Source organism: Bidens hawaiensis, unplaced genomic scaffold, assembly GCF_021521415.1.
Source record: "Bidens hawaiensis isolate Kalapana, Puna unplaced genomic scaffold, B.hawaiensis_p1.1 tig00002306_1, whole genome shotgun sequence".
NCBI classification, from domain to species: Eukaryota; Viridiplantae; Streptophyta; class Magnoliopsida; order Asterales; family Asteraceae; genus Bidens; species Bidens hawaiensis.
This window is the reverse complement of record NW_027491123.1, coordinates 3,327,509-3,394,359: the sequence shown is the minus strand read 5'-3', so window position 1 is coordinate 3,394,359 and position 66,851 is coordinate 3,327,509. Positions and strand designations below refer to the sequence as shown.

Genomic DNA, 66,851 nt, shown 5'->3' with positions numbered 1-66,851 from the left:
TCTTTTATTGATAAAAAGAATGAATAACATTAAAACCTCAAATTTATTTTGGGACAGGGAGGCACGTGCTTTCCCAGGTAAATGAACGGTCCTAGGAAGCTGGTGGACCATGGGAGTACTACGTTTTGGACTCGATCGTTTGACGCACGAATTTATTTTGGCTTGCGGGTTATATACGCACCAGGTATGTTATTCAAATATCAGGAGAGTATGGGCTATATGTGTCGTATGTGTATAAAGTTATGTTATTTTTTCTGTTAGCGAGTGCCAGATCTTGTTCCCTTGTACTGTATAACCCTCATATGAGCCGTGTAGGCTGTATGACTCGTATAGACTTTTTTTTAATTACTTTAAAATTACAAAATACTAAAAATAACAGTCGAGTTGGTTATAAAATAGAAACACATAATTTAAAGGTAAATATTTTGCTCCATACCTAATTAAACAACCTAAAAACAACATGAGTGTTTCAGGGTAACGACTTTTTAGATGTCATACTATCCGTTTTGATAGACACCATATGGGTTATCTAAGCTTTTGAAATATAGCTGTTACAAAAATAATTTCATTTGTTGATGTAGATGTTTTGACTTGTGTTAACTCAGCTTTTGAAATATAGTCGTTTTAAAATTACTGTCGTTCAAAGCCTTATAGGTACATGAAAAAAATTATAAATTTCTTGTCAAAGTGCGGCTGGCATACTGTCTATATGAGTCGTATAGCCCCTATATGACTCGTACAAGTCAGATGTGGTAAGTGAGCTATACGAGCCAAGAAACCTATACGGGCTCGTATGGACTAAAAAAAGTTGTTATCATTTCCCCTCCATACAATGTCAATAAATGTGGGCTATATGACTCGTACAGCCTCGATACAAGCCGTATAGAGTTGTTCATACACCAAAGAGGTGGTGCTTGTATATAACATCCCTTTATTTTTGCTCGTGTAGATTGAAATCGAATCACATTACAGTTTATGCATCTTGAATCTGGAATTTTTTTTTTCCGTCTATGATTTCAGTTTTATGATACCCAAATTTGAATCTTCTTCTAGCACCCTTATAATACTTTTTTCCCAGTTAATGGAATAATCTATGTAATTCGGGTAAAATTATTTTATATTACATGAAGTATGTAGTTAATGTTTTATTTGATTCATTATCATCATCATCATCATATCCCACCAATAGCAAAGCTATAGTAGGGTCTGAGAAGGGTAAGATGTAGACAGTCTTACCTCTACCCCGTAGGAATAAAGAGACTGCTTCCAGTGAAACCCCGGGCTCGATAGTAGTTTTGCATCAAGCCTTGGACATAAGGCACATAACACTCAACCATCAGGACACCGACCGATTGGTGCATGTATCTTTGTCTTTCGGCTATCAACACCACCACATGATGCCTGATTAACCTTCCGCCACTTTTAACGTTATTTTCACAAGATTAGTAAAATAACGTCAAAATTAGTGCAGTTTCACTTTAGCACACCCGAGGGTTCACACATATAAACATTATATGTATGCACCGCAAGCAGCGCGGGCATTGGAGAAGCTTTATTGCCCCCCCCCCCCCCCCCCCGATTTTTTCGCGTAGTAGTGAAATTTGCCTGTTTTCGTCCGAAATTTTTTATGCGTAGTGTGGCGTTTTCGGCCGAAAATTTGAGTCCCCCCCCCATCGTTTATGAATTTTTGTATACATTTTGAGTCCCCCTCCCGTGTCTTAGTCCAAGCTTCCCCATTGAGCGCGGGCACATTTGATTTATTAAGATATGTGTGTAATAAAGTACTGCTTGATTCCTTTGCAAATCACCATGGAATGGAACTCAAGTTCTCTATTTGAGGTTGATGTCAATTATATTAATACAAAAAGTTTCTTTAACTTGGTTTTAATTGGGCATTGATGCATGAATCAATTATATTTGAGCAAATATTCATAGTTCAGATCATCTTATTAAGAATGTAAACCAAATTAATTATACGCCAGAGTTATATGGTTGTCTACAAATAAAGAGAAACTTATTTGTGGTTGTCACATCTCTATAGATCTGAAATCATTTTGATGTTACCACATAAGGATACGACACCTAAAATATAACAACTTTTAAATTTTCTTTTGTCATATTCTTTGTCGTTTTTAAGTTTTACCCGATACATTCTAATGGTATTTTATGGCTCCAAATAAACAAAAATATAGGCAAGTTTGGATACAAATAAAAAGTTAAAATCACCAACACACAAAGCATGTGCAACTTTATTTATCATAAGGCTGAGGGGTGTGGGGGGCGCGAGAGGGGGCGTGAGTGGGGGCGCCATCCAATAATATTGTGACGTGTGGCAGAGAGAGAAACTTGATAAGATGGGTATTGGTAGTGGTGATAGCGCCCCGGGGCATGGTGTGGAGGGGCGCGAGAGGGGGCGCGAGCGGTTTATTTTTTTATTTTTTTATAAATGTATTAAAAAACGTATTATTAAAAAAACAAGTAATTATTTAAACAAACACACATTAATTAAAAAAACACATTAATATATAAAAAAAAAATTAATGGTTTGGTTTCACGCATTGAGTTTCAATAATAAGTTTACAGTCCGGTCCGGTTTTATATGGCCTATTTTTGATATAAACCATAAACCGAACTGTTTTCTATGGTTTGAACATTCATAAACCAGCTAATCAAAAGTGGCGATTGGTTTAAACGTTTTCAAGATTTCAAACGAACTTTGAACATCAATAATTGTTACATGATAACCAGGATTTTAATAATAATATTTTCAAAGCAGCCTCCGAACCTAACCTTTTATATCTTAATAATAATCTGGTGGTGGGGTTTGTTTCTTCACCGGAATCATCTCTCCCTTAACTGCCATGGCGACCAATAATTCAGGTTTTCTTTTCTCTCTTTACCAAGTTGTTTATTAATCCATCAGAAAGTTGGTTAGGGTTTTAATCCTTTCGAAAGTTGTTTATTAATCCATCAGAAATTTTTTTATTCATTATTAAAGCCTCCAACGGCTCTTTCCCATTTCCCACAGTCCATTCACGCGCGCGAGCCTCCTGGCGCCTGCCTCGTTTTCCGCTCTCGCGCCCCTCTCGCGCCCCTCTCGCGCCCCGGTGGTGTGGCTCTCGCGCCCCCGGGGCGCGAGCGAACGTCCTCTCGCGCCCTGACTAGCGCTCCGCACCCCTCAGCCTAAGGAGTGGAAGGGGGAGTAAAGTAACATCATGTGATCATAATAAAAAATTAATATTAAAATATGAATATTAAGCTATGTCTCCATTTATTCACGGTTGTAGTTCAATGTATGGTAACCATGGGAATCAAAGAAGGGTTACTAGGGTTCATTGACTTTCAGTCAGAGCCATGAGAATTTGTTAAATCTAACTAATATATTAAACCAAAACAATTTTGTTCACATGCCCTTTCTTTAGGTTGTTCACATAGGCTTTCATGTCATCAACTTTTCATAAATCTAATTTTCACATATTCACAATAAAATTTTAATCAATAATATTGACTTTTATATTTTTGTAACTTATTAATGTAATTATGATATTAATTATTCTAATTATTGTTAGAATTAAAAAACTTATTAAATTTACTAGGTTTAAATTGTTCATCGTTTCTTTTTTAAAAGGCACATGCTTCGTTCAAAAATCATAGCGCTCCCCATCGTTTGTAACCGGATTCTTCGCCTCATCTATGACCGGTTCTTCATGATTTGTCGATTTCATAATCTAAACAACATCAAATATGCTCATCGTTGGCAATTATCAGGTATGATTTATATTTAGTGTTAAATCAATTTTTGTGAAGAACATCAAATTGATTCACTGTTATTGGATTTAGGGTTTAACTGCATGATTTTTTATACTAACGGCTAATAGATTTGATATTTAATCTATTCCTATTAATAGATTTATGTTTTAATCTATTTAGGGTTTAAAGGTATGATTTTTTTAAATTATCGGTTAATCGATATGATGTTTAATATGTTTGTTACTTAAAATTATGTTTATATATTGTGATTTTTTGTTCCTAATACACCTTTTTCCAAGTTTCACTAATATTAATTTATTTTTATGACCTATCAATTTAAAATTTGAAAATCTTATTATATATGGATATGAACCTAACTGTTATAATAATTAAAATATTAGTTTACTATATTTAACATATTCCTTTATTTGGTATAATATTAGTCAAACAATAATAATTGATTTAACGAGCATTTATCAATCAATACACACAAAAAAAATAAATCATAATTCATTTTAAAATTTTTAAACTTTCAATTTATAATAGCTGACTTTATTTAAATATGTTAAGTTTAAAAGTTAAACACCTAATCAATTAACTTTATAAATTTAGTAAAACAAATGTTTATATCTTATAAATTGTTTAAATGTTCTTTTAAAACTCTTAAATTTTTTAAATAAATGCCTGTTTTATAGGTTTGACTAACTCATTAAGTTTTAAACGGTCTCACCATAAAATAAATATTTCTCAAAATAGAATGAAAACTTTCAATACTATTCATTCAAAATTATTTGGAAACTATTAAAATCAAAATCTTTTGAAACAACTTATATATACAATCTAATTAACAAAATATTTAATTTGTAACTAATTCAAATACGGGTTTCATTATTATTAATTTTGCAGTAATTTAGGATATAAATTGAGGTATTGATTGAATTTGTAACTAATTTGAGGTGTTGTATTCATAGGTTTTAGTATTTTACTGGTTCCAAATTGCTTTGGATAACATAAACACCATCAAGGTATGCTTTCTTCAATTATTTTTATGTAAAGTTTTTCTTTTTATTAATTAATTTCCTTATCACTAATTATTTATTTATTTTCTAATGTATCTGTGTTGAAATTTACGCAATGTTTATTTTTGTTATATTTCAGTTATTGTGTATGAAGCATGACATTTTGGATGTTAATTTAATTAGACGGTTAACTTTCAATTAATATGTGATTTTTGTTCTCATATTATAAGTTATAAAGATATTTTAACTTTTTATTTATCTCTGTTAGTATTTGTATGGTTTTGTATTTGAATTAAGTAACAATTTAATATCTTATAATTTATCTAAAGGTATCTTTTTTTATATAAATATGACATTTGCATTTTACTAAATTTATAATATCACATATATATTACGTTTTAAATATGTTCTCCCCGTGTGTAAAACAGGCACTATCCTAGTTTTTATATATATATGAATGAGATTTTTTTAATACAAAAAGTCAAAAACGTACTTTGGACAAAATTAGGCATATTTAGGGGCCACGTGTTCCAAAAAGAAGTAACTCCAAACACGTGACACATGACTAATGTGATAAGATAAATATAATAATTAATTAATATTTGTTCAATTTACCATTTCAATCCTGGACGTAATGTTTTAAGATCGGACAATCGAACAAAGAATCGCATCTAACGTTGTCTCGTTCTTAAGCTGCTTTCATTTACGTCAGCAGATTACGACGTTGGTCCCTTGAACCAGCAAACCAGATGGACCAAGTTTTCAATTTTTCTTTTTAATTGATTTTCTTCTAAATCTCTCTCCATATATTTGGTTAGGGTTAGGGGATGTTTGGTAGCCTCTTAATGATTCTATCAAGATGTCACCTCTAAATTAAATCGGTCACTAGTAGAGTGTGTGTTGGGTTACACATTTTAATGATTCATAGCGCTTTTAAATTGTTAATTTCAGAAACATACTGAATAATCCACCATATAAAGTTTCAAAGTATTTGTTTGAATAGTGGACCAGTAAGAGGGCCAATTAAATAATTTCTTAAGCAAGCATGGCTCAAAAGCTTCCTATTTTTAACGTCGTACAAAAACCACTTGACCAACAAATTGTTCAGAGTGGTCCTTTTAACAATTTGAACATATGGGTGACAAGCAAACCCAAATACAAAGGGCAAATCTCAAACCCAAAACATTTATGATAGATAATCAGATAGAATCGTATATAAAACTAGTTTTCAAATTTTTTACAAGTACGGAGATTGGGATAAATATGATATTAGATAATACCGGTTTAATTAACTGAAACATGTATACATGTTTACTTGAACCACATCCATAAACAAACGTTTTTCTTTACTTACACACATTAATTTTCTTGGTAATAGAATAATGTACTAGATATTCCTTAGATAATAAAATAATAGAATAAGACAATAGCTAAAACAACAAAAACTGCATTTTAAATTTTCGAACGGGTACATCCATGACCATGAGTATACATGAGGACACGGGTTTACAATCGGATATGAGACTGTGGCTACCAGTACCGGGCTCATTTAAACCTTCTCATCAACTTTGAACTAGTTCTGGCCAAACATGGTAGCATTTCCAAGGATTAAACACAAAAAATGTGTTAAAAGAATCTTGTTCTGCATTAAAGTAAGAACAGAGTCCCTTACCTACAACATTTCAATATCAATTATTACTACCGCATTCATCACACCATTGAATTCTGACCCCTCAGTCTACAGTTATCATACTTTGTTAAATAAAGAAAAGGCCAAAAAATCCTTCTTTTTTACTTGGTCTTATGAACATAAGTTCATAGTACTCATTAATGCTTTAAAGAACTCATTCTGGCCTCACAGCTTGTAATTTACCATCTCTTTGGAAAGGATACAACTGGTAAGTCACATGGGGCCAACCATCAATAATCAATGGTGAATTGCTGAATTACGCTTTTTATGCCAACTTTTATTTTTACAATTTACACTACTTTTTAAATCAAAATGGCCAGAGATCACCCCAAAGCGATTTTCGGGCTTGATGATGTAGTGTCGGGTTTTTGCTTTTTGTAACAATCACCCTCTCGAACCGGCCTTCGGTTCCTTCATAATTAAGGGCCCGACAAACGTCCATTTCAACTCGTTTACCCCCTCTTCATTGGAGAGAATATTATTCTTCCCCATCCAGTTCCTACATCCGCAGGGACGGTCTCTTCGGGTGTTTCGTCCTCTACATCGCTTTCTGATGTGGCGTATGGTTCATTGATATCGGACTCATACTTGACCAACATTTTATCATCAATACTAGCCTCGGGCTCTGAATCAATTTGGTCATCTGTCACACAAAAACGGACCTTAAAGGTTAAAAGTATACAATTATTTGATATCATTTGTCTAACATGTATAATAGTTGAGTTATTGTCGTCCAATACCACCTAAAGGTTACTTTAGTGGGGTTGAGTTATAATCGACAAATTTTGGTTTGGGTCAAATCAAAATGGAAGCTCGTGGAAAACTTTTTTACTGTATCTTTCAATGTGTTAATTGTTAAGTGTCGGCTATAACCCGAACACATTTTAACCACAAACACTAATTTAGCCAACAACTGAAATTACTGATTGGTTAAATGAAACCGCACTAGAGATTAGTGCGCTGGGAGGTTTAGATGGGATGGAATTAGGATATTCAACTCTATATCAAATAATTATAAAAACTTAAAATCATGTTGTTTATGCCCCCACACCCCAGTCCCCCACACATAATGGCTCACCTTTTTTTATTGTCTTTAGTATGATGATAATAAAAAAAGAAAGCGAAGTACTCACCACGTTCACTCTCATAATCCTCATCATGTACACTCTCATATTCCTCGCCATAGCCAGTCTCATAATCCTCAGGGGTCCTCTTAGCCTTTTGCTCTTTAAGTGTATCAAATTTCATACCATCAAGAGGCCACGTTGCACTGTAGGATAAACCAATTATACACAAAAAATAAATAAATAAATAAATAAATAAAAATAGGTTAGTGGCATTGACATAAAGTTGTCGAGATATGTTATATTGTGGCCCTCCCTCAAGTGAAAAAAGTTTTCTGGTACAACATGCATGTGAGGTTACATGTTCTGTTGCATAAAAAAGCACAACATGTACCAATTTATGGACCGGTATATTAACATTTTGATTGTGTAATGAATATTACAAGCCTACCAGTATAGAATGCCTCTAAGTTAACTAGTTAAGTCTACAGGATACTTGTTTACCATGTCACATCATAAAACCATGTATCTGATAAAAAATGCAATTTCCAATACATGGGTCTGTGATTAAAATATATGTGGCATTCATGACTAATTCTTTGAAGATTTGGTTGATTTGAGCGAAAATAAATTTATAATTGTGCATGGGTTCATTTTGGTCGCCTCAAATCAGTCAACGGGTCATTTTGGATCTACTTAAATTAGTCAACGGGTAACTATCATAATAACTTAAAAGAGTCCAAATGGGTTAGCAGTTAGCACCACCCATGACAAGTGTTTTGTCTCCACCACCTGCTTGTTGTCGGCACACCATCACTGTCGCCACCGACGACGCCTCCACCACTGCTGCTTCCTCCGCCTCTACTGCCGCCACTAGCCACCGTAAGAAAACATAGCGGGTGAACCTATTTTTGTACTTTATAAAACGACTCATTTCTAACCTGACTTAATTTTGACCAAAACACATTTTGACCGAACCCAAATTGATGCTTTCTTAAAACGGCCTGTTTAATCCGAACTCATTTTATTCATAACTCATATTGACCCAAACCTGTTCTGACCCTTGAGCTGAACCCGCCCGACCAGCACAGTTTGCTGGTCCTAATTTTAAATAACTATGATAATATGATTTGAAAAGTTCACACATTTAGAATCTTTAATAAAAGTTAAGAAATATAGCTAGTTCTTGCCTGGGTCGAGGACCTCGTCTGAATACAAATAACAAAATTTCTCATCTTCAAAACCGCGTAGTGGTATACCATTGGATTGCTAGAAAAGAAAGCATGTAACCATAATAAATAGTAGTTGTTTACTTCTATATAAAAGAACACATGATTGAGATGAAACCTTGTATGCAAGCTGTGTTGTAGTCCTTTGCAACCGCTGAACGAAATGGCAGTATTTACCACTATTGTCCAATGGGCAGACTCCATCGTGAGGACACTGAAACAACAAATAATAGCATAATAAAACAAAGCCCAGCCACATTATAAACTGAAAATCACAAAATGAATAATGTTGGCTTCTAACTCACCGGTGCTACTATATGTGCACCACATTTTTGTGTCATCAAATCCTTAGAGCCTTCGTTAGACGCCTTTTCTAATTTCCGGCTTTTCTGTAACGTTAAAAACAAATTAATGATGTGTGTGCAGAATACTTGTTAGATTAAGTAAACTCACTTACTCTTTTCTCCATCCATAATATGTGAGACCGTACTTGAGATATGATATCTGATCCATGTGGCGTTCCGGGTTCCAACAAAACCTGTTGTACGCCAAAAGTAATCGCATAAAGACCAAACTGAAATTGTATTGATTATCATGAGGGTAAAACTTACCAAAACATCTCCTGTAAGTTCCCACAGCTGACGGACAATGGTAATTCTATCCTTGAATGATGGTATTTCACCAAGTACATACGACTACAAGATAGGCAACAAAGAAAAATATTACAAAAGCTGGGAATCAACTTAACTAGAGAATCACGTTGATCATATGCGTATAATAACAAAGTTTTAAGCATGGTGAACTAAAATATGCTTACAGCAATGACAAGGTCGTGCTTTCTATTATTTTTATCACAGGTCTTGTTTAAATCTTGACTTAATGCCTGAATGCTACCATAGCTCTGTATGTGTGGCAAATTCTTCAAATCTGAACCACATAAAATATGAAAACTGTTGCTTCCTTGGTTTTGATTTATGCGTGTATGCTATGAATCAAAATCCATACCTTTTATAAGGCTTTGACCTGCTCGTTGCATGGACTGAGATGGCTAGACTAAATTAACAGTTTCAAGAGAATTTGACCACACTTCACGCAAAGCCCTGAACAATGTCATTGTGCAAACAACCAAATTACATTAATGCCTTCTGTTTCAATATGATCATATGCCAAATGTTATTCTAAAAGACAGGAAATTTTCACCAGAAACCAGAACCGGTACCGGCCCCAAAATCCAACACCTTGGTTGGTGAAAACTCAGGTAGCCTTCTTTTGACCTACAATAGATTTCAACATAAATGATATTAAATTATTAATCATAACATATGCATACTATATGAAGATGAAAATACCTCACTGAGGACTCTATGGCAAGCTGAGAAAACTGCAGGCATTCGAGAAGCAACATAAGCGACTGTTTGGTCATCTCTGTATTTAAAACCAATGTCACCGTAACTACTCTTGATTTTCCATCTTTTAGAGCACCCAACATATTTGAGAGGATCTTCAATTAGCTCTCGTGCAGTAGATGCAGTTAACTGCAAATTAACATCTTTAATAGAACTGAAAGTTTCAGATAACCTCGCCACTTTCCTCTTCATGTGATGTTCTTCTTGCTCTGCAATTCCCAATAAAAAACAAGATCTTGTTATCTCTTACTATCAAACGTTCTTGCACAGGGACGGAGCTACGTTCATGATACCGGGTTCAGGCGAACCCATTGTTTTTATCTTTTTATATGAAATATTTCATCTCGAAAGGATCGAACCCATATATTTTTAAAGATTAACAATGTTGAGGAGAATAAATTCGAAAGTCTCTGCTCGCGTAGTGGCTAAGACTAAAGGGTGTAGATGCCATTTTGCTTCTCCTTTTATTGTGCCACGTCAGCGCCATATCAAACTTCACTCTATCCCACTATTTTCCACAATACCATGGAAATGGTTACCATTTCACCACTTCCCTCTCTTTTTAAATAAAATAATAATATTAATATAAATAAAGTTAATTTAATATACCTGAAATAAAAATGTTAAATTTCGTGTACAAACGTAAAATTAAAAGAAAAATAATTTTCGAGTGCCCATAGTTGTCGGGCAGTAAAAAATGTAAATATTTGCTAAGCATGTGGTTCAAGCACGTGTCAAAGTCATTTACCAGACAAAAAAAATGTTTTTTTTTTCAAAAATACATGGATGTTCATAAGAAAAATTATACAAGCCTATGTATTTAGTTTTCTTTTTTTCAGAAAATTAACAAAAACAAGTTATTAACTAAATACTATTTAACCTACTTAAATAAATATGAAAAGTTTTTTTTTTAGATTATAATTAAAATATAAAATTAACACACATTATGTTAAAAAAAAGGTCCACGTTCTTCTCCTCCACGACTCCACCCCCATCGGCCATCTGCAACTTCCCATATTCTTCTCAACACCATCCTCAATTTGCATCATCTTCAATATCTGGATTCAAAAATTCAACACCCCCATTTAAAAGAGGGGAAGATGTTGAATTTGGGCGGCACTCTCATTGGGAAATTTCCACACCAATTTTACCGATTTAAAAAGTTGGGCAGCACCAACAACACTGGGGCGATGTTTGCCGCTGGCACCGCCCGCCACCTCAGCAATTCAGCAACAAAACGGTAGCCACACCTAGTTATTTGTTAAAGTACAGCCAGGTCCCGTGTTCGAAACATCTCCTGTGCATTTTATTTTTGTTTTCCCCCTTTTAGCAAACTCAACATGCCTTACAAACCCACACATCCTAATCATATCACACAAACTCCCTGCCTCTCACCTCTCTAGCAGCACTTCTTCATCACATAATGTGCTTCTATAATCTTCTTTCACCAATTCACCCTATGTTTTTATTACATTATTTTGAAATTCAATATACAGTGATGCAACTTGCTAGACATGACAACTCATGGAGCCTGCGCTTTAATAGATTATTATGCATATTGCAGCTAAAAATAGAAGTCAACTCTGGCCTTATCCCAAAACTTAACAGGTTGCATGCATCCCTACAAGCAAATGTGATGAAGCATTTACTTGTATCCTTTAACTTCATAGTCATAGTCAGTTTTCTTAAGCACTAGACAAACTCTCTCTCTCTCTCTAAATATATGGCTAATTTGCAAAATTGTGATTTCTGCCTTTCTTAGCAATCTGCCAAATTGGGATTCCTAGTTAGTTCTTAAGTACTCTGTTAGATGTCTGACGTCTTTGTAAATTGCTTAAGTGACTACGCATATAAACATGATTTAAATTATTTTCCTGTTGAACTTGTCTTCATTATTCTAAGCTCATGGTTCTGTTACATGATATTACGATTGAATTGTTGGTTCTATCATCTATGCATGTGATCATTGTTTCGTTACTATAAATCTCTTAAGTTAATAAGCATATAGACCGAGAAATTGTGAGTTTTTTTTCTGGTGACCCGACCTGATTAAAAAAAAAAACATCATAAAATGATAAAACGGAAACAATTCTTTTAAAATGGTTACATAAACACTCGAATTTTAACACTGTTATAATAACCATCCGACTTTCAAAAACCTTTATATGACCATTGAACTTAATGAGTTAACGGGTTAAATTAGACTAGTTATTGTTTTGTAATTTTGACTCAGGCCCACTTTATATCCATGTTTCCATAAACCCTTTGTGTGTGCCCCTGGGCTCTCAGGCAAGGCCTGCAAAAAACGCCTAGCTGCCATCCACGCGATTAGGCAACCTTCTGCCAAATCAGCACATTTCTAAAAATTGCGGGAAAAGTGGTCTGAAACATGAAAAAATGGCCTGGAATCTGTCTAAAAACCCAATAAAGGTATGCTTATGCTAATGCTTTATATAAGACGGCAAAGACTTGCTTTAGCAGTGTAGGTAAAGGTGAAGAAATGATTTAATTTTTAATAATATACAAAGAGAGAAGGTTTAAACCACAGTATAATATAATGGTACATTTTCTAGTATCAATATGAGCATTATTAATATTATAACAACAATTGCAAGTGCAACATCAAATAATTATAATTAAAATCAAGGCATGTTCGACCAATAGGAAACCCTAACATGTTCAATTAGCCGTAGAATAAAGAAGAGATGATAGAAATAACCTCGAATATACTTTTTAATGGCTCGCCGGAGACGGAGTGGGACCACATAGCAACCTTGGGATTGCTTGCTTGCTGCTTTCAGCGTTTCCGCCGTGAATCTCTGTACCGTTTCGGTTATGGCGGTTGCCATTTTCAGAAAATAGGGTTTATGCCCTGTGCATAACTACATACAGATAACTGTGTATATATATTTCTTGTATATAATAATAATCATAATCATAATAATAATAAAAGTTTTAACACAGGTGGCTGGGTGGCTGGGCAGTGCCAGATACAGTGGGTACCTGCAAAATGAAGTCTTTTGGGCCAAGTATACCCCAAAGCCCAAACGGGAAAAGGCCCAAGTTTTAAGTCCTTAAAAACCAGTACGTGCTAGCTGGTTGAACCGGTTATAAACCGGATTTTGGTAAGGCAGCTGGTATTAGACAAGGTATGAGTCGTATGACCGATTAGTTCAGATAGAGGTGTACAAAACCGGTTTTAAACGCCAACCAAACCGGTTAATAAGCCGAAGTAGGTTGGTCAACGGTTGGTCAAAACCGGTTTGACTCAAACCGGTTCGGTTTATAAAACCGTTGACCAAACTGGTTCGACTTATACACCGGTTTAGAAACAAGATAGGCCAGCCTGGTCATGTCGGTTCGGTCCGGTTTATAAACCGGTTTTAACCAGTTTTCCTCAAACCGGTTTGGTAGATCTTAAGGGGAACCGAACCTGAAACTGGCGGTTTTGGTCGGTTTTGAAACCGGTTTGGATGAAACCGGTTTTAAAGCCAAACCGGTTTGGTTCAGTTTGCCTAAAACCGATCCTTAACCGGTTTTTTTACACCTCTAAGTTCATATTAATTTACATGCCCAAATTTTCAAAACACCATATAAATTTTAGGGCCAGGGCCCAATTTCTTAGCTTTACTATAATGGCTCTTGGGCCAGCTCTGATTAAAAGTTAAAACCATTTCATCATTAAGATTTAAGATGTATAAAAAAATCAGTAATTGCTATAATTCACTAGCTGAATGCTATTATTATTATTATTATTATTATTATTATTATTATTATTATTATTATTATTATTATATAAAAGAACAAGAATTAAATGGTTGTTTTAGGTTAAGCTTGCTTTAATGTTGATGGATTAATAGTTGGGTTATAAAGAAGTTAAGTTTTAAAAATATTCTAAAGTAAATCATTAACGCGTTAACCATCTTGAATCTGGTTAATCAAAATTTGGAATATCATCGAAACAGAATCTCTTGATTTTTCTAAAACCATGATTGATCTTGAACAGACTGAAACAAGGACTAATACCCATACCCCTAGGAGTAAAGGGCAATCAAAATTTAGTTACAACTTTAAAATGTATCTACTTCATATAATAACATCCCAAAACCATACCAAGCAAACTCAAAACAATCTATATATAATCTTCTTCTTCTCTACAGATCATCATGATCATCATGGTCATCTTCCGGTGCCCTGCCCGACCTCTGATAAACCGCGGTCATGATCGGGTTACAAACCGCCTCCACTTCTTTCAGCTTCTCATCATACTCCTCTTTCTCAGCTGACTGATTATCATCAAGCCATTCAAGCGCCTCCTTTGTCGCGGTTTCAATTATCTCCTTTTCATCTGACTCGAGCTTATCGGCTAACTTATCTTTATCATTAACTTGGTTTCTCATGTTGTAGACATGTTTCAAGCGTGTTACGCGCGTCAATCTTTTCTTTCACCTTTTTGTCCTCCACTGCGAACTCTTCACCTGCCCGAATCATACGCTCAATGTCTTCTTGGCTCAACCGACCCTTCTCGTTGGTGATGGTAATCTTTTCGGATTTGCCAGCCACCTTGTCCTCTGCCTTGACGTTTAAGATACCGTTGGCGTCTACTTCGAATGTGACTTCTATTTGTGGGGTTCCCCTGGATTAACAAATTTAAGTTGTAGCCTATGAGAGCATAAATGCGATCAAGATAAGGTTAATGAAGAAACGTGGATCGACTCACTGGTAGACGATCAACCTTCCTCGGGTATGAGTATGCTATTTCACCGATGGTTCTCTGGAGTATGAATTCTTCCACCTACAAAACGAGCAACACCGTGAACTTACCCCTCAGAAAGGGACAGAGGGGTCCTCTTTGGGGTAACCCTCCGGTGTGAGAATAAGAGATTGTAGGAGAAGATAATAATCTGAGAGTGAGTAAGGAATTGGAATGTATTTTCTTGCTTACCTCCCCTTGTGGAGGTGGTGTGGTATTTATAGTGTTAGGGTTTCCAATGATTGGGCTCAGATCCCATTAGGGCCTTTTTGGCCTCCTCCTATTGCTTTGCGCCACGTGTCCTTAGGACACCTGGTGCTTTTTCATTGATTATTCTCTGACCCAGGCATTTCACCTGACCCATGTGCAATCACGTGGTAGCACATGGGTTTTGCTGAGTTGTCCACCTTTCATTGGCAGCTGTCAACATCAGAGTATTCTTATTCCTTAAAGGATACCTTCTGGAAGGTTGTCTGACGAGCACAATCAAGGTTGTCCTTATCCTGATTTGGATAAGGACGAGGTTGATTATGTGCATGTGTGATATGCGCCTATCCTGAGGATGCGCGAGGTCTTCTCTTTATTCTCACGCGCAGATGTTTCATGCGCAGATGTGATATGCGCAAGCATATGTAATATGCGCCACACGCAGATGCGCCACGCGCAGATGTGATATGCGTGAGCATATATGATGCGTGAGCATGTGATATGCGCCACGCGCAGATGCGCCACGCGCAGATGTGATATGCGTGAGCATATATGGTGCGTGAGCATGTGATACGCGTGAGCATATGTGATGCGTGAGCATATGTGGTATGCGTGAGCATATGTGATGCGTGAGCATATGTGATATGCGTGAGCATATGTGATATGCGCCATGCGCATAGGTTTTGGCTTTGTGCCTTCATGATATCTTGATTTCAAGCCTCTTGTCTATATCTTGTGGGTTGACCCGCCCCGCTCGATGTTAAGGCGGGTACATACCTCTTCAAGCCTCCCCAGTCTAATGTGTGTCTTGTCTCGCGCGAGCGAGGTAAGATAGATATTAGACTTAATAGTTTTCTCTTTTAATAGGGTTTGTCTTTTCTTTTTTTATTTCTCATCGTTGCGCGAAATTCTATCCTTTTGGTTGAAATGAATCGTCCATGTACGTGGTTGGTTGGTGCTGACATGCGTCAGAGATGGAGACATGTGTCAGACTTTTCGTGTGCTCGAGGTGCTACAGTTGCCTTTTCTGTCCCCTCACACAGTGTCAGGAACACGTGTCGCGCTCGTGTTGGCCTGCACCTGCGAGTGGGGGCGCGTGAACTCTGATCAGTACCTGTTTCGTTCCCTTTTATGTCCCCTCACACAGTGTCAGGAACACGTGTCGTACTCGCGTTGGCCTGCACCTGCGAGTGGGGGCTCGTGAACTCTGATCAGTACCTGTTTCTCTCTCTCCTGGGCCTATAAAAGCAAGCCTTTTGAGTTGTTATTCTTCATCTTCATTGTTATTTCAGAGCTTTTTCTTTCCTTCCATTTTTATTCCGATTAAGAGCCTGTCTTTTGCTTCCAGATTTCCGTTCTTGAAGTAACCTCTGTTTGATTCACAGTTGTATGTCTGATAACCCAGACACCACAATCTCCCCCAGCAAACGCCGTGTAAAATCATTAGTCATGTCCACTATGAAGAAGACCGGCAAGGGAAAACGGGTTGCCGAGGCCTCGTCAGAGGAGGTGGGGAAGGGCAAGATAGTGAAGAGGTGGGATGAGATTCCCTGCAAATTGAGACAGTCTGATTTCGACAGTCTCATCGCCTCTCAGGGTTTTCTCCCTGAGTACGGCTGTCTGCTCCCGGCGGCCGGGCAAACGGCGGCAGATCCGCCCACCGGCTATATCTCCTTATACTGCCATTTTTTCACTCACTGCAACCTTCGTCTCCCGATGACAAGGTTTATGGGTGCGCTGCTTCAATTTCATGGGATTCACATATCCCAAGTCCATCCTTTTGGACTTGTGCGCATGACTCATTTTGAGTTCATGTGCAAAGCTCAGCGCGAGGAGCCCACCCCTCGGCGCTTTCAATATTTTTATAAGCCAAAAATCCAAGATTCTTGGTTCTCGTTCATTCCTCGCAGTCAGAAGGTCAAGTGCTGCACTGTTTCCTTCAAAAGCCTTCATGACTGGTCTGAGAAATTTTTTTATATTAAGGCTGGTGTGGTTCCCATCCGCATGACCATGCGCGCGATCACTTCTGCGCCCGCGGATGAGAATGTTCTTAAAAACCCAACTGGCGCATGGGTTAATAAGTTGACTGCTGAACCATCCCCCGCCAAGAATATTTGCGAGGAGGCGCTGGTGGGGGTTGGTATGAGCAGGAGGTGGACCGACAGCGCGACTGAGCCTGTTATCCAAGTTGATGGCTTATGTGAGTTATTAGCTCATTGCATTATTTCTGCGCGAATATAATTCGTTTTGCTGATATCATTTGTCTTGTTTTATGCAGTAAGCAAGGAGTACGTCCACGCCGCCTATGATGAGCATATGGAGGGTGGCTCTGTCGCGCTGGGCGCTGGGGAAGTTGGTTTCCCCGATCGCTTCGATGATATGTTCATCCCTGTTGATTTGGGATTTTGCTTTGACAGCGATGCGCCTGGTAGGCCTTTGTACTTATGCTTATGCCTTTAGAATACCAAATTTGGTTAACATTTCTGTTGCACGTATTGTAGATGCGCTCGAGAACTATGAGCTGGAGCTCGCGGAAGAAGAGGTGGAGGAGGAAGCTGAGGTGCCACAACTCAAGCGTAAAGCTAAAGGGAAAACTGGCGCAGGGGCCAGTAAAAACAGAAGAAAAATGATGCCCCTGTTGCTCAGGATCCTCCTACTCAAGCGAAGGGACTTGAGAAAACCAAGGGGTTTACCTCCAAGTTTTCCATGTCTTCTTTGCCTCAAGGTGTGGGCAGTCCTCCTGTCCACACGAGGTATGGTGCCGCCACCTCCTCTCTTCGCGCGGCGGAAAAGGGAAGCGGCGCTGCGCCTGCTGTTTCCTCTTCTCCAACAGGTATACTTTGTTTATACTTTATGGTTTTATGAGCGTGATTCCGATAGAGTTATTAATGAATCTTTGCTCACTCAAATGTTTGTAGAGCCGGCGACCATGGTGGATCAACCTCAGGCGCAACAAGGTACCGAGGCTGCGCCGAAGGTTGCTTTGAAGTCCCCTGTTTTACCCTCGAAAAGGGGGAAAATGGACTTCATGGCGATGTTTAACTCGCGAACGGCGGTGCGCCAAGGTATATATTGCGCTTTTATTTTCTGACTTTTTTCTTTTAGATCAAGTCATGAATCATTTCTCTTTGTTGGTTTTTTCATAGGAATTATAGCTGGCACACAAGCTGCTGGCGGCACTGCTGGCGCCGGCGCCCGCGCCGTTGGTTCTGCTCCTGCTCCTGCAAGCACTGAATCTCCCCTTATTGGGATTACTAAGGAGCAGGAGACTGTTTTACGCGCTGATCTAGCGGCGTCGAGACCTCCCTCACCTCCTCCTGCGCGCAGCCCTCCTCGCGGGACTGGTTTTGTTTTTTCCAAGTCGCAGGAGAAAAGACCTGTTACAGAGGATGATGAGGAGGTCAATTTTGAAGACTCTGATGGTGGCCGCGCAAGCCCTGTAGCGCCACGAGATTTCGTGGCGCGGCCTTCTCGTGGGGCTGGCGCTGACTTTTCTGCTTGCTCTCCGCAGGTATAAGTTCGTTTTGCTCCGCTGCGTGGACTTCCATATTAGTGTTTAGATGACTAGAACGTTGCTTTGTGTTTGCAGGAAGCCGATCACATATACCGCCCGAGATGGAATATTACTGAGGATAGCTCATTTCAGTCCATGGGTGTGTGTGAAGACTTCTGGGCTCACTCTGTGCCTCCAGCTGAAAGGAGGTTTCAGGAGGACCGCGCTCGCGTGGACTTGCTCAATGACCATCTTTTTGCTGGGTCTGCGTTCTTTGCTGCCTCCCAAGAGCTTCGCTATGATTATGTAAAGGTGCGTGATGCTCTTGCGGAGGCCAAGCAAGAGGCTAAGGTATCTGCTTGGAATCTTTCTGACGCTCGAGAGAGAGCTGAGAAACTCCAAGCAGAACTCAGCAAGAACCGAGCAAGTGCCAACGCTGCCTTCGTAAAGCGCGGGCATGAGCTGCAGGCTGCGCGGGAGAAGCTGCAGGCAGCAGAGGCGGATGCGGCCAAGTACGCGCGGCGAGTGCGCGATTTGGAGCTAGATGCAGAGGCGCATGATCAAACTCTTGTGCAGGCTATCACTGACAAATCTTTATTAGAGAGTGAGGTTGCGCGCCTGAAGAAAGAGCTTGAGGCCGCGCGGGCAGAGAAGGATGAAGCCCTGGCGACGGCAGCGTCTGGCCAAGAAGAGCTCGATGCTGCGCGAGCGGAAAGGAATGAGGCCTTGGCGGCAGCAGCGTCCGACAGAGAAGAGCTAAAACAGACCAAGGAAACTGTTGAGTTGTTAAACTCTCAGATTCCTGCTCTTGAGACGTCTGTTTCTTCCCTCGCGCAGGATCGCCAATGGCTAGTCTCACAGGGTATGACTCGTTGCGCTTATGCGATGAAATACTCAGACGAGTTTCAGACCCTTGTGATGGATTGCAACGCTGCCTCGCGCTTGGTGGGTCGAGCTGAAGGGTTTAAGGATGGCTGTGAATATAGCATGCTGAAGAAGAACCCATCCGACTACCCTTATTAGCTCGACGTTGTCTGCGCTGACATGGCCGAGGTGGGGGAGAAGTATTTGAATACTCCCATTCCCATCCTTGAGCAGGTATTTTAACCTTAATGAGTTTACCTTGACTTATTTTCCTAGTCTTTTTGTACTCATACTTTTCCTTATGATTTGCAGATAGCCTCGCTTGCTGACCAGCCCGATCTCGGCGCTCTAAAGAAATTACTTGACGAGTGTGAAGGGGCTGGTGGCGGCGATGATGGCGCGGGCAATGCTGCCTCTGCTAGCGGCTCTGGCGTGGCCAAAGGACCCGCTCCTGACACTATTGTGATAGAAGACGACTCCATTCAAGACGAACAGCTTGACTATGGCAAGTTTGGAGATGACGAGGAGCGGGCTGCGCCAGATGCTGAGGGAGGTAATGATGAGGGCGATGAAGAGGCTGACGTTGATATAGAGACTTGAGAAGCCCTTCATGTTTTTTTTTTATTTGTAGTTTGTATCTCATCATTTTGTAAATTTGTAAATTTCTATGTTTTGGAATGAAATTTTGTTTTTCCCTTATTCGCATCTTGCGCATTCCCCATTCATCTCTTTATATTGCATGTTTGCTTGTTGAATATAAGATATGCTTGCACGTTGAAATTTAAACAAGGTTGTAAGGAAATTATTTTACTTAATCCTTGTCATATTTTAAGTGATTTTGCAATATCCTGACTATGCTGACACGTGCCTTGGCGTTTCATTATTCCTCTTTTGCGCGACGTTATCGCGCATTTATTATAGGGAATTATGAGTTTTTTTAGCCTTTACGTGTCAGTATGTGTTACTCTGATATCCATTACAATTCCATGCGCGATCTCGACCTGAGACCTTAACAACTATGTTTTGGCATGTGCTTTGCCTTAGTTGTGCTTAGGTATTTTTATGGTCTAGCTGCGCAGCATGTAGGATGGATGTTGTGAGTGATTTGAGCTAAGGCTCGTATTATTGGGCTAAGGCCCTGAGCTAAGGCTCATATTATTGGGCTAAGGCCCTAACGTTTTAGAGTTAAAACTCGTTAACGCGTTTGAGCTTGAAGCTCGCGCATGTATGTTTTACTTCGTTTTATTTTTAGTTTTGATGTCAATACAATGTTGTCATATTGCTCAAAATTAATAAAGGGAAGTGTGAAACATGTATGCAAAAGGTAATAGAACACACATTAAGAGAAAATAGCGCTTATCATTATTCATAATGGCTTAAAAAGCCTTGATTACAAACTTGACAATTTTTACATGAAACATTTTCTAAGCTGTGCTGCGTTCCATGCGCGCGGGATCTTCTTTCCATTCAAATCTTTTAAAGTGTATGCGCCTTTTCCCAATTCTTCCGAGACTTGATAAGGTCCCTCCCAGTTGGGGGACATTTTTCCCGGAGGTATTGCGCGGCTAGCTTCATTGTTCCGAAGGACAAAATCGTTCTTCTTGAAGTGGCATTCTTTCACGCGTTGATTGTAATATTTTCTAGTTTTTTCTTGTATTTGGCTTCACTGATGATAGCCGCCTCTCTGCGCCCTTCAAGTAAGTTGAGATCCAACCTCCTTTCGCGCTCGTTATCAATCTTACTCATCATGAGCACTCTATGGGATGGGCATCCAATTTCTGCTGGAATCATAGCCTCCGTTCCATAGGTTAGGCTGAACGGGGATTCGCCATTGCTGGTTTTGCTTAATGTCCTGTGCGCCCACAGGACATTAGGTAGCTCCTCGACCCATGAATGGGATTCTCCCTCCAACCTTTTCTTCAGCCCATTCAGCAAGCTTTGGTTCGCGCGCTCCACTTGGCCATTCCCCTGAGGGTGGTATACTGAAGTGAAGATTTGGTTGATGCGCAATTCCTTGAGCCAACTGGATATCTTCCTGTCGGTGAATTGTTTGCCATTGTCGCTCACAATTTCCATGGGCAGGCCAAAACGGCATATGATGTGGCTCCAAATAAATTGCTTCATCGCCTCGGCTGTGATTTTTGCTAGTGGCTTGGCTTCAACCCATTTTGTGAAATAGTCTACTGCCACTACCAAAAATTTTACTCGCCCTTGCGCTTGCGGTAGGGGACCCACAATATCGATTGCCCATTTGTGGAAAGGCCATGCGGAGGTCACCGGAATCAAGTTGTTCTTTGGCCGCATGGTGTTTGGCGCATAGCTCTGACACGCTTTGCATTTTTGGATCTCTTTTAACGCGTCCAAGTACATGCCTGGACAATAGTAACCTGCGCTCATTGCCTTGGCAACAACCATGCGCGGGCCAGCATGTATTCCACAGATTCCTTCGTGTATCTCTCTGATCACATAGCTTGCTTCCTCAGCATCTAGACATTTCATGAGCGGTCCAAGATAAGAGCGTCGATATAACGTACCATCAAGCAGTTCGTAGTTCTGCGACTTGTGTCTTATCTTCCTCGCCTGTGCGCGATCGTCCGGTATCTTTCCCTCCTTCAAGAATTCCATTAATGGAGTTATCCATGATGAAGGTGTTGTATGAATTACAAGGACAGACTTCGCTCCCACCGACGGGTTGCTCATTACTTCCACCCTGACATCTTTGCCAAAGTGATCGAAGCTGGTTGATGCCATCTTACTCAGCGCGTCGGCAGACTTGTTTTCACTGCGCGGAATATGTATGATTCTGAAGAAGTCAAATTGCTCGATGAGTTTTCTCGCCTGCTCTAGATACAGAGGCATGGTGTTCTCCTTGGCATCATAAAGGCCATTGACCTGTGCTGCTACCAAGTATGAATCAACATGAGCCTCTAGCTTTTTAACTCCGAACTTGTGCGCGATGCGCAGACCAGCCAGCAGGGCTTCATACTCAGCTTCATTGTTGGTGCTCTTGAAATCCAACCTGATTGCGTAAGTATATTCATGACTTTCTGGATCCACCAGCTTGAGGCCTGCGCCGGACCCTTCATTGTTTGAAGCTCCATCAGTGAATAATCTCTAAACATTTTTTTCATTATTGGCTTGCGGAGGGTCAACCTCGCGCTGAGCCTCTTCAATTTTTCCTTCAGGGATTTCTGCGATGAAATCAGCTAAGACTTGTCCCTTTATTGCTGGACGGGGCTTATAGGCGATCGTGTGCTCTCCTAATTCCAGCGCCCATTTTGTCAGCCTTCCTGAGAGCGCGGGACGCCGCAAGACTTGCTGGATGTTGTAACCAGTCAGGACTTCAGTAGGATGACCATTGAAATATCTATGAAGCTTGCGCGACGCGTGTGTTAGTGACAAAACTAACTTTTCCATGATGGAGTAGCGCGTCTCAGGATCTGTCAGCACCCGACTCACATAATAGATTGGTGTTTGGATTCCCTTGCGATCCACCAACAACACTGCGCCGATGGCGCGCTCTCCTGCTGACAGGTACAATGTTAGAGTTTCGCCAGGAAGTGGAGCTGTGAGCGCAGGCAGATTTATCAGACATTCTTTTATCTCACTGAAAGCTTGCTCGGCCTCAGGCGTCCACTTGAATTGGCTTTTCTTTAGGCAATTTCTCAATGTGTTAACAAATGGGGTAGATTTGCTTGCATGGTTCGCTAGGAACCTGTTAATTGATACCAATCTACCATTCAACTTTTGAACTTCCTTCATGGTGGATGGTGAGGGCATGTCAAGGATAGCCTCCACCTTCTCTGGGTTCACCTTGAAACCATCCTTGGTGACCATTACACCTAGAAATTTCCCTTCTTCTACGCCGAATGTGCATTTGCTCGGGTTGAGCTTCATGTTTACTTCCTTTAGGCGCCAAAGGATTTCTTCGATGTCTTTGAGCATTTGTTTTTCCTCCCTGCTTTTAATCACCAAATCATCCACGTAGACTTCTAGGTTTCTTCCAATTTGCTCGTTGAAAACCGCATCCATGAGTCTTTGGTAGGTGGCTCCTGCATTCTTCAAACCAAAGGGCATTTTTGTGTAACAAAAAACACCCTTGTCAGTTCTGAAGGCAGTCTTGTCCTTGTCTTGTGGTGCCATTTGAATTTGGTGATAGCTCTTGTAGGCGTTCAGGAAACATTAGAGCTTAAATGGCGCCACAGAGTCCACTTTCGCGTCAATGTTTGGGAGGGGGTAACAATCTTTTGGACATGCTTTGTTGAGGTCCTTGAAATCAATGCACATCCTCCATGACCCGTTGCTCTTCTTTACCATCACAGGATTGGCTACCCATGTTTGGTATCGTATTGGGCGGATGATATTTGCGCGCAGTAGATCTTCTACTTGCTCATTCATGGCCTTTGCCTTCTCATCCCCCATGACTCTCTTCTTTTGAGCAATTGGCTCTACAGACTTGAAGGTGTTGAGAGAATGTTGCGCCAGGTCTCGCGGAACCCCAGTCATATCAGAATGTTGCCACGCGAAGACCGACATATACGTTGTGAGCAATCTTTTCATTCTCAACCTTGTGTCGTCTGATATCGTAGCTCCAATTGTGATTGTTTGCTCTTGGAATTTTGGGTTGAGAATCCATTCCTCTAGCGCGTTGTTTCCCATTGGAAGTTTCATTCTCCCTTCCCTCGGTATACTTGTCACTGCGCACAAATGATCTCGGTATACAAATGTTACACCTGTTGGTGTTGGGAACCCCAGCGCGCCGTGCGCTGGTGACGGTATGGCGTTGAATTGAGCAATCGTTCCTCTACCCAAGATCATATTGTGGCATGAAGTGGTGGGCAAGACCAAGAAGTTGACAATTTCGGCTCGCTTGTGTTTCTCATCCCCCATAGTTAGTTCAAATTGTATCTGACCTAGGGGGTGAATGATTTCATTTGAAACACCCGAGATTGGTGCATTCACAATTTCGAGCCTTGCTTGGTCTGCTGGATCCAACTTCCTGAAACATTGCTCATACATGATGTCTGATTCACTGCCAGTGTCCACCAGGACTTTTGACACTTCATAATGAGCGATGTGTGTAGTGATGACTAGAGGACTGCTGATAGACGGGCCTCCCCTGATTCTTGGGAAGATTACTTGTTGCTCGCGCCAATCTCCTTGGACTTGCGCGCTTCTCTTTCTCGATCTTTGCCCTTGCCTTCCTCCCTCGGCTACACAGATTCTTTTGAACTTTTTGCTGGCTGAGGCTCCATCTGGTTGTTCATTCTCTGGTCTTGGGTTTTTCACCAGGTGAGCCAACTTGCCTGATTTCACATCTCTTTCAATCGCATCCTTCAAATGGTGGCATGCATCGGTGTTGTGCCCTGTGGACTTGTGAAACTCACAATACTTGCCACTGTTTGATGGTCCCTTGTGGAGTAATGGCTTGGGGCTTTTAAACTGGACATTCTCTGTGCTTAACACTTGTGAAGGCGTTTTAGTGAGGGGAGTCCATACTCTTGGTAGAGGTCTGTTAGGCTCTCTGCCGCCTTCCCTCTTGTCACTTTCTCCGCGATTACGAATGTCTTTTTGGGGCTGGGGTGAGCTTGGTTGCGCCTGCTTTTCTGCGGGAGAAAAACTGGTTTGTTGCAACCTGGACCATACGAAGTTCTGTTTGCCCCTCCTTTCATTGTTGCGCGGTGCTTCTATTTGATGCCCTCTATCTCTTGCTCTATCTTGGGCAATTTGTTTTTCATTTCGCGCGAAGACTCGCGATGCTTCCATTAGCTTGGCCCAAGTGGTTGGCATGCCATCTCTGCTCACGAGAGCTCTGCGAAGTTGATCACTGCGCGCACCTTGTATAAAGGCCACGCGCAAGAGTTGTTCAGTGATACCTCCAATTGCAAGAGATTCCTGATTGAAACGGGTTATGTAGTCTTCAATGGTTTCATCATTCCTGCGCACGCAGTGCATGATGTCATCGGGGTCGCGCGTGTGTCTGCGCTGCTGTACGAAGTGAGCCTGGAACTTCTCTAATAGCTCTTCGAACCCATCGATTTGTCCAGTCGGCAAGCTTTCGAACCAGACATGCGTTGCGCCCGTGAGGCAGCGAGCAAACATGTGACACCATGTTGGCATCGTCCAGCTTTCTAGGTTTCCAGTGTTGTAAAAACCTTGTAGTAAATCGTCTGGATCAGTTGTGCCGTCGTACTTGCCCAAACCACTTGGCATCTTGGTTTTGTGCTGAATGGGAGCCTTCGCGATGCGCTCAGTGAATTTTGAATGCTTCACCAAGATGGCTGGCCTGTATGGTGTGGTTACGTCTACTTGCCCTCTCGCTGGTGGGTTGTACGGTGTGTACAGATCCATATCGGCTTTGGCTCCAGGCGCTATGTTCATGTGCGCGCGGAGCTGTGAGCCGCCTGCATGAGTATCTCGCGTCTTCCTCATGCTGTGCACTTCTTCATCACTAAAATCAGCGTGTTCAGTGTGAACAGAGTGACCATCTTCCGGCGCGCGCGCCCTTTTTGTTGTTCCTTGAATGGTTTGCTTATCAAACGCGAGCCTTTGTGTTAAGTCGGCTAACTTTTTGTGTTTGACCAGCTCATTGTATTTGTCCATTAAACGTCGTTGTTCGTTTATGAGCCATTCTTTAGGGTCATTGGTTTCAACTTCTGGACCCATTGGTCCTTTTTGTTTCGCGCCAGTCAGATTTTGGAACGTTAGATCGTCTGGAGGAGTTTCAGTCTGGCTATGAGGAGTTGTGATGAAGGGATGGTTACTGGTGGTGCGCGCAGAATCACGCGGCACCCTCAGAAACTGCTGTCCCTCATTAACATCCTCAAGCTCAATATCCTCCAGAACTTGATCGCTGTTTCGAACACCAGAAACCATGGTGAAGTTTTTCAGAGAGAACTGATGAGATGGTGATTTTGTTGCCGTTGTAACAGGTGATGGCGCCAATGAAGAAACGTGGATCGACTCACTGGTAGACGATCAACCTTCCTCGGGTATGGGTATGCTATTTCACCGATGGTTCTCCGGAGTATGAATTCTTCCACCTACAAAACGAGCAACACCGTGAACTTACCCCTCAGAAAGGGACAGAGGGGTCCTCTTTGGGGTAACCCTCCGGTGTGAGAATAAGAGATTGTAGGAGAAGATAATAATCTGAGAGTGAGTAAGGAATTGGAATGTATTTTCTTGCTTACCTCCCCTTGTGGAGGTGGTGTGGTATTTATAGTGTTAGGGTTTCCAATGATTGGGCTCAGATCCCATTAGGGCCTTTTTGGCCTCCTCCTATTGCTTTGCGCCACGTGTCCTTAGGACACCTGGTGCTTTTTTATTGATTATTCTCTGACCCAGGCATTTCACCTGACCCATGTGCAATCACGTGGTAGCACATGGGTTTTGCTGAGTTGTCCACCTTTCATTGGCAGCTGTCAACATCAGAGTATTCTTATTCCTTAAAGGATACCTTCTGGAAGGTTGTCTGACGAGCACAATCAAGGTTGTCCTTATCCTGATTTGGATAAGGACGAGGTTGATTATGTGCATGTGTGATATGCGCCTATCCTGAGGATGCGCGAGGTCTTCTCTTTATTCTCACGCGCAGATGTTTCATGCGCAGATGTGATATGCGCAAGCATATGTAATATGCGCCACGCGCAGATGCGCCACGCGCAGATGTGATATGCGTGAGCATATATGATGCGTGAGCATGTGATATGCGCCACGCGCAGATGCGCCACGCGCAGATGTGATATGCGTGAGCATATATGGTTTGTGAGCATATGATACGCGTGAGCATATGTGATGCGTGAGCATATGTGGTATGCGTGAGCATATGTGATGCGTGAGCATATGTGATATGCGCCATGCGCATAGGTTTTGGTTTTGTGCCTTCATGATATCTTGATTTCAAGCCTCTTGTCTATATCTTGTGGGTTGACTCGCCCCGCTCAATGTTAAGGCGGGTACATACCTCTTTAGTTAACATGAAAGATGATTAACAAACCTTGGTGCTGGAGGGATTCCAGAGAGATCAAATGTTCCAAGAAGCCTGCAGTCCTTTGTCAGACTTCTTTCACCTTCATACACCTGTTACAAAAAGTTTTAAAAAAATAAATAACTTCATTGAATAAATCTAGTTAATCATATTTTAGATATATAAAAAAAGTACCTTGATGGAGACCACAGTCTGTTGATCCTTGTAAGTTGTAAATATTTGCGATTTTTTGGACGGGATGACGGTGTTTCTTGGGATCAATTTGGTCATTACCCCTCCAACGGTTTCAATGCCGAGTGTAAGCGGAGCCACATCCAAAAGAATGACATCTATAACACATTATAAGTAGCATTAGCATTGCTATCAGCATATTAATCTTGCATGCATCAAACCAACCATAAAACAAATTAACAAAAATTAATTACCTTTAATATCATCACTACCCTCTTTACTCAAAATGGCTCCTTGAACAGCAGCACCAAAAGCCACTGCCTCATCAGGGTTCACGCCCTTGTTTGGTTCTTTACCATCAAAGTAATCTCTAATAAGTTGTTGAACCTTTGGAATCCTCGTACTCCCGCCAACAAGAACGATCTCATCGATGTCACGTTTCTCCAAACCCGCATCCGCCATCGCTTTCTTCACGGGCCCCATTGTCTTTCTAAACAAGTCGTTGTTCAGCTCCTCGAACCTGGCTCTGGTCAACGGCTCGGAGAAGTCAACACCGTCGAAAAGTGACTCGATCTCCACACGGACCTGGTACTGGCTGCTCAACACTCACTTGGCGCGCTCAGTTTCTCGTCTTAGCTTTCCAAGAGCTTTGTTGTCCTTGCTAATATCTTTCCCATGCTTCTTCTTAATCAGTTTGATGAAGTATTCCATGATTCTTTGGTCAAAATCCTCACCTGAAAATTAGTCAACTCATGATGTAAGAAACTAATTAATCATAGAAAGTTGTAACCATAATCCTTAATTAATTACTTACCTCCAAGATGGGTGTCGCCATGTGTGGCATGAACCTCAAAACCACCATCATCAAGTGTCAAGATGCTGACATCAAATGTTCCACCACCAAGGTCAAATACAAGAATGTTCTTCTCAACACCTTCCTTATTCAGACCGTATGCGATAGCCGCAGCCGTGGGTTCGTTAATGACTCTCACAAAATTCAAACCAGCAATCAAACCGGCATCCTTGGTAGCCTGCCTTTGGGCATCATTGAAGTATGCTGCAAATAGAATCAAAAACGAAACCATTAATAAACATTAAGTGTTCATTAATTAATAATACAAAAATTTAGTAATATGCTTACCAGGAACAGTGACAACAGCATCCTTAATCTTCTTTCCAAGGAATGCTTCAGCCGTCTCCTTCATTTTAGTAAGAATCATGGCGCTAATCTCTTCGAGACTGAAAACCTTGGTCTCCCCATCCTTAACTTTAACTTGAACATAAGGCTTCCCATCTTTAGTCACAATATCATACGGAACCAGCTTCATGTCTCTTTGAACTTCTTTATCTTCAAACCTATCAAACAAACATATCAATATCAATATCATTATCCATACACAACAATATTATAAGTTCATACTTTCTCCCAATAATTCTCTTAACATCAAAGATGGTCCTCTCGGCATTCACAGCCGCCTGATTCTTGGCCGCCTCACCGATCAACCTCTCCGAGTCTGTGAAAGCCACCCATGATGGAGTGATACGGTTTCCTTGATCGTTTGCTATGATTTCCACGTGTCCGTTTTTATAAACCCCAACACACGAATACGTTGTCCCCAGATCAATCCCGATAACAGTTCCTAGCTTGCTATTCTCTTCTTTCGCAACCGATATTGCAAATACGCAACCTGTCATCAAGAAAACAATAAATGAAACAAAACTACTAGAACGTACAAGCAGTTCACATATGAAAAGAAACCAAATTCAACTATGAAATCAATAAGTGAAAAAGTTACAAAATAAGATGATTGCTAGCAGAATGCCGGAGCGAGCCATAATTAATAAATCCGGTGGTTTAATTATCTGGGTGATTAAGGGGTTTGGAGTTTGAATTTGGATTAGTGCATGAAAAGATACGAGGTGTCAGTTAATGTGTTTATATACACGCGAGTTCGATTTGTTCAGTAATGTCATTGATGATGACGTGGACCAACGAAACATTAGGTATGAGTTGTGTGGGGGATAGGGAAGGATGTCGTGTTTCGTCCTACGTGGCACTAAGTCAATGGCTTACTTTCGTCATGTGATGTAAATGTGGGTTAATTGGTTGAATCCCCCTGGAGTTTTGGGTATTGTAATTTAAACGCTGGAATTATATTGTTTTATGTTTTATGAATCCTAAAGTTTATGAAGCATCCAAATTGGTAAAAGAAATAAAGGTTATATGCTTGGAAATAAAAACTTTCGAATGGCATGTATCTATATCTATAAAAGGAGAACATGATAATGATAGTGAAGAAACGTGGATCTACTCACTGGTAGCAGATCTACTTTCCTCGGGTGTTATTATACTATTTCACCGATGGTTCGTCTGGATCAATGTTCTTCCACCTACAAAACGAACAACGCCGTTACTTACCCCTCAGAAAGGGACAGAGGGGTCCTCTTTGGGGTAACCCTCCGGCGTGAGAATAAGTATGTGTAGGAGAAGATAATAATGTGTGAGTCAAGGAATTGGGAGAGTATTGCTTAATAGCTGAATACTGTATGTTACTCTGTCTCTGTGATTGTCTCTCTGTGTATCAGAAAGTAACTGACCAGGGCTGCCTGTCAGTGAATGTAATTGAATATGCTTCAATGTGGAAAATGAATGTCTGTAACTGTGTACGTTATGATGTATTTATAGTGCTAGGGTTTCCACTGATTGAGCTGAGACCAAATTAGGGTTTTGTTGGCCTCCTCCAATCGATTTGCGCCACGTGTCCCTGGAGACACGTGGTGCTTTTTCATTGGTTATGATCACGTGGTAACCCATGAGTCATGCTGAGCTGTCCACCTTTCATTTAGCAGCTGTCAACATCAGCATATCCTTATTCCTTAAAAAGATGCCTTCTGGAAGGTTGACACGTGCACAATCAAGGTTGCCCTAATCCTGATTTGGATAAGGACGAGGTTGACTATGTGCATGTGTGATATGCGCCCATCCTGAGGATGCGCGAGGTCTTCTCTTTATTCTCACGCGCAGATGTGATACGCACAAGCATGTAATACGCGTCACGCGCGGATGCCCCACATGCAGCTGCGCCATGCGCAACTGCGCATTGGGTGGGCATGTATGATGCGCGAGCATGTGATATGCGCCGCGCGCGGGTGCGCCACGCATGATGCGATATGCATAAGCATATATGATGCGTGAGCATGTGATACGCGCGAGCATATGTGATGCATGAGCATATGTGATGCTTGAGCATATGTGATATGTGCTGTGCTCATAAGTTTTGGCTTTTGCCTTGACAATTATCTTTGATCTCTAATGTCTTGTATATATCTTGTGGGTTGACCCGCCCTGCTCGATGTTGAGGCGGGTACATACCTCTTCAAGCCCCCCCAGTCTAATGTGTGTCTTATCTCGCGCTAGCGCGGTAAGATAGATATTAGACTTACTGCTTTGTCTTTTAACGGGGTTTTGTCGTTTTCTTGATTGTTTCCATTAGTTGCGCGAAGTTCTATCCATTTGGTTGAAAACGGATCGTCCATGTACGTGACGGTTGCTGACGTGGGTCAGTGATGGAGACGTGTCAGACATTTCGTGTGCTCGAGGTGCTACAGTTGCCTTTCGTGTCCCCTCACAGGCTGTCAGGGACACGTGTCGCGCTCGTGTTGGCCAAGACCTGTGAGTGGGGGCGCGTGAACTCTGGCACCCGCCGTATTTTTCTTTTCGTGTCCCCTCACACAGTTGTCAGGGACACGTGTCGCGCTCGCGTTGGCTTATACCTGCGAGTGGGGGCGCGTGAAGTCCGTTCAGCACCCAAATTTCTCTCTCCTCGGCCTATAAAAGCCAGCCCTTGGAGTTCTTTATCCTTCATCTTCTTGTTTTTTCTTCCAAGTTTTTCTTTGTTTGTCTTCTGAAATATCTGCTCTTCAGAAGTTCCCGTTGTTAGATTTGTCAGTTGTATGTCTGATAGCTCGGACTCGTCGAACCTGTCGATAACCTCAATCGTCTCCCGTAAACGCCGTGTTAAATCCGTAGTGATGTCGACGTTGAAGAAGAAAGGGAAGGGGAAGAAGGTTGCTGAGGGCTCATCGGAGGAGGTAAGGAGGACCAAGGTGGTGAGGAGGTGGAATGAAATCCCCTGCAAATTGAGGCAGGCTGATCTTGACAGCCTTATCGCCTCTCAGGGCTTTCCCACCCTGTTTGGCTGCATGTTGCCTGAGGCCGGGCAATCGGCGGCGGACCCGCCTGCCGGTTATATATCCTTATATAACCATTTTTTCACCCACTGCAACCTTCGTCTCCCGATTATAAGGTTTGTGGGTGCACTGCTGCAGTTCTATGGGATTCATATATCCCAAGTCCATCCTTTTGGACTCGTGCGCATGACTCACTTTGAGTTCATGTGCAAATCCCAGCGCGAGGAGCCTACTCCTCGGCGCTTTCAGTATTTTTATAAAGCCAAGATCCAAGACAATTGGTTCTCCTTTATTCCTCGCAGTCAGAAGGTGAAGTGCTCCACTGTTTCATTCAAGAGCCTTCATGACTGGTCTGAGAGGTTCTTCTACATTAAGGCCGGTGTAATCCCCATCCGCATGACGATGCGCGCAACCGATTCTGCGCCCGCGGATGCGGATGTTATTAAGAAACCAACCGGCGCCTGGGTTAAGAAACTGACCGATGAACCATCCCCCGCGAAGAAAATTTGCGAAGAGGCGCTGGTGGGGGTCGGCATGAGTAAGCTATGGGCCGACCGCGCGCTTGAGCCCGTTATCCAAGTCGACGGGTTGTGTAAGTTTATTTCATTGCTTTATTTCTTTTTCTGCGCGAACATAATTATTTTGCTGATATTACTTGACTTGTTTTTGCACAGTCACCAAGGATTATATCCACGCCGCTTATGATGATCAAGTGGAGGGTGGCTCCGTCGCGCTTGGCGTTGGGGAGGTTGGTTTCCCAGATCGCTTCGATGACATGTTCATCCCAGTGGATCTGGAATTTGACTTTGATGGCGACGCGCCTGGTAAGCCTTCGCACTTATGCTTATTCCTTTAGAATACCAAATTTTGCTAACACTTGTATTGCATGTATTGCAGATGCGCTCGAAAACTACGAGCTGGAGCTCGCGGAAGAGGAGGAGGAGGAGGAAGAGGAGGCGCCCCTACTAAAACGCAAAGCTAAGGGGAAATCTGGCGCAGGGGGCAGTAAGAGACAGAAGAAAGATGACATCCCTGTCGCTCATCCCCATGCTCAAACGAAGGGACCTAAGGAAACCCAGGTGTTTACCACCAAGGTTTCTTTAGCTTCCCTGCCTGTGAAAGTGGGCAGACCTCCTGTCCACTTGAGGTATGGTGGCGTCACCTCCTCCGTTCGCGCGGCTGAAGAGAGAAGCAGTGGCGCACATGCGACAGGTATACTTTGCTTATCTTCATCTGATTGAATTATTATTAAACATTTGCTCCTTTGAATGTTTGCAGGACCGGCGAAGGTCGCAGATCAGCCGCAGGCGCCAGAAGGTGCTGAGGCTGCGGCGGGGGCTGCTTCGAAGTCCCCTGTTCTACCCTCTGAAAAGGGTAGAATGAATTTTATGGCGATGTTCGATGCGCGAACAGAATTGCGCCAAGGTATGTTTTGCACATTTGTCTTCTGTATTTTTTCTTTTGGATCCAGTCATAAACCAATTTTCCTTGTTGATTTGTTCATAGGAGTTGTAGCTGGCGTACAAGTTGCTGGCGACGCTCCTGGCGCCGTTGCCAGCGCCGCTGGTTCTGGTCCTGCTCCTGCTAGTGCTGAGTCTCCCCTTATTGGGATTACAAAGGAGCAGGAAACCGTATTGCGCGCCGAACTGGCGACGTCGAGACCTCCCTCTCCTCCTCCTACACGCAGCCCCGTCCGCGAGGCTGGTTTGGGGCCCTCCAGGTCGCAGGAGAAGAGGCCGATTGAAGAAGATGAGGAGGATGAGGGAGCTGAAGCTGAAGACTCCTTCGGAGTCCGTGCCAGCCCTGCGATGCCACAAGTCTTCGCAGCGCATACTTCTGGTGGGGCTGGCGCTGACTTTTCTGCTTCATCCCCGCAGGTATGTTTTAATTTGTCGCTGCTTGTTCCTCCATATAAGTATGTTTTATGACTTAGAACATTTCTTGTGTTTTGCAGGAAGGTGACCACGTTTACCGCCCGAGATGGAATATTAATGAAGACAGTTCCTTCCAATCCATGGGCGTATGCGAGGACTTCTGGGCTCATGCCGTGCCTCCTACTGAAAGGAGGTATCAGGAGGGGCGCACCCGCGCTGATTTGCTCAACGATCACATTTTCGCTGGGTCGGCTTTCTTTGCTGCCTCCCAAGAGCTTCATCGTGATTATATTAAAGTTCGCGATGCTCTTGTGGCAGCCCAGCAAGAGGCTAAGGTGGCTGCCTGGAACCTTTCTGATGCTCGCGCACGAGCTGAGAAACTCCAGGCGGAGCTCAGCGAAAACCGAGCAAGTTCCAACACCGCCTTTATTAAGCGCGGGCATGAGCTCCAAGCTGCGCGGGAGAAGCAGCAGGCGGCGGAGGCTGAAGTTGCCAAGTACGCGCGGAGAGTGCGTGTCTTGGAACAACAGGCTGAGGCGCGTGACCAAGCTATCGTCCAGAGTATCACTGAGAAATCATCACTGGAGAGCGAGGTTGCGCGCCTGAAGAAGTATTTGGCTGCCGCGCAGGCCGATAGAGATGAGGCCCTGGCGACGGCAGCGTCTAGCCGGGAAGCACTTGATGCTGCGCAGGCGGAGAAAGAAGAAATTTTGGCGGCAGCAGCGTCTGATAGAGAGGAGCTTAAAAAGACCAAGGAAACTGTGGAGTTATTAAACTCCCAGGTTCCTGCCCTCGAGACGTCTGTTGCTGGCCTCGCGCAGGATCGACAATGGCTAGTGTCACAGGGCATGACTCGCTGCGCTTTGGCGATGAAATATTCTGGCGAGTTTCAGGCCCTTGTGATGGACTGCAATGCTGCCGCGCGCTTGGTGGGCCGAGCTGAAGGGTTTACGGATGGGTACGAATATGGTATGTTGAAGAAGAACCCATCCGAGTACCCTTACAAGAGCGACGCGGCCTGCGCGGACATGGCCGCGGTAGGGGAGAAGTATATGAGCACTCCCATCCCCATCCTTGTGCAGGTACGTTGACCTTAACGAGTTTTTCTTGATTAATTTTCTAAGTGTTTTGTACTCAATACTTTTCTATTGATTTGCAGATTGCTGCGCTTGCTGACCAGCCCGACCTTGGCGCGCTAAAGAAGTTGCTCGATGAATGCGAGGGGGCTGGTGGCGATGATGTTGGCGCGGGGAATGTTGCCCCTGCCAGCGGCTCTGGCGCGGCGATAGAATCTGCTCCTGACACCGTCGTGATAGAAGACTCCAATGAGGAGGAAGAACTTGACTATGGTCAGTTGGGAGATGAAGAGGAGCAGGCTGCGCCAGATGTCGAGGGCGATGATGAGGATGATGAAGAGGCTAGTGTCGACGTGGAGACTTGAGAAGCCCTTCATGTTTTTATTTTTATTTGTAATTTGTAACTCATCATACTTGTAAATTTCAACGCTATGGAATGAAATTTGTTTTCCCTTTTTCCCATCTTGCGCATTTCCATTCATCTCTTCCTGCTTGGTTGTATAGATATAAGATATGCTTGCACGTTGAAATAAGAACAAGGCTGTAAGGAAATTATTCACTTAACCATAGTCTTATTTTGTAAGTGGTTTCGCAGTATCTTGTTTATGCTGAGACGCGCGATGACTTTTCATTATTCCTTTTTTGCGCCTTGTTGTCGCGCGTTTTTTATATGGAATTATGAGTTTTAGCCATTACATGTCAGCATGTGTTACTCAGATATCCACTATTATTCCGTGCGCGACCTTGACCTAAGACCTCAACAACTATGATTTGGCATGTATTCTGCCTTAGTTGTGTTTAGGGATTTTTATGATCAGGTTGCGCGGGATGTAAGATGGATGTTAGTGTGTTTTGAGCTAAGGCTCTTTGTTTTGGGCTAAGGCCCTGACGTTTTTAGAGTTAAGACTCGTTAACGTGTTTGAGCTAAGGCTCGCGCATGTATGTCTTACTTCGTTTTATTTTTGTTTGAAGTCAATATAGTGTTGTCATATTGCTCCAAATTAATAAAGGAAGTGTGAAACATGTATGCAAAGGTAACAGAACAAATATTGAAAGATAGCGCGAATCATCATTCATGATGGCTTAAAAGCCTTGATTACATATTTGAATTTTTACATGAAGCATTTTCTAAGCTGTGCCGCATTCCATGCGCGCGGTATCTTTTTTCCATTCAAATGTTTTAAAGCATACGCGCCTTTCCCCAATTCTTCTGAGATTTGATAAGGTCCCTCCCAATTGGGAGACATTTTTCCTGGGGGTATAGCGCGGCTAGCTTCATTGTTTCGAAGGACAAAATCATTTTTCTTGAAGTGGCATTCTTTAACGCGCTGATTATAATATTTTTCCAGCTTTTTCTTGTATTTGGCTTCATTGATGATAGCCGCTTCTCTGCGTCCTTCAAGCAAGTTGAGGTCCAATCTTCTTTCGCGCTCGTTATCAGTCTTGCTGATCATGAGTACCCTATGTGATGGGCATCCAATTTCTGCTGGGATCATAGCCTCTGTCCCATAGGTTAGGCTGAACGGGGATTCGCCATTGCTAGTTTTGCTTAATGTCCTGTGCGCCCACAGGACATTAGGTAACTCTTCGACCCAAGAATGGGATTCTCCCTCTAACCTTTTCTTCAGCCCATTTAACAAACTTTGATTTGCGCGTTCCACTTGTCCATTCCCCTGAGGGTGATAAACTGAAGTGAAAATTTGGTTAATGCGCAATTCTTTGAGCCAGCTGGAAATCTTCTTGTCAGTGAATTGCTTGCCATTATCGCTAACAATTTCCATGGGCAAGCCAAAACGGCATATGATGTGGCTCCAGATAAACTGCTTCATTGCTTCGGCCGTTATCTTTGCTAGTGGCTTGGCTTCAACCCATTTTGTAAAATAGTCTACTGCCACAACCAAAAATTTTACTCGCCCAGGCGCCTGCGGTAGGGGACCTACAATGTCGATTGCCCATTTGTGGAAAGGCCATGCTGAGGTTACCGGAATCAAGTTGTTCTTTGGCCGCATGGTGTTTGGCGCATAGCTTTGACATGCTTTGCACTTTTGGATCTCTTTTAAAGCGTCCAAGTACATGCCTGGCCAATAGTAGCCTGCGCTCATTGCCTTGGCAACCACCATGCGCGGGCCAGCATGAATCCCACAGATTCCCTCGTGTATCTCTCTGATCACATAGCTTGCTTCCTCAGCATCCAAGCATTTCATGAGTGGCCCAAGATAAGAGCGTCGATATAATGTATCGTCAAGCAGTTCATAGTTCTGCGCCTTGTGTCTTATCTTCCTCACTTGTGCGCGATCATCTGGTACCTTTCCCTCCTTCAAGAATTCCATTATTGGGGTTATCCATGATGAAGGGGTTGTATGGGTTACCAAGACAGACTTCGCCACCACCGACGGGTTGCTCATTACTTCTACCCTGACATCTTTGCCAAAGTGATCAAAACTGGTTGATGCCATCTTACTCAGCGCATCTGCAGATTTGTTTTCACTGCGCGGAATATGAATGATTCTGAAGCTGTCAAATTGCTCAGTGAGCTTTTTCGCCTGCTCTAGATATAGAGGCATGGTGTTCTCCTTGGCATCATAAAGGCCACTGACCTGTGCTGCTACCAAGTACGAATCAACATGGGCCTCTAGCTTCTTAACTCCAAACTTGCGCGCAATGCGCAGACCAGCCAGCAGGGCTTCATATTCAGCCTCATTGTTGGTACTCTTGAAGTCCAACCTAATGGCATAAGTATATTCATGCTTATCAGGGTCTACCAGTTTGAGGCCCGCGCCGGATCCTTCGCTGTTGGAGGCTCCATCAGTGAATAGCCTCCAAACATCTTCTTCATCATTTACTCGCGGAGGATCTACCTCGCGCAGAGCTTCTTCAATCTTTCCCTCTGGGATTTCCGTGATGAAATCCGCCAGAACTTGACCCTTTATTGCTGGACGGGGCTTATAGGTGATCGTGTGTTCACCTAACTCCAGCGCCCACTTTGTCAGCCTTCCGGAGAGCGCGGGGCGTCGCAAGACTTGTTGGATGTTGTAACCAGTCAGAACTTCAATAGGATGACCATTGAAGTATCTATAAAGTTTGCGCGACGCGTGTGTTAGTGATAAAACCAACCTTTCCATGATGGAATAGCGCGTCTCAGGGTCTGTCAGCACCCGACTGACATAGTATATTGGCGTTTGGATCCCCTTGCGATCCACCAATAATACTGCGCCTATGGCGCGGTCTCCAGCTGACAAGTACAATGTAAGGGTTTCGCCAGCTAGTGGAGCTGTGAGCGCGGGCAGCTTTATGAGACATTCTTTTATCTCACTGAAAGCTTGCTCAGCCTCAGGCGTCCACTTGAATTGGCTCTTCTTCAAGCAGTTCCTCAAAGTGTTAACGAATGGAGTAGATTTGCTGGCGTGGTTCGCTAGGAACCTGTTGATTGACACCAATCTACCATTCAGCTTCTGAACCTCTTTCATGGTGGATGGTGAAGGCATGTCAAGGATGGCTTCCACCTTTTCAGGGTTCACCTCGAAACCATCCTTAGTGACCATTACACCAAGAAATTTCCCCTCTTCCACGCCGAAAGTACATTTGCTCGGGTTGAGCTTCATGTTAACTTCCGTTAGGCGCTGAAGAGTTTCCTCGATGTCTTTGAGCATTTCTCTCTCCTCCCTGCTCTTGATCACCAAATCATCAACGTAGACTTCCAGATTTCTTCCAATTTGTTCATTGAAAACCGAATCCATAAGTCTCTGATAGGTGGCGCCCGCATTCTTTAAACCAAAGGGCATTTTTGTGTAACAGAAAACACCCTTGTCGGTTCTGAAGGCAGTCTTGTCTTCGTCTTGTGGTGCCATTTGAATCTGGTGATAGCCTTTGTAGGCATCCAGGAAACATTTGAGCTTAAATGGCGCCACGGAGTCCACCTTTGCGTCGATGTTTGGGAGGGGGTAACAGTCTTTCGGACATGCTTTGTTGAGGTCCTTGAAGTCGATACACATCCTCCATGACCCGTTGCTTTTCTTTACCATTACAGGATTGGCTACCCACGTCTGGTATCGGATCGGGCGGATGATGTTTGCGCGCAACAGGTCCTCAACTTGCTCATTCATGGCCCTCGCCTTTTCATCCCCCATGATTCTCTTTTTCTGAGCAATTGGCTCCACCGACTTGAACGTGTTAAGAGAATGTTGAGCCAAGTCTCGCGGGACCCCAGTCATATCGGAGTGTTGCCACGCGAAGACTGACGTGTATTTTGTGAGCAACTTTTTCATTCTCAATCTCGTTTCGTCTGAAATGGTAGCGCCAATTGTGACCGTTTGCTCTGGGAATTTAGGGTTTAAAATCCACTTCTCTGGCGCATTGTCCGCCATTGGAAGTTTCATTCTCCCTTCCCGCGGCGTACTTGTCACTGCGCACAAGTGATCGCGATAAACAAATGTCACGCCTGTTGGTGTCGGGAACCCCAATGCGCCGTGCGCTGGCGACGGTACAGCATTAAATTGGGCAATCGTTCCCCTACCCAGGATCATATTGTGGCATGACGTGGTGGGCAAGACCAAGAAGTTGACAACTTCGGCTCGCTTGTGCTCATCATCCCCCATAGTTAGTTCAAACTGAATCTGACCAAGGGGATGGATGATTTCATTTGAAACACCACAGATTGGTGCGTTCACAATTTCGAGCCGCGCTTGGTCTGCCGGGTCTAACTTTCTGAAACACTGCTCATACATAATGTCAGATTCACTTCCAGTGTCCACCAGGACTTTTGACACTTCGTAATGAGCAATGTGTGTGGTGATGACGAGAGGACTGCTTATTGAAGGGCCTCCCCTGATTCTTGGGAAGATAACTTGCTGCTCGCGCCAATCTCCGTTGATTTGCGCGCTTCTCTTTTTTGACGTCTGCCCTTGTCGTCCCCCCTCAGCCACACAGATTCTTTTGTATTTCTTGCTGGCAGAGGCTCCTTCCGGTTGCTCATCTTCTATTCTTGGGTTTTTCACCAAGTGAGCCAGCCTGCCTGACTTTACATCCTTCTCGATCGCATCCTTTAAATGATGGCATGCGTCGGTGTTGTGGCCCGGGGACTTGTGAAATTCACAATATTTGCCACTGTTTTGCGGTCCCTTGTAGTGTAGTTGCTTGGGGGGCTTGAATTGGACATTCTCAGTACTTAACACCTGTGAAGGTGTTTTAGTGAGGGAAGTCCATATTCTTGGCAAAGGTCTGCTAGGATCTCTGCCGCCCTCCCTCTTGTCACCCTCCCCGCGACTACGAACATCTTTTTGGGGCTGGGGTGAGCTTGGTTGCGCTTGCTTTTCTGCGGAAGAAAAACTTGTTGGCTGCAACCTGGACCATACAGAGTTCTGTTTGGCCCTCTTCTCTTTGCTGCGCGGTGATTCAGCCTGATGCGCTCTTTCTCTTGCCCTATCTTGGGCAATCTGTTTTTCATTTCTCGCGAATACTCGCGATGCTTCCATTAATTTTGCCCAAGTGGTGGGCATACCATCTTTGCTTACGAGAGCTCGACGGAGTTGATCACTGCGCGCGCCTTGTATAAAGGCCACGCGCAGGAGCTGCTCAGTTATACCCCCGATTGCCAGGGACTCCTGATTGAAACGAGTGATGTAATCTTCAATCGTTTCATCATTCCTGCGTACGCAGTGCATGATGTCATCAGGATCGCGCGTGTGCCTGCGCTGCTGTACGAAGTGGGCTTGGAACTTTTCTAATAGTTCCTCGAACCCATCAATTTGCCCAGTCGGCAAGCTCTCGAACCATACCCTTGCTGCGCCCGTGAGGCAGCGAGCAAACATATGACACCACGTTGGCATCGTCCAGCTCTCTAGGTTTCCCGTGTTATAGAAACCTTGCAAAAAATCATCTGGATCTGTTGTGCCATCATATTTCCCCAGACCACTTGGCATCTTGGTCTTGTGCTGGATGGGAGCCTGCGCGATGCGCGCAGTAAACTTTGAGTGCTTCACTAAGATGGCCGGCCTGTACGGCGTGGTTACGTCCACTTGCCCCCTTACTGGCGGGCTGTACGGCATGTGCATATCCAGATCTGCTCTGGCTCCGGGCGCCATGTTCACAGGCGCGCGGAGCTGTGAGCCTCCTGCATGAGTGTCCCGTGTCTTCCTCATGCTATGCACTTCTTCATCACTGAACTCAGTCTGTGCAGTGTGAACAGAATGTCCTTCTTCCGGCGCGCGCGGCCTTTTTGTTGTCTGCTTATCAAACGTTTGCCTTTGTGTTTGGTCGGCATGCTTCTTCTGTTTGACCATTTCATTGTACTTTTCCATCAGACGCCGCTGCTCGTTTATGAGCCATTCATTCGGATAATTTGTTTCCTCTTCTGGACCCATTGGTCCTTTCTGTTTCGCGCCGGCAGGATTTTGTAACGTGAGATCGTCTGGAGGAGTTTCAGTCTGCCCGTGAGGAGTTGTGATGAAGGGACGGCTACTGGTGGGGCGCGTAGAATTATGCGGCCCCCTCAGGAACTGCTGTCCGTCATTAACATCCCCACGTTCAATATCCTCCAGAACTTGATCAACGTTATGAACGCCAGAAACCATGGTGATTGATTTTTTTTTTTTTTTTTTTTTTTTTTTTGTAGATCTGGTTAGATCTGATTGCCGTTTGTAACAGTGGATGGCGCCAATGAAGAAACGTGGATCTACTCACTGGTAGCAGATCTACTTTCCTCGGGTGTTATTATACTATTTCACCGATGGTTCGTCTGGATCAATGTTCTTCCACCTACAAAACGAACAACGCCGTTACTTACCCCTCAGAAAGGGACAGAGGGGTCCTCTTTGGGGTAACCCTCCGGCGTGAGAATAAGTATGTGTAGGAGAAGATAATAATGTGTGAGTCAAGGAATTGGGAGAGTATTGCTTAATAGCTGAATACTGTATGTTACTCTGTCTCTGTGATTGTCTCTCTGTGTATCAGAAAGTAACTGACTAGGGCTGCCTGTCAGTGAATGTAATTGAATATGCTTCAATGTGGAAAATGAATGTCTGTAACTGTGTACGTTATGATGTATTTATAGTGCTAGGGTTTCCACTGATTGAGCTGAGACCAAATTAGGGTTTTGTTGGCCTCCTCCAATCGATTTGCGCCACGTGTCCCTGGAGACACCTGGTGCTTTTTCATTGGTTATGATCACGTGGTAACCCATGAGTCATGCTGAGCTGTCCACCTTTCATTTAGCAGCTGTCAACATCAGCATATCCTTATTCCTTAAAAAGATGCCTTCTGGAAGGTTGACACGTGCACAATCAAGGTTGCCCTAATCCTGATTTGGATAAGGACGAGGTTGACTATGTGCATGTGTGATATGCGCCCATCCTGAGGATGCGCGAGGTCTTCTCTTTATTCTCACGCGCAGATGTGATACGCACAAGCAAGTAATACGCGTCACGCGCGGATGCCCCACATGCAGCTGCGCCATGCGCAACTGCGCATTGGGTGGGCATGTATGATGCGCGAGCATGTGATATGCGCCGCGCGCGGGTGCGCCACGCATGATGCGATATGCATAAGCATATATGATGCGTGAGCATGTGATACGCGCGAGCATATGTGATGCATGAGCATATGTGATGCTTGAGCATATGTGATATGTGCTGTGCTCATAAGTTTTGGCTTTTGCCTTGACAATTATCTTTGATCTCTAATGTCTTGTATATATCTTGTGGGTTGACCCGCCCTGCTCGATGTTGAGGCGGGTACATACCTCTTCAGATAGTATTAAATTTCAATACTATATTCAATTAGAAATGCGTTCTAGATCGACTCGAGTAATAGACAACTCTCTTTAGAAGGCCACGGTGACAACTCGAGTGGAGAAGGTAAATACCGTGTTCTATACCTAAAAGGTTAAATCAATGTCTCACATCACTTCATCTCTTCCATTTCAAGTTTCAACAAAACAAAAACAATTTAAGTGCTAAACTTAAACGCACAACAAAACTTTTTTGACCCATACGTATACATTTCTTGACTTCCTTTGTGTTGGAATTATTCAATTAAATATCTACGTATTCTAATAAAGTAAAATAATTGTGGACACGTATCAGTTTGTGGTTAAACCTCATAACTTTTTTCCCTCCAAACTAATAACTATGTCATAAATCAATAATTATTCAATTTTCTTTTACACTCTATTTATATTATATCTATACTATACATTTTTATAATAATAAATATTATTATAAATTATAAATATATGCTTTAAATCTATTCATTTATTTTTTCAGTTAATTTACTAAACTGTATATATGTTAAAATATAATCATATATACCATTCACTTTCATATATAATAAAGTTTATTATAGTCAGTTTCTCGGTTTTTTATCAATAATTGTTTCAGGTTTTTTATGAAACTTAAATTTGATTGTTACGGGTCAAAAGTTGGTAAATAGATTGTGTGGTACAAGTTAACTACATCTGGCTCCAAATTTGTTACGGGTCAAAAATAGGTAATATGAGTATTTTAAAAGTTTGAGAATGCAAGTAGATTTACCATCAAATTTTTACTGATTTAAAGTTTTGACTTGAAAATGTCAAACAAATTAAAGTTAGAATTTTAAACGTGATTTAGGTTTCGAATTTATTTTCAATGACATTTTTGGAAATAATGAAAGGTTCGGGATTTGGCTAATTGACTATTTTTTCCACAACTATTAAAATTTAAGAAAAGACGGCGTACACTTTTGACATGACACCTTCAGGCCTACCAATGCTTCAAACTTTTATCAAATTTGAAACATTACTTTTCCTTAATGGTGATTAAAATGTAATGTGTGAAATATGTCAACAAAATTATACTCAAGTGAAGCAAAACATTCACAAAACTGAACAGGTTAACGTGTTATTTTTATGTGTTGTCATTATAGCAAAGTCGAGAAGCCCCCTCAAAATTATAAAAATCATTTTCATGTGTAGCTCAGAACTATTATTGTTTAAAAAATCTTTTTTAAAATTAGTTTATAACCAAAATTCTTTCAATTATATATATATATATATATATATATATATGATACTGATAATCAAATTTCCAATAGATAGTCCGTTCTCAGGTATGTTTTTTTACACTTGCGTTATTATTATTATTTTTTTTTATCAAGTTTAATTTTTTTTTTGAAAAAAAAATCATTTTCTGATATAAATAAAATCAATTTGTGTACACATAGTATAGATATAAACATAGATGTAATCATTTTTTCATATACAGTATGTATTTATTTGCTTTATTTATCACTTTTTTATTTGAATCATATTTTGTGTTACACGGGTTCTAAAGCTAGTTTAAATAATACACAACTTTTCAGTTTAAAATGCACAACCGATTTAATTGTGAAAACTAAACCTTAACACAAAATGTCATCAATAGGGATGAGCGTTTTTGGTACCGGTACCAGTACCGAATTCGGTACCGTCGGTACCGAATCGATACCAAGTTTTTAGTTTTCGGTATCGATATAGTACTGGTACGATTCGGTACGATACCGGTAGTTTTTAAATTTTACACGAAATACCAGTACCAAACCAAATATTTCGATAGTACTGGTACCATCCCGAACTCATCCCTAGTCATCAACACACATACCTCAGATAACCCGAATAAGATTTGTGTAACCTATTTACCAAACGGTCCAATTAGATTGGTATTGTAACGATTCCGACGAAACCCGGTATACCCTAACCGGTAGACAATAGTTACGTCATATTTAATGTCGGGTATATGAGTTACCATAGTAATTATACGAGAATACATGGTTCACTGTATTGATTGTACGTGAATATATAATTCACCGTATTGAATATGCGATCAATCGATCGATAGTTATTGAAACCCGAACGAATCGAGGGTTCAATTATAGACGATATCTATAATAATTAGTGATTTTACGAAGCATTAATGCTTCGGGATAAGTAAAGTACGGCACAGAAAAAGAATTTCGATTTAATGGTACGACGGTACGTTAAACGAAACCTTTAATACCAAACCGAGCAAGAGATGATCGATCAAGCCGAAAAAGATGCGCGATAATTAATGATATGATGTTTTAAGTTAATAAACGTCATGGTTTAAGTTTTTAAAGTTTTTAAATCGGTTTTATATAAATTTTATTTTTATGCCGAAAAACGACCGTTTTAGCCTCGTTTTAAGCCGAATTAAACATTTAACCGAAAAACGAACTGAACTAGATTATCCAAAACATTATCCGGATTTTCGAAATCCAAACTTGTGGCTAAGAATGAAGAAGTGGGTCCCACCCCACCCCTCATCTAAACCGATCGGAATACAAGGGGGTATTACCCCATCCCAATTCTTTTTTTTACAACCAACATTCAACAATCCTCTTTTCTCTCCACACCAAGACCTAAAAACCGAGAGTTCTAGCAAGAAAAACAAGGTAATGATCGAGTTAATCACGTTCTATCTTCGTTTCTTGAGTTCATTTGCAAGAAAATGAGGTTTCAAAGATGAAAACCGATTCTTGCATGATCAAGTGATGTATACGGGTTATACAAGGGATCTTGGTCCAAGAAAGGAGTTAAACGGACCAAAAACGGATTTTTTCGGTTAAATCTTTGTTTTTAAGGCAATAACCGAAACTATAGTGTAAGAGGCTTGATCGTGAGTGTAACTTGCTTGGTATTGTGGTATGTTGTTTGTAGGTTCTGTATTTAGTGGTAGATAAGGCGGAAAGACGAGTTTGTAGCTTGTAGTGGCGGAAAACGAAAGGTATATTCGGTTTATGTTCGGTGTATGTGTTTTGGGACAGATTGTTGATGCTTTAGAGTTAGGTAATGAAATTTTACAGAGGTGTTAAAAACATGAAAATATAAGTTCTGTGAAATTTTGGTAATTTTTGGATAAAGGATGAATATTTGGTGAATTTAATGCTCGGTTTTGGCCAAAAATGGTGAAAAGTAGTTAAATATCATGAAAAATTCTGGAAAATTTCAGATAAGCTTTTTATATGATGTATAATTCACACACAAAATTTGAGGTCCGTTGGAGAAGTCTAAGTAGGCTTTTCGGTTAAACGAGTTCTAGGGTTTTCTAGCTCGGTTTTGGTGAAAATGGCATGAAAAGAGAGATTTTGGTTCTGGAAAAATTACAGGGGACTATGTGGATGGCAGGGGACATCCAGGAAAAATTTGGGATTTTTCTAAGGTCGTTTGGTATTTACGACATATTTAGTGTTTAAATGGTGTTTAAAAATAGATAAATAAATTTTAAATATAAAAATTAATCCTGGAAATATTTTATAAAATTCCCCACTGTCAAAAAGTCTTTTTTGCAAAATTGCAAGATCTGAGATTAAACGGATAATTATTTGTGCTAATTATCAAACTTTTAAAGTTAAAACGCGTAAACCGGTGAAGTTCGCTTAAGCGAGCTGACTGGTGTATAAAAACCCTAAAAATGAACTATTTTCATATAATTGAGTTAAACAAGTAAAAATGAATCATCCGAAAATAATTCGGATGATTTGGGTATTTTTAACCGATTTAACAGTTTCCGGTACGCCAAATACGGAAACGGGTCCCGCGGCCAATCGGGGCGTCTAAACCGAGCTCTAATTTCACATCTTTAATTAAATTATCAGTCAACCACTATTTTCGGGTCGTGTGTGACCAAATTCATTTTTGAAACATAAAAACGGGTAACCGTGCTAGGCACGCAAAACGGGGAAAACAAGCTATTAGAAAATTTGACTGTTGAACTCTAAACGACATCACAATCTGAGTCCGGAGAAGTGTTTCCGGGTTAACCTTTCCCCCAGAACGGGTACAGTACTGGGTTAACAGTGTCCCCAGATGTACCGGTTAACTTGGTTAAAGTTATATTAATAATGAGTGTATAGTAACGATCGTAGGGATCATATTACAGATTGGACGTGTTAATTGATAATGATTGTTGTTACCTGCTTGCATGTGCTAAGGTGAGTTTCACGAGCCCCTTTTTCTGAATTGTTTTTAAATAGTTTCTCGGGGCGGAAGCATGTTATTACTGAAATGTTTAAATACATATTGCACGCATGGATTTGCGTGGATTTACATATATTTTATTGTACGAGAATCGTACGGAAATGTACTAAGATGGTAATTGTCTGAGTTGCTAACATTCTAAGGCCCCGGAACACGAGTGATTAACTGAAAGCCGGTAGAGTGTGGATAGTACTATTGGTCTGACAAACCCAACTGGCCCGGCATGGATTTGCTGATGTTTCCCAGCCAGTTGCACATGTCTATTTTGGGTGTTATATATATTTTGCTATGTAATGTTAGACATAGCGGTTTGGGGCAGTTCCGTGGGCGGGGGATATGCCACGGGGGTTGTGTGAGATAGTCAGAGGTTTCACTTGTGGGCTCAGCATAATTACATCGATAATAGTATTATTTTATGATAATGATTTATCATGGTTTACTCGAATTGTGAAACTCACCAACTATTCGTAGTTGACCCGTTTTCTCACATGCTTTTCAGGTACAACTAAGATGAAGTGATTGCTTACGTGCTAAGTGCTTGATGTGTGTAAGATTTGCGTGCGGAATGTTAGGATACATTATAATAAATAGAATTATGTATCGTATTGTATGATGTGTGTATCACCTAGACGGTAATGAAATACAAGATAATGTAATTTGAAGTATAATAATGTATTCAGTTTTCTTTATAAACAATGTGGTTGATATCAGAGGTGTCTGTCGCATCCGTTTACGTTTCCGCTGCGGTTGCGGGGTGTTACAGGTATAAACAAGTTGGTCATACAAAAAAAATTGGTAATTTGAACTTAAAAAGAAAATGTAAATACAGATATTAACAACCAACTTAAAACCATTTCAATTGTTAGTCGAGTTATATAAGTGAATCTAACATTGTAGTCCTTTTTTTCTCTCACTATAATTTTAGTGAGGTGATAAGGATGTAGAATAAGAGGTTAAAAAGTATAAAATAAGAGTGTAACATCATTTAGTAGGGTGATAAGAACGTAGATACGAGGTCTTGTAGAGCGTAACATAATTCAACCGTTGAAAAGAAAAACACTATTGTACAAGACAACACCACCAATCATTCTCTTATCTTTTATCTTCATTTCATTCACAATCATTAGAGCCTATTTTAATAAAGGTAAATTTTTCAAAATAAGCATTTATGAAAACAAATTTTTAATTTTATATATCATTTGCAAAAGATTTCAGAAATAGGTATTATAAACTAGTCGTGACTAGTAGTTTGTAGAACCCATTAAAACTTGCCACTTGTCCTTAAACTAACCGTAACGAGCGCGTTCACTAATCATTTACTCTTCACGACTAAATAAGTTTCATGTCTCGTAATCAATGCTCACGAGTAATTTACAAGTCCTTTAGTCGTGACGACTAGTTCACCCGGTTTACATTCCCTACACGAGTAACTTATTAGTAGTTAACTTGTCGCGATTATTTTAACCTTATAATCTACTCGTCGCGACTAAAAGACTTATGAATTACTCATGGGCGTTGATTACGAGGCATGAAACTTATTTAGTCGTGACGAGTAATTGATTAATAAACGTGCTCGTTATGGTTAGTTTAAGGACAAATGGCAAGTTCTAATTGGTTTCTACAAACTACTCGTCACGACTAGTTTATAATACCTATTTTTGAAAATTTTTTGCAAATGATACCTAAAACTAGAAATTTGTTTTTATAAATACTTATTTTAGGAATTTTTGTGGGCCAAAAGTATAGCTTTAGTCAAATCCATATCTAAAAGAAGGGTCAAAATGTCAAATATTCTTTTTGTTGAGTTAGGGTTTCGTCATTTCAATTTCTCAATGATGCATTGATATTATTTGATGCTCACATGTTGTGTCTACTTGAGTACTTGGTACAATTTCATTGTTGATGATATCTGGGAGGCAAAAACAAAATATTTGTTTTTCTGTTTAACAAAAAAAAAATTAATTATAACAATGAGTTAAATATAACAATCAACGTCTCGTCTTCTGCAGTTTTAGCAAAAAAATTATTTATACTTACTAAATCTAGAAGATCATGATAAAAAGGTAGGAATCTACTTACAAAATTTGGGTTGTGGACCTATTTGCAAAATAACTAGTTGGTGACCAGGCTTCATCGTGGGTCCGTAAGAGTTATGTTACCACACTTGCACGTTTACAATGAAAACGTAAAATCAAATTGTGTGTTTGGATCTGTATCACGACCAACAAGTTAAATCTAACCCGATCTCTAACCGACTTGCCTTAAACACTAATTATATATGTGTATTATTATTAAATGTGTATTATTATATATAATTAATGTAGTAAAATAAATATGCATTAACAAATAATATATGATATTTGTTAGTGGTAAAAAAAATAAATTTACGTGCTAAAAAAGTTTTAATTACTTCAAGTGAATGAATTAAGTGTAGTATCATATGCATAAAAAATTCAAAATCAAAATTTATACAACTATTAAAATCAAAAAGTACTTAACATACCTCCTCTTAAATGTGCGAAGAGAATTGTTATTATATTATTTTCATATTTATCAATGTGAATGCTAATTTATAAACGGGTTAGGTTAAACGTAATCCCCCCCTAATTCTTCTACTTGTCATACCTCATTTTCTAAACTTTCACTTCCTTTAAGAATTTTATTTGATGTATTACCCCCTCTAACATTTTTAATATTAAATAAAAAAATATATATGTATATATTTTTTTGAATGGCAAACAAAACAATTTTATAACAACCAACAGCTTGCAAGAAGCAAGCATATAACAGAAACAGCCACCCAAATACAATCAAAAACCACAGCGGAAAAACTACCTGCACCACTCCGTTACAGTTAGGAACTAAGATTAAAACTACACCATTTTTCCCACGATAGGGTCGTATTCTTAGATATGCTCTTCACCCATAAAAAGCTTAACATTTTAATCTCACTTATTATATGATTCAACTGTGGCGGCTTCCTTTCAAATACCAAAGAGTTTCTCATCTTCCAAAGGCACCAAATTACCGTGAGGCAAACCGCGTGAAATGCCTTAGCATCTCGGGATGGCATAGATGAATACTTGTAAAGTTCCATCAAATCATGAGTCGAAAAGGCATAAATTGGCGGGACCTTACACCAAAAACCAATTACACTCCACACCGATTGGGCAAATTGACATGACAGAAATATATGTTCTGCCGTTTCCAGCTCATCTTCGCATATCGGACAGACGACTGATGGAACCGGAATATTCCTCTTAGCCAAGGACAACAAAGAGGGAATGCGCTCCATATCCGCTCGCCACGCTAAAATACCCACCTTCTTAGGCACAAAGTTATTCCATTCAAAAACATATTCACAATCCACAACTGACGCACCCGCAAACTTTACTTTTATGCTTTTTACCGAGAAGTCCGACCCTTCATCCAACCCCCAAATGAGCCGGTCCTGTTCAGCAAATAACCAAACTCCTTGACACTGAGTCAGTAGGCCCCTCAGCTCGTTTATTTCAGCCAACAACTGAGGAGCTCTCGTCCAACCCCACAACCCGCATATCTCCCCGTCATGCATAACCAACCTGTCCGAAACTTTACATCCCTTATTTGACTCTAATATAAAAAGAGAAGGAAACTTCAAATAGAAAGCCATGTCACCACACCAACACTCCAACCAAAAGCAAGTATTATTACCATTTTTTACGTCTCAATAGATTACATTACGGAGATCAACCCCGAGCTCAGCCACTGCTCGTTCTATGTTAACTATGTGTTTCCATGGACCCGGTATCGACACCTTAACCGGGACAGACGACCACGACCTTTCCGAATGGTGGATTGACCATACAATATTCCTCCATAACCCGCGTTTCTCACTTTTAAATCTCCACCACCACTTGGATAACATAGCTAAGTTCATTTCACGTAGCGAACCGAACCCGAGACCCCCTTTACTCACCGGAGCAATTACTTTGCGCCAAGCCACCCAATTCACTTTAGTCTCCTTTTCCGACCCACCCCAAAAAAACACACGCCGAAGTCTATCAAGCTTCTCCAAGACCCCCTCCGGTACCTTATATAGTGAAAAATAATAAGTTGGTAGAGCGTTGAGCACTGCCTTTAGAACCGTTAATCTACCACCAATCGACAAGTTTTTAGCTTTCCAAACTGATAACCTCTTTCTAAACAGCTCCACCACCGGATTCCATGTATCCACTAAAGTCATGTTACCACCAACTTGCAAACCGAGATACTTGAATGGAAATGATCCTGTTTTGCATCCTAAAGTGCTGGCCATTTCTAACCTTTCTGAGATGCCAACCCGAGTCGCATAAATCCAGCTCTGACGTGTGTGAATATATATATAAATTTGGATAAAAGTTCCACACAAATCGGGTTTTAAAAATAGGTTTTCACCTACAACTAAACCACACACGAAAGTCAAGTGTACCTATCGTTTGTAATAAAGTGTCGGCAAGAACCGAGTATCAATCCATGGACACGGCTAACTTTTGATACTAAATATTTGTAATTAATTTAACCAAACAAATGATCCAAGTAATTTTTCTAGTAACTAAACTAGCATTCAACAATGATAAAGCAAATAAAATACAACTAATAATCAATCCAAACAAAGCTACTTAGACTATGCATCCACTTAAACTTAGTGATAAAATGACAATGATTATGGCAAACATCATGAATTAAGCATTAATATCAAATTCCAATCAAGGCAACCTAATACTAACAACAAGCATCATGATGGGTGTTTTTCAACATAATAACCATAGATTAGTAAGTTTGTCAAAACTACCTAATCTCATAATTAAAGGAAAGCTAGCATGAAAACAACAAACTAACCACCTAAAATCATGTAAAATAGACAAGTTCAAGAAAACTAGCTAAACACATGAATCTTTTAAATTAGCAAAATATAAACTAAGGATTATGGCCTTAATCTCTAGCAAACATCAACCAACTCAAAGAATCATGTTATCACCATACAATTTTCCAATATCAAGTGATAGGTTTCATGCTTGTTAAAATTCATAGCCAAGTTAATTTCCACTAGTCATTCCTAACTTAGTGATATGAACAAAGTATGCATACACAAGTTAAGTTCATAAACAAATACTCAACACATAGTTTTCCAACATATTATGGCCAAGTATCTATCAAACTAACAAGACTAGGAATTAAAACAAGCATTCAACCATTAAACTCTATTCAAGAACATATCATAAACTTGAAGAACACCAACTTGCCAAAATCATGCATAGATAAAATATCACATAAGTAGAAGTTTCAACATAATCTAAGTAACAAAAGTATTAGCCCATAAGGCTTGATACAACAAACAAAATCAAAGTAGTCTTACAAAGCATTGTTAAGAACAATAAATTGCAAACTAAGGTGAATGATGAATGCTACTTGCAAGACTAGGAATTAAAATAAGCATTCAACCATTAAACTCTATTCAAGAACATATCATAAACTTGAAGAACACCAACTTGCCAAAATCATGCATAGATAAAATATCACATAAGTAGAAGTTTCAACATAATCTAAGTAACAAAAGTATTAGCCCATAAGGCTTGATACAACAAACAAAATCAAAGTAGTCTTACAAAGCATTGTTAAAACAATAAATTGCAAACTAAGGTGAATGATGAATGCTATTTGCAAGACTAGGAATTAAAACAAGCATTCAACCATTAAACTCTATTCAAGAACATATCATAAACTTGAAGAACACCAACTTGCCAAAATCATGCATAGATAAAATATCACATAAGTAGAAGTTTCAACATAATCTAAGTAACAAAAGTATTAGCCCATAAGGCTTGATACAACAAACAAAATCAAAGTAGTCTTACAAAGCATTGTTAAGAACAATAAATTGCAAACTAAGATGAATGATGAATGCTACTTGCAAGGATGATCATACAAGATGGAAGCCTTGAATTCTCTCTAGAACATACACAATAAATTTCCAGCAACTTCAGAGAATTCCCCTAAGGCTCCACCCCATAAATGAAGAGAATTGAAGGGTTATAAGCTATATGGTCACTTGACACGGTCGTGCCAAAAAGTGCACGGTCGTGCCCATATATAGTAAGTCAATGTTTTGCTTTCTCCCGACCAATTTTGCAGTTTTCTCTGATTTGGCACGGTCATGCCAAAAAGTGGCACGGTCGTGCGGCTCGGCACTGGCAAGCATGGTCGTGCAGGTCGGCACTGGCAAGCATGGTCGTGCAGGTCTGGCACTGGCAAGTGTACTGGCAAGCATGGTCGTGCAGGTCTGGCAGAATGCTTATTTTGTCCCCGAAACGCCTTCTTTTCATGTTTTCTTTGTCGGGCGGGCGCCCGGACCTGTAATTTCACAAATAACTCTAATAAGTACCAAAACCAATGAATTTGCATGGAGTTTAACACAAATATGAGGATAATTCAATGCAATAAGATGTACACTTTAGGTTACATCAAACATCCCCACACTTGAACTTTGCTTGTCCTCAAACAAATAAAACAAACTCCAAAACAACAATAATAACCCGCAAGCAATAATCATTTGATTCTTTAATGGATTAAGCAAGCATTGTATATATGTCCAAACAAGCCTAATAAGAATTAAGACATAATCTAGAGAATATTACAATTTGTCATCACATTCCCACCTTGCAAACCTCACAATGTTCACTCATACACTCGGCTATATTTAGTGATCATGAGTGTAAGTGCATGTTGAGAACACTCGATGCCAAGACGATGACTAAGCACGGTATAGGCTTGTTCAAGGGTCAAATCAAAACGGCACATACATGGCATAAAACACGAGTACTTGAGGGTTGTAACTTGGCTTAGGGTTAGGGTGATGAATTTTTGGGAAAAGTGGCTAAACGGCTAGAAAATCCGGAACTAAGTTAGCTACAAAACGAAATCTAACTAACTAAACCAAATGGTTTAAACGGGCCGAGAGCTAACAAACCAAAAATTGCTCTTTGAAATCAAGTTTCATCTAAAATATGATGAACTAAATTCATAAATTTCTCTTCTTTTCTTACAAGTTTTTTTTTTTTTGTCAAACTAAAAACTTTATATACAAACTTGGAAGATAGCATTGTGCTTTCCCAAGTGAACAAAATACAATATGAAAGAAATACAACAATAAACTAACTAACTTAGCCGAACCGATTTCTAACCAAAAATGGGTGAAAATATAAAAGACTATATGGCTAAGTGGCGATAAAAATAGGGTGAAATAGAAAAAACACGGGAAAAGGCTAAACATGGGCTACTAAGCGGATAATGTGTAATAGGAAAATATAAGTGGAAAAATGGCTAGACAAAGGGTTTATCCTAAATTCCTCAATGGTTTATGCCATGTATATGTATATAGTTTTAAAATGCAATCCCAAAAACAAGTTCTACTTTACAATAATCACCCGGCTCTCAATTGCCCGCAAAAACATGAGAAAAAATCTGATGAGGCCAACTCACCGAAACGGGCGGAATGGGTAACTTTTGCAAGGTAAGAATGTGAATTTGTTTATCATGCTTAAAGGTATGTCTTTTAAAGATTTTTGGCTTGAATATCTTAAAGATTTGTGCTTTGACAAAATAATTAAAGTTGAATTAAAATTGCTTAGTGGTTATTACTTGCTACAAAAATTCTTAGGAGTTTTGCAAAAAAAATTTAAGTTTGGACAAACAAAGTTCACAAAATTCCCTCCCCACACTTGAATTGTGCAAGGCCCTCGTTGCACAACAAAAAACTATAAAAGTAAAATGAAAAGGAGAGAGAATGGAGAACTCCCCTGAAAAATGCAAAATTGCCAGAGTAGAGACCCGAAAGGGGTCAAAGAAGACCTGACAACGCCAACTGTGCAAATAAACATCCATAACATGCACCTGCAATAGAGCAAGACAAAACAAGCCACACCAAACAACATAATACACAAACACAATCCATACCATCATTCCAAATAGCATCTGTAACGATTCCGGCAAAATCAGGTATACCCTAGCCGGTATATACTATTTATGTGTTATTTAACAATGAATATATGAATTATAATACGTTTATACGAGTATGTAAGATTCACTTTACGGATTATACTCGATTATACAGTTAATCGTATTGGAAATACGATTAGCCGATTAACGGTTATTGAAGCCCGAACGATCGGGGATTTCATTATAGATGAAATATATAATAATTAGTGATGTTTACGAAGTATTAAAGCTTCGGGATAAGTGAATCAAAGCACAGAAAAAGGATTTTCGATTTAATGGTACGTCGGTACATTAAACGAAACCTTTAATACCAAACCAAGCAAGAGATGATCGATCAAGCCGAAAAAGATGCGCAATTATTAATAATATGATGTTTTAAGTTAATGAAAGTCATGGTTTAAGTTTTTGAAGTTTTTAAATCGGTTTTATATAAATTTCATTTTTAAGCCGAAAAACGACCGTTTTAGCCTCGTTTTAAGCCAAATTAAACGTTTAACCGAAAAACGAACTGAACCAGATTATCCAAAACATTATCCAGATTACGGGAATCTGAATATGTGGCTAAGATTTGAGGAGTGGGTCCCACCCCACCCTCCTTTGTTGTTCCGATCGGAAAAAGGGGGTAAAACCCCTTTTCCTTATTCTTTTTTTTACAAACTCAACTCAACAATCTTCATTTCTCTCAAGTTCATAATCCAAAAACCGAGAATTCTAGCAAGAACAACGAGGTAAAGGACGTGTTATGTACGTGTTTATCTTCGTTTCTCGAATCTAATTGCAAGAAAATGAGGTTTCAAGTGAAAAAGGGTGAAAACCCGAGATGAAACCGATTCTTGCATGATCAAGTGATGTATAAGGGTTATACAAGGGATCTTGGTCCAAGAAAGGAGTTAAACGAACCAAAAACGAATTTTTACGGTTAAATCTTTGTTTTTAAACCATAACCGAAACCATGAAAGAAATGGCTTGATTGTTAGTGTAACTTGCTTGGTGTGGTGTTATTGTGCTTGTAGGTGTTGTATCTAGTTGTTAGCAAAGGCTAGAAAGCGAGATTCTTGCGATTTGAAGCTAGAAACACAAGGTAGTTCGGTTTTTGTATGATTTATGTATTTTGGACAGATTGTGACTCGTTTAGAGATGGGTCATGAAATTTTACAGAGGTGTTAGATATATGAAAATATGAGTTCTGTGAATTTTTGGTAATTTTTGGACAAAGGATGAATATTTGGTGAATTTAATGCTCGGTTTTGGCCAAAAATGGTGAAAAATAGTTAAATATAATGAAAAATTCTGGAAAATTTCACATAAGTTTTTTATAACATGTATAAGTCACACACAAAATTTGAGGTCAGTTGGAGAAGTCTAAGTAGGCTTTTTGGTTAAACGAGTTCTAGGGTTTTCTAGCTCGGTTTAGTGAAAATGGCATTTAGAAAAAGATTTTGGTTCTGGAAAAATTACAGGGGACTATGGAGATGGCAGGGGTCATTCAGGAAAATTTGGGATTTTTCTAAGATCGTTTGGTATTTACGACATATTTAGTGTTTAAATGGTGCTCAGTCAACCACTATTTTCGGGTCGTGTGTGACCAAACTCATTTTTGGAAACGTAAAAACGGATAACCGTGCTAGGCACGCAAAAAGGGGGAAAACAAAATAATAGTAATTTTGACTGTTAAACTCTAAACGAATCACAATCTGAGTCCTGAGAAGTGTTTCTGGGTTAACATTGCCCCAGGAACGGTTACAGTACTGGGTTAACGGTGTCCCCAGATGTACCGGTTAACACGGTTAAAGTTATGTTAATAGTGATTGCGTAGTAACGAACTTAGGGATCGTATTACAGATCCGGACTAGTAGCTGGTGTACTGTGATACCTAACTGCCTACGATAAGGTGAGTTTCACGAGCCCCTTTTTCTGAATTGTTTTCAAATATTTTCCCGGGGCGGAAGCATGTTACTATTGAAATGTTTAAATACATATTGAACGCATGGATTTGCGTGTATTTATAAATATTTGATTGTACGGGAATCGTACGGAATGGGTACAGTACTGGGTTAACTGTGTCCCCGGATGTCTTTGGAAGTGTTACTGGGTTAACTGTGTCCCCAGATGTCTGTGGAAGTGTTTCTGGGTTAACGTTGTCCCCGGAATGAGTACTGTACTGGGTTAACAGTGTCCCCAGACAGAGGTTTCGCTTGTGGGCTCAGCATAATTACATCGAAACTATTATATTATGATATGGATTTATCATGGTTTATTCAAATTGTGAAACTCACCAACTATTCGTAGTTGACCTGTTTTCTTTACATGCTTTCTAGGTACTCCCAAACTGGAATAAGTGTTACATGCTTGATGATGCGTGCTTTTGTGGAAGCTTAGTGATCATTTTGTATTAAATATGTTAATGTACTATTGGTAAAACTTATGTGCTGTCGCCTAGACGATAACTAAACTCGGAACGATGTAATATGATGTGAATTAATGTAGTGGTGTTTTCTTTATAAGCAATGCTGTTGATATCAGATGTGTCTGTTGCATCCCGTTTACATTTCCGCTGCGGTTTCGGGGTGTTACAGAACTTGGTATCAGAGCCATTGGTTATAAATGAATTATGATGTCTTTAAAAGATACCTAAAATATAACCAGTAGCTCAAGTATTATAGGATCTGAATATCAACTAATAATATATAGTGACGAGATCTGGATGAACTTGGATGGACAAGTGAGTTATTATGGTCCGGAACATAATAACAGACTTCTCCGCACGAGGGAATTCAGGGGAAGTCACGGGGAACATTATTAGGTAAAATCGGCAACATATGTGTAAGTATATGATAATATTTTTATGTGACAAGGTTGTATAAGTGTGTGTATATTAATTTAATGATGATTTACATTATGGAAGGAGCTATATGTTTGCTAACTTGTGTACAGGTAAGGATGTCGAGGTCTCGAAGTTTGTCCATGGAAGAGGACCCGGAGGAGGCCAGTTCCGGGAACTCTAGGAGTTTACGCTTAGCTTCCAGCACTGAGCCTACTGAGACTAGCCATAGGAGTGCTAGCTTGTCCTCCCCTGCTAGGGTTGCCAGATCCCCCACCCCACCCGCACCACAGGTCACCCTTACCCCTCCCAGACCCGGTCCCCGCCTCACGGCGCGGATCAGTGCCCCTTATGTCCCACCTACCTTTACCCCACCCAGACCCACTTACCACAGGGGCGAGTCCTCCCGCCTCCAGCCTGAGCCTGTGCCTCCACCCGTGTGGGGTACCCCTAGGCCGGAGAGGGATGAGCGTCCCTCCTCCGAGGCTGCATGGCTTCGAGTGCTCCATGAGCAGGTGGTTGATCACACCGTCGCTTTGACGGTGGGTATTCAGAGGAGGAATCACTTGGCGGACTGCGTACTGGACAGCCAGTACGCGATTGGTCAGCTGAGGAGGGAGGGTGCATACTCCCAGTGGATGATTGACCGGATGGAGACACGGATCCGGGGTTTGATGGCGGTGTTAGTGGTGATGGTGGCAGTGTTGGTGTGGTTGGTATACCACCATGTTTAGTCATGTTAGGGTGGTAGTAGTCAAGGTCTACTTTTTGATACTCTGTGTAAGCAGTTAGTGGCGATGCTAACATAGAGTGAATCTTGGGTAGTTATAGTACAGCCACTAGCCCATAGGGGGTCTCTTTTTGGGAATACCATTGTAGATACTTTTGGTGTATCATTCAAGCACTGACCCATAGAGGGTTATGTCGAAATGATGCCGATGTAGGACTGATGTATGAAAACTTAATCTATGGGCTGATGTTTATGTAATGTGTACTAATGTTTATGTAATATGTACTGATGTTTATTAATGAATGGAATATGTGTTGTGTATCGAGATTGGAATTTGTATTAATTATATGTATTTTTCTTAATGTTGTGTAGAATGGCACCAAAACGATCAGCTCAAATGTCAGAAGTGGATGTGAGCCGTCTGATTGCTCGTCAGTTAGAGGCGGCGATACCGGATATAGTATCGCGCATCGCCGCCAGTATTAATAATACGACCAATCCAGCCCCTGCGAGCAATCAAACGACCACCAATAATGATGGGGAACAAAATGTGAACCCTCCACCGAACGGTAACCCGATTCCGAGTAATGACGCACCGCCTAGGGTGGTCGTTACACACAGTAATGGCCCTATACCCAGTGTAGAAACGAACCGCACTGAACCGACTCCTGCAACAAGGGGATGTTCAATTAAAGATTTTATGTTGTGCAAGCCCCTAGATTTTAGCGGGTCTGAGGGACCAAATGGGTTGGTTAAGTGGATTGAGAAAATAGAGTCGGTTGTGAACATCAGTAACTGCCCTGAGGATTATGTTGTTAAGTATGCTACCTGCACGTTCACGGACCATGCCTTGACATGGTGGAACACAATAGTGCAGACTCGCGGTCAAGCAGCGACAAACCGCATGACCTGGGCAGAACTCAAGGCCCTTGTGCTGGAACATTTCTGCCCGAAAAATGAACTGTAGAAGTTAGAAAACGAATTGTGGAACCTGGAGATGCAGAGGGCAGACCACTTGGGTTATACGAACCGATTTAATGAATTGTCGCGATTGGTGCCATGGTTAGTCACCCCAGAGTCAAAGAGGGTTGAGCGTTATATATGGGGACTAACTCCAGTAGTAAGGAGTATAGTCAACGCTGGGGGACACCAGACGTTTGAGGGTGCGGTGACGCAAGCTGGTATCGTCACATACGATTTCGTGAGGAGTGGGTCACTGAAGGTGGCAGGAGAGTCTGCTGGGGGAAAGCGAGGTACGTATGACAATAGGATCCAGGAGAAGCAACAAAATAAACGTGCTCGGCCCGCTGCCCAGAACTACGCCATGACTATTTCAGGCGGAAGGCAGGAACCGCAGACAAGGACGTTTCCTAGGTGTGGAAAATGCGGTTACCAGCATGGTGGCGAGTGCATGGGGGTAGTGTGCCATCGGTGTGGCAGGGAGGGGCACTACGCACCGAGATGTAGGGCAAACCTGAACAATCTGAACCGACAACCGCAACCTATCCGTGCGCAGCCATTTAGGACCCAACCAGCCCGACCACAAAACCCACAAGAAACCAAATGATGACCACCAGCCGTGCTTGCTTTGAATGCGACGGCACAGATCACTTCAAAAGATACTGCCCGAAACTGAACCAGGGAGGAAACGGGAGGCAAACCGTGGGTCAGGCATCGTCGTCCAATCCGGCGAGAGGCCGAGCATTCGTGATGGGGGCGAACGAAGCACGCCAGGACCCCAACGTAGTGACAGGTACATTCCTCGTCTCTGATCATTACGCTTCTGTATTATTTGATACGGGCGCCGATAGAAGTTTTGTCTCCGTTAAGTTCCTATCGATAGCAAACTTTCCAATTAGTGAAACCATAGAACCTTATACCGTAGAAGTCGCTAACGGTAAAACCATGATAGTTAATCAGATAGTTCGGAATTGCCCTTTTATTCTGAACAATCAATCCTTCCTGATTGACTTATTACCGGTAGAACTAGGTAGTTTTGACGTAATAGTGGGAATGGATTGGTTAGCACGTAACAAAGTGGAAATAAACTGTGAAAAGAAAATCGTCAAGATCCGGGTGTCGGATGACGAAGAGGTGTTAGTGCAAGGGGAGATGTCGGGCACAATGATACCATTTATATCCCACCTCAAGGTGTTAAAATATATACGCCAGGGGTGCGTGGCGTATCTAGCAAGCTTGACGGCCACAGATTCTGATGAGAAACGGGTGGATGATATCCCGGTGGTACGCGAGTTTCCACAAGTTTTCCCAGAAGAACTTCCTGGATTACCGCCAACCCGACAGGTCGAATTCAGAATCGATTTATTACCTCAAGCTGGCCCTGTTGCTAAAGCGCCCTACCGACTTGCACCGTCCGAGATGCAAGAATTATCCAATCAGTTGCAAGAATTGTTGGATAAAGGATTTATACGTCCTAGTCATTCCCCATGGGGTGCGCCTGTATTATTCGTGAAAAAGAAGGACGGGAGCCTTAGAATGTGCATTGATTACAGGGAGTTGAACAAGTTAACAATCAAAAATAGGTACCCTCTTCCCCGAATTGATGACCTGTTTGACCAGCTGCAAGGTGCGAGCTATTTCTCAAAGATCGATCTTAGATCGGGTTACCATCAGGTTAGAATTCAGGAAGAAGATATTCCAAAAACCGCATTTCGGACTCGCTACGGCCATTACGAGTTCTTAGTTATGCCTTTCGGGCTAACAAATGCGCCAGCAGTGTTCATGGACCTCATGAATCGAGTCTGTAAACCCTATCTTGACAAATTCGTAATCGTGTTTATTGACGATATTCTGATTTACTCGAAAAGTAAAGAAGAGCACGAGCAACACTTAAGAATAATTTTAGAGCTGCTGAATCAGGAGAAGTTGTATGCAAAATTCTCCAAGTGTAACTTTTGGTTACAAGAAGTGCAATTCCTCGGTCACGTTGTAAACCATCAAGGAATACACGTTGATCCGAGTAAGATTGAAGCAATTAAGAATTGGCAAGCGCCTAAAACGCCAAAGGAAATCCGCCAATTCTTAGGCTTAGCTGGATATTATCGTCGATTCATAGAGAACTTCTCCAGCATCGCCCAACCATTAACTCTCCTGACTCAAAAGGATCGAAAGTATGAATGGGGAGAAGAGCAGGAGATGGCGTTTCAAACGTTAAAGCAAAAATTGTGCCAAGCGCCGATTTTAAGTCTCCCCGATGGAAACGATGGTTTTGTCGCGTATTGCGACGCATCGCGTAGAGGGTTAGGATGCGTGTTGATGCAGAATAATAAGGTTATAGCCTACGCTTCCCGACAGTTAAAAGTACACGAGAAAAATTACACTACTCACGACTTAGAACTGGAGCGGTTATCTTCGCACTTCAAATCTGGAGACATTATCTCTACGGTACGAAGTGCACCATCTTCACCGATCATAAAAGTTTGCAGCACATATTCGATCAGAAAGACCTGAATATGAGGCAACGAAGATGGGTCGAGTTGTTAAGCGATTATGACTGTGACATCCGTTATCACCCCGGCAAGGCTAACGTCGTAGCCGATGCCTTGAGTAGGAAAGATCGAATTAAGCCATTGCGAGTGCGAGCACTGGGGATGATAGTCCAGTCGAACCTTTCGGACCTGATCCGAGTCGCTCAACATGAGGCGTTGAAAGAGGAACAAGTGGAGAAGGAGGGACTTTACGGCAATGAGAAGAATTTCGAACAGCGCGTGGACGAAATTCTCTATTTCAAAAATCGGATTTGGATCCCGACCCTCCATGACCTTTGTGAATTAATCATGGACGAAGCGCATAGATCGAAATATTCCATACATCCGGGATCGGATAAGATGTACAAGGATGTGAAGGAGTTCTACTGGTGGCCGGGTATGAAAAAGGACATAGCAACGTATGTCAGTAAGTGTACGACTTGCGCGAGAGTTAAGGCAGAGCACCAGAAACCCTCGGGGATGTTACAACAACCAAAAATTCCCGAATGGAAGTGGGAGCAAATCACGATGGATTTTGTGACACATCTTCCTAAGACATCCCGAGGACATGATGCAATTTGGGTAATCGTGGATCGATTAACCAAATCGGCACATTTTATTTCGATTAGAAATAATTATAACACTGAGAGACTTGCGCAGATTTTTATAAATGAAATTGTGTCTCGTCATGGGATACCCATCTCAATCATCTCCGATCGGGATAGCCACTTCACCTCCAATCTTTGGCAAGCTGTGCAAGAAGCGCTGGGAACGCGCATTGATCTAAGCACAGCTTATCGCCCACAGACCGATGGTCAGTCTGAAAGGACCATCCAAACCCTGGAGGATTTGCTTCGTGCATGCGTACTGGATTTTAAGGGAAATTGGGATCAACATCTCCCACTTGTTGAATTTTCTTATAATAACAGTTACCATAGCAGTATAAAGGCAGCGCCTTACGAAGCATTGTATGGTCGGAAGTGTCGATCACCACTCTGCTGGACTGAAGTGGGCGACACTCAGGTTATTAGATCAGACCTGGTCCAGGAAATGACCAGCAAAATCCTTGAAATTAGGAACAATCTGAAGGCCGCGCGGGATCGGCAGAAGAGTTATGCCGATACCCGTAGAAAACCGTTGTCGTTTGAGAAAGGTGATAAAGTGTATTTAAAGGTATCGCCTTGGAAGGGTGTAGTCAGATTTGGGAAGGCAGGGAAGTTAGCCCCGAGATATATTGGACCATTTAATATTACTGCAAAAATCGGTCCCGTAGCATACCGATTAGAGCTACCCGATGAACTGAGTGCAGTTCACAACGTGTTTCACGTATCAAACTTGAAAAGATGTCTGGCGGATGAGACATCGGTGTTACCTTTTGAGGGTGTCCAAATAAGTGATAAGCTCAATTTCGTAGAGGAACCCGTAGAAATAGTAGACGGGAAAATCAAGCAACTTAGACACAATAATATTTCGTTGGTCAAAGTTAGATGGAATTCGCAACGAGGCCCGGAATATACATGGGAACGAAAGGACGAATTCCGGAAGAAATACCCCTATCTATTTCCTCAAAAGGAAGTAGTCGAAGCGTAAAATTTCGAGGACGAAATTTGTTTTACGGGGGGAGAATGTAACGATTCCGGCAAAATCAGGTATACCTTAGCCGATATATACTATTTATGTGTTATATAACAATGAATATATGAATTATAATACGTTTATACGAGTATGTAAGATTCACTTTACGGATTATACTCGATTATACAGTTAATCGTATTGGAAATACGATTAGCCGATTAACGGTTATTGAAGCCCGAACGATCGGGGATTTCATTATAGATGAAATATATAATAATTAGTGATGTTTACGAAGTATTAAAGCTTCGGGATAAGTGAATCAAAGCACAGAAAAAGGATTTTCGATTTAATGGTACGTCGGTACATTAAACGAAACCTTTAATACCAAACCAAGCAAGAGACGATCGATCAAGCCGAAAAAGATGCGCAATTATTAATAATATGATGTTTTAAGTTAATGAAAGTCATGGTTTAAGTTTTTGAAGTTTTTAAATCGGTTTTATATAAATTTCATTTTTAAGCCGAAAAACGACCGTTTTAGCCTCGTTTTAAGCCAAATTAAACGTTTAACCGAAAAACGAACTGAACCAGATTATCCAAAATATTATCCAGATTACGGGAATCTGAATATGTGGCTAAGATTTGAGGAGTGGGTCCCACCCCACCCTCCTTTGTTGTTCCGATCGGAAAAAGGGGGTAAAACCCCTTTTCCTTATTCTTTTTTTTACAAACTCAACTCAACAATCTTCATTTCTCTCAAGTTCATAATCCAAAAACCGAGAATTCTAGCAAGAACAACGAGGTAAAGGACGTGTTATGTACGTGTTTATCTTCGTTTCTCGAATCTAATTGCAAGAAAATGAGGTTTCAAGTGAAAAAGGGTGAAAACCCGAGATGAAACCGATTCTTGCATGATCAAGTGATGTATAAGGGTTATACAAGGGATCTTGGTCCAAGAAAGGAGTTAAACGAACCAAAAACGAATTTTTACGGTTAAATCTTTGTTTTTAAACCATAACCGAAACCATGAAAGAAATGGCTTGATTGTTAGTGTAACTTGCTTGGTGTGGTGTTATTGTGCTTGTAGGTGTTGTATCTAGTTGTTAGCAAAGGCTAGAAAGCGAGATTCTTGCGATTTGAAGCTAGAAACACAAGGTAGTTCGGTTTTTGTATGATTTATGTATTTTGGACAGATTGTGACTCGTTTAGAGATGGGTCATGAAATTTTACAGAGGTGTTAGATATATGAAAATATGAGTTCTGTGAATTTTTGGTAATTTTTGGACAAAGAATGAATATTTGGTGAATTTAATACTCGGTTTTGGCCAAAAATAGTGAAAAATAGTTAAATATCATGAAAAATTCTGGAAAAGTTCAGATAAGCTTTTTATAACATTTATAAGTCACACACAAAATTTGAGATCATTTGGAGAAGTCTAAGTAGGCTTTTCGGTTAAACGAGTTCTAGGGTTTTCTAGCTCGGTTTTAGTGAAAATGGCATTTAGAAAAAGATTTTGGTTCTGGAAAAATTACAGGGGACTATGGAGATGACAGGGGTCATCCAGGAAAATTTGGGATTTTTCTAAGATCGTTTGGTATTTACGACATATTTAGTGTTTAAATGGTGTTTAAAAATAGATAAATAAATTTTAAATATAAAAATTAATTCTGGAAATATTTTTATAAAATTCCCCACTGTCAAAAAGTGATTTGTGCAAAATTTCAAGATCCGGGATTAAACGAATAATTATTTGTGCAAAAACAAACTTTTAAAGCTTAAAACGCGTAAACCGGTAAAGTTCGCATGAGCGAGCTGATTGGTGTATAAAAACCCTAAAAATGAACTATTTTCATATAAATGAGTTAAATAAGTAAAAATGAATCATCCGAAAATAATTCGGATGATTTGAGTAATTTTTACCCGATTTAACAGTTTCCGGTGCGCTAAAGACGGAAACGGGTCCCACGGCCAATCGGGGCGCCTAAACCGAGCTCTAATTTCACAACTTTAAATAAAATATCAGTCAACCACTATTTTCGGGTCGTGTGTGACCAAACTCATTTTTGGAAACGTAAAAACGGATAACCGTGCTAGGCACGCAAAAAGGGGGAAAACAAAATAATAGTAATTTTGACTGTTAAACTCTAAACGAATCACAATCTGAGTCCTGAGAAGTGTTTCTGGGTTAACATTGCCCCCGAAACGGTTACAGTACTGGGTTAACGGTGTCCCCAGATGTACCGGTTAACACGGTTAAAGTTATGTTAATAGTGATTGCGTAGTAACGAACTTAGGGATCGTATTACAGATCCGGACTAGTAGCTGGTGTACTGTGATACCTAACTGCCTACGATAAGGTGAGTTTCACCAGCCCCTTTTTCTGAATTGTTTTCAAATATTTTCCCGGGGCGGAAGCATGTTACTATTGAAATGTTTAAATACATACTGAACGCATGGATTTGCGTGTATTTATAAATATTTGATTGTACGGGAATCGTACGGAATGGGTACAGTACTGGGTTAACTGTGTCCCCAGATGTCTTTGGAAGTGTTACTGGGTTAACTGTGTCCCCAGATGTCTTTGGAAGTGTTTCTGGGTTAACGTTGTCCCCGGAATGAGTACTGTACTGGGTTAACAGTGTCCCCAGATAGAGGTTTCGCTTGTGGGCTCAGCATAATTACATCGATACTATTATATTATGATATGGATTTATCATGGTTTATTCAAATTGTGAAACTCACCAACTATTCGTAGTTGACCCGTTTTCTTTACTTGCTTTCTAGGTACTCCCAAACTGGAATAAGTGTTACATGCTTGATGATGCGTGCTTTTGTGGAAGCTTAGTGATCATTTTGTATTAAATATGTTAATGTACTATTGGTAAAACTTATGTGCTGTCGCCTAGACGATAACTAAACTCGGAACGATGTAATATGATGTGAATTAATGTAGTGGTGTTTTCTTTATAAGCAATGCTGTTGATATCAGATGTGTCTGTTGCATCCCGTTTACGTTTCCGCTGCGGTTTCGGGGTGTTACAGCATCCATCACAAACCAAAGTCATGAACAAAAGTCTACACAAATCAAACATAAATAAAATCACAAAATCTACAAAGATAGCTTAACTCTTCGAAAACAAACAAGAATAAAACAAACACGCAAAATCTACAAAGTCCTAAACATGCTAAATTTTGCCGGAGTCGATAGCTAGACTCACACTCCCCACACTAGATCATGGGGTGGAGGTCGACAACCTCCAAAACAGTCTCAACCGGCTCACCCAAATTGTGTTTCAAACGGTGACCGTTCACCTTGAAGATGCGTCCATCCTCATGGCCAATCTCAACGGTACCGTTCTCGAACACCTGTCTCACACTAAAGGGGCCGGGCCATCGGGATTTCAACTTCCCGGGGAATAAACGAAGGTGAGAATTG

General features: G+C 41.1%; 1 protein-coding gene and 2 pseudogenes across 2 annotated transcripts; all 3 read right to left on the bottom strand.

The window, feature by feature from the left end:
* Positions 1-6,747: 6,747 nt before the first annotated feature.
* On the bottom strand, positions 6,748-8,670 carry LOC143615338 (uncharacterized). The gene is made up of 4 exons (XM_077088489.1): positions 8,575-8,670; positions 8,316-8,428; positions 7,593-7,729; positions 6,748-7,102 (listed from the first exon to the last, which is right to left on the bottom strand). The coding sequence occupies exons 1-4, from the start codon at positions 8,668-8,670 to the stop codon at positions 6,912-6,914; spliced, it is 537 nt and encodes a 178-aa protein (XP_076944604.1). The 3' UTR covers positions 6,748-6,911.
* Positions 8,671-8,679: 9 nt separating this feature from the next.
* On the bottom strand, positions 8,680-13,007 carry LOC143615329 (uncharacterized; annotated as a pseudogene). The gene is made up of 10 exons (XR_013150454.1): positions 12,878-13,007; positions 10,102-10,367; positions 9,953-10,026; positions 9,758-9,852; positions 9,570-9,679; positions 9,364-9,447; positions 9,210-9,290; positions 9,058-9,141; positions 8,871-8,966; positions 8,680-8,792 (listed from the first exon to the last, which is right to left on the bottom strand). The product of XR_013150454.1 is annotated as an uncharacterized LOC143615329 (transcript).
* Positions 13,008-14,312: 1,305 nt separating this feature from the next.
* LOC143615318 (luminal-binding protein 5-like) lies at positions 14,313-29,382 on the bottom strand (annotated as a pseudogene).
* Positions 29,383-66,851: the final 37,469 nt, after the last annotated feature.

What these genes read in the sequence shown, in the direction of transcription:
- LOC143615338 (XM_077088489.1), bottom strand. Translation starts at nt 8,670, where the DNA reads ATGTGTGAACTTTTCAAATCATATTATCATAGTTATTTAAAATTAGGA. An exon ending in CAGCTCAAGGGTCAGAACAG is followed by an intron (nt 8,429 to 8,574) that starts GTTTGGGTCAAT and finishes GTACAAAAATAG; the next exon opens with GTTCACCCGCTATGTTTTCT. An exon ending in GGATTATGAGAGTGAACGTG is followed by an intron (nt 7,103 to 7,592) that starts GTGAGTACTTCG and finishes TTTGTGTGACAG; the next exon opens with ATGACCAAATTGATTCAGAG.